This window comes from Mirounga leonina, unplaced genomic scaffold (assembly GCF_011800145.1).
Source record: "Mirounga leonina isolate KUSES-001 unplaced genomic scaffold, KU_Mleo_1.0 Mir_165, whole genome shotgun sequence".
NCBI classification, from domain to species: domain Eukaryota; kingdom Metazoa; phylum Chordata; class Mammalia; order Carnivora; family Phocidae; genus Mirounga; species Mirounga leonina.
In genome coordinates, this window is record NW_023270415.1 from 30945480 (window position 1) to 31017568 (window position 72089).

At 36.8% G+C, this 72089-nt stretch overlaps 1 protein-coding gene across 5 annotated transcripts; it reads right to left on the reverse strand.

Annotated features, from left to right (window-relative positions):
- Positions 1-10838: 10838 nt before the first annotated feature.
- Positions 10839-51276, reverse strand: SNX16 (sorting nexin 16). 5 transcript variants are annotated; one of them, XM_035011438.1, is made up of 8 exons: positions 51074-51276; positions 48876-49350; positions 40112-40198; positions 36581-36729; positions 23826-23895; positions 13329-13465; positions 12687-12806; positions 10839-11757 (listed from the first exon to the last, which is right to left on the reverse strand). In XM_035011438.1, the coding sequence occupies exons 2-8, from the start codon at positions 49248-49250 to the stop codon at positions 11664-11666; spliced, it is 1032 nt and encodes a 343-aa protein (XP_034867329.1). In that variant the 5' UTR covers positions 49251-49350; positions 51074-51276; the 3' UTR covers positions 10839-11663. The 5 variants fall into 5 exon arrangements, with proteins under 5 accessions (XP_034867329.1, XP_034867332.1, XP_034867331.1 ...); XM_035011441.1 differs by having other exon boundaries at positions 48876-49346; positions 51074-51195; XM_035011440.1 differs by having other exon boundaries at positions 48876-49739; positions 51074-51191.
- Between the last annotated feature and the right edge of the window lie 20813 nt (positions 51277-72089).

Consider the following 72089-nt stretch of genomic DNA (forward strand, 5'->3'; position numbering starts at 1 on the left):
ACTTGATGGGCTTTCAGGCATCCAAGTTCTGGGATTCGTGTCTAGGGAGGTAGAGTCTGTCTGCAAACTGCCACATAACAACCACTGCAGGAGAGCCTTCCTGATCACTGTTGCTTCTGTGGGCATAGCGGGCTTTCTACAGAGGGGCTTTATGCTGGAGGCTGTTTGGACCAGCTAATTTCTAAAGTGCTCCTAGTTAGAATAGACCCCCTGGGTCCATATTACTTGGGAGTAGTTTATAAAGTATTAAATGACCGGGGGCTAGGAGTTCCAAATACCTTATTTTAAAATGTTATTTCCAAGGGTGGTCACAATCCATTCATGTGCAACCAATATATTGAGCCCCTGGCATGTGTATCCCAGCACTATGGCATAAGCAGTCAAGGGTTGCTTAGAGTCTATGTGGTGGATGGACTGAAAACAAAGGAGTACGATACAAAGTAGTAAGAGCTAGTAAGATTGTACTTCCTCTGCTGGAGGAAGGTACCAGGCACTATGGGTCTAACTTCCTGGGCATCCCAGAAAGAAGGTCACACAAAGAGCTGGGTCACAAAGAGCCTTGTTCATTGCAGCGAGTGCCAAGCGCGTGCCCGACCACGCAGTAGATGGCTGATAACGTTTGCTGATTAAATGCCTGCATGCATACAGATGACAAAGTTTTGGGTAATTGAGGACAATGCCTAAAATGTTTCTGAGCACTTGACACCTGCTTTCATAGGTCCTCCTTTTAGCATACAAAACCAAAGCACTATTATTATCTTCATTTTATATGAGCACCGAGGCTCGGAGAAGCAAAATAATCCGTTCCACTTGGTAAGAAGCAGAACCAAAACTCAGACACAGGTCTGTTCAATTTTAAGGTATGTATATTTTTTTTTAGAGGATTTTTTTTTTAAGATTTCATTTATTTATTTGACAGAGAGACACAATGAGAGAGGGAACACAAGCAGGGGGAGTGGGAGAGGGAGAAGGAGGCCTCCCGCCGAAGAAGGAGCCTGATGTGGGGCTCAATCCCAGGACCCTGGGATCATGACCTGAGCCGAAAGCAGACGCTTAACCACTGAGCCACTCAGGTGCCCCTTAAGGTATATTCTTAACTGGAACTGGAGTAAGAGGCAAGTGAACTTGAAAAGTTCTGGGGCTCTAAGAACTGGAGAAAATTAGGAAATATTTGGTAGATATGAAATGCTCAGAAAAGTAAAACCCAAAAGATTTTTAAAAAAATATTTTGAGGAAGGCATTGTAAATACATATCGATGTAAACTACATCAACTTTTATTGAGGAATTCATGTATTATCTGGCTAAAAAAATTAAAGATGTTCCTAAATGTATTTCTCTTTCAGTACCTACAGTTAAAGTATTTTGAACATAAAGTTGGTCACATACTATAAAACCAACTTCTCCAAGAGCCACTTAAATTAACCACTGACTGCGTATCTGAAGGGTCTGCCGCGTACCACATTATGGATGTCCCAGACCGAGTGCCCGGCTGCTTTTGTCTGCCCGGTGCATCCAGCATACTCCTCTGCTCAGCTTTCTGTACCCACGGGGGCTTGAGCCCATGAGCTGTGGTGGCTTTGTCTTCTTTTACATGTAGACTTGAATTAATCCAACTGTGGGCCAACTCTCACTCCTTCCACGCTGTCTTCTAATTCCTGTCTAGTTACCATGGTAAAAACAATATTCTGTTTTAAGCAAAAACAGACCTTATTTTGATTAATAAGCATAATATTAGAGCTGGTGACTGATAGACTTAGGCTAAACAAAGAAATTCCGTGCCAGCCACCTTCTTATGAGCCAGGGGCAGGCAGGCCAGGACTTGGCCCGCTGCATGCAAGAAGACACTTAAAAAACAGCATTGTCAGGTATTTTGGAACTGCGAGGAATTTCCTTATATGGCATGAGTTAGACTTTTACGGCTAGACCTGGTCCCACTGCAGCCTGACGGCATGGAAGGCACAGAAGGCCAGTGCTTTCTTTACTCCTGTGACCTGGTGCATTCAGTCACCCCACGTTTGCTACAGGAACCACAGCGGGCGAGGTGCGCCTTCATGAGGAGCCGGGGAGGACAAGGAGAGCCATCTCCTTGCTCACTTGTATCCTTATGCAAATCTTTTGCACTGCTCATTGGCTTATTTAGTTGAGGTGGTCAGAGTTGTCATTTTTTAAGCAGACTTCAAAACTGCGTCATCTCTTTGTGTTTGGCCTGGCTCACTTTGCAATCTCCCATTAGATTCTTTACAGAAATCTCTACTTACTTTTCATCACTAATTAAACTGCTTCCCTCAAGCCCTGTGTGTCTAGATAAATATGTCATTACATTATGATTTAAGTACCAGTTCAAAACCATTTTGTCCCATTGCAAACATTATACAAATTTCCAGGATAGTATAGACTAATCTAAAAGGCATTTTAAGTTTAGTTTGATAAACTGCCATTTATCGAATGCAGCACTTGGAAATGTGGTTAGAACATAAACCATTTGTAAACTGGATAAAGCCTATTCGAGTCTTCCAAATTTAAAATATAGGGTATGGGGCCCCTGGGTGGCTCAGTTGGTAGAGCGTCCGACTCTTGGTTTTGGCTCAGGTCATGATCTCATGGGTTGTGGGACTGAGCCCTGTGTTGGGCTCTGTACTCAGCACGGAGTCTGCTGGAGATTCTCTCTCCCTCTCTCTCTGCCCCTCCCCCCCTCATGCTCTCTCTCTAAAATAAATCAATAAATCTCTAAAAAATAAATAAAATATAGGGTAGATGATGGAATAACATGGTTAAGGAATTCAGTCTCTCCATGAAAGTCATTTTTAATAAAAGATTTCCACAGTATTTTAGGTTTACAGATGGATTCCTGAGTGGCCAATGATGATGGTATTTCAGGCAGGAGGCTGGATGTCAGCTTCTGCTCATTTATGAGTGCCTACTATGTGATAGACTGGAGTTAGCATTTTCCTACTCCATTTAGGCCACAATGATGGCATTATCTTTTTCTTTCAGGAGACAGGTTGAGGAATTTGCCATGAGTTGAACAGAGACTAGATGGTAGGGCAAGACACATGTTAGTTATTATTAATTTAAAAAATAATTTTTAAAATTACAAAGTAACACATGCTTGTTGTAGAAAATTCAGAGATTCATGAAAATAAAATAAACTTCCTTCATAATTCCTTCAAGTAGATAACCATGGCTATCAATTTACTGTATTCTTTCTGTATACAAATGCATAAATATGTAACTTTTTACTTATAAAAGTGACATCATAATGTTTTGTAACCAGCTTCTTTCAGTTAGTGGTATATCATGACCATCTTTAAATCTTATTTGAAATATCACTTTATTGAATACAAGAGAGTCTACTGTTTTATATGCCATAAATATTTAACAAATCCCCTTAGCACGAGAAACTTTGGTTGAAGTGTTTGTGATAAATGTGATGCACATCCTTTGAGCAAATCTTTACACATTGCATATATTTCTTTAGTTTAAGTTCCTAGAAGTATAATTCCTAGGTTGAAGGCTATGAACATTTTTAATGGTTTTGTTGTATGTAGCCAAATTAGCTCCAGAAATATTCTTTTTTTTTTTTTAAGATTTTATTTATTTATTTAAGACAGAGAATGAGAGAGAGCACATGAGAGGGGTTAGGGTCAGAGGGAGAAGCAGACTCCCTGCTGAGCAGGGAGCCCGATGCGGGACTCGATCCAGGGACTCCAGGATCATGACCTGAGCCGAAGGCAGTCGCTTAACCAACTGAGCCACCCAGGCGCCCGCTCCAGAAATATTCTTAAACCAATTCACACTTCACCAACAATGCAGACTTCATTTCTCCATACCCTAGTGAAAATACCATATTGTAACTATATTTCTTTGATTACTAGTGAAATAAAACTTCTCCATTCTATTGTCTGACTTTCTTCCTTTTCTTAAACTTTGCTTTAAATACTAAATATTAAACAGGGGTGCCTGGGTGGCTCAGTCGGTTGGGCATCTGCGTTCAGCTCAGGTCATGATCCCAGGGTCCTGGGATTGAGCCTTGCATTGGGCTCCCTGCTCTGCAGGGAGCCTGCTTCTCCCTCTCCCACTCCCCCTGCTTGTGTTCCCTCTCTTCCTATGTCTCTCTCTGTCAGATAAATAAATAAATAAATCTAAAAAAGAATTACTAAATATTAAACAAAAAAAGACAAACTTTGTGATATTGTGCTATTATGGTATCTCCTCTACAGGAAGAAGAAAAACATAATCTTCTCTGATAACAAATTACTGAGGGAATGAAAAACAAATTAACTGAATGAGACACCTGGGCCCATCAGACATATCTCCATGACACTTGTCACCATAGTACACATGAAGTCATGCACTGTTGGTCTTCTTCATTTCAGTACTGCTAATATAGGAATCCCTAATAGGTTTTAGACCACTGTATTATGGACAAGGGATATGAAGAACAAAACGGGTAATACCTCCTAATTAATCTGATTTGAGTTCTATAAGGCAGACCCCTGCCCTGATTTCTGGATGATTGTATCCAACTGCCTTGGATTGCCTATAGTATTTCAAATCCAGCATGTCCCAATCTACCACCTGCTTCCCTAAATCTCACTGTTGTCTTTCTCTTCCTCAGTTAGTAGCATATCAATCTACCCAGAGAGTATCAATCCCCAAGACTCAATTTTATTTCAAATACCTCTATTTTCTCTAATATTTCCCTAATTTAGGCCTCTCTCTTAATCATTCAGTAAGTACTTTTGAGCACTTACTATGTGCCAGATCTTCTCCTAAGCTTGGTGGTGATGGGGAAGAGCAAAGTTTAGAGGAGAAAGGGAGCCCGATGCGGGGCTCGATCCCAGGACCCTGGGATCATGACCCAAAAAGACAAAGCCTTGCTTTTTGGGATGCACTGGGGAGGTAGGTAAAAAAGTAAGAAATCTAAGGGGCGCGTGGGTTGCTCAGTTGGTTAAGCGACCAACTCTTGGTTTCAACTCAGGTCATGATCTCAGGGTTGTGAGATCGAGCCCCACCTGGGGCTCTGCACTCAGTACAGAGTCTGCTTGAGATTCTTTCCCCCCCTCCGTTTTCCTCTGCTCCTCTCCCTGCTCGTGCTCTCTTTCTAAAATAAATAACATCTTAAAAAAAACAGAAATCTAAGATGGAGGTGACTGCTTTGAATACTATTTTAGGTTGCCTACAGAGGTAATATTTAACCTATGACTTAAGAGAAGAGCCTGCCAGGATTCTGGGAGGAGCATTCTAGACAGGAGATATGGCCAGGTTAGGAGGAAGAAGACCTTAATAGACTCAAGGAATGGAAAAGGGACCATGTGCACTGCCATTAAGGAGAGTAATTGGCAGAGTGAAATCATGTTTGAAGGCCATGTAAGTCTGAATGTTGTAATATCAAGTATGATGGGAAACCTTGAAAGTTTTTAAATAGAGAAAAAACATGCTGTGATTTATGTTTTTCAAAAAGAAAACCATGGCTGCCATGGGAGACTGAATTATGGTGGGGGAAGGTGGATGCAGGGAAGGGAGATCCTGGTGATCAATTCATAATTGACCTGCTGAAGTTTGGCATCTTCTGTATAAAATGTGCTGACATCCAGGACACCCTGAATGCTTGTGGCTAGTTGGTTTCTTCTTAGAATACCTGCACACTCCTTTCTTCCCAGGGAACTGTGTGATTTCCAAGCACCAGCTGGCTTCCAAATTTGTGCATACTAGCTATATTTAAAATTAAATTTTAGCTTATTTTATTTTTAAGATTTTATTTATTTATTTGAGACAAAGAGACAGAGAGAGAGAGAGACAGAGAGAGGGCACACAAGCAGGGAGAGGGGCAGAGGGAGAGGGAGAAGCAGACTCCCCGCTGAGCAGGGAGCCCAATGCAGGGCTCGATCCCAGGACCCGAAGATCAAGACCTGAGCTGAAGGCAGACGCTTAACTGACTGAGCCACCCAGGCACCCCTAAAATTAAATTTTAAATAAGGTTATTAATATTATACAAAACAACGAAGTATGAGAACAAATTATCAATTCTAGGGAAAACTAGGTCAGTTTGGAAAGACTTGGTAAAAATGTAGGCAAGATAGCAGTACAGGATTGAGGGAAAAAAACAGTAAAAATTGTGCCTTCTGCCATAGATTCCTTCATACACATCTTATGCTTTCACTGTACAGAAACTAAAGCTAGGAATCAGAAAATGCATTAGGGATATGGCTTAGCAAGAGAGAAAATCAGAAGCACTCATTAGTAAAACCGTGCCAAAGAAGGGCTTTGTGCCTCCATTTGAACTTTGGCAAATGAATACATGTGCATTAAGTTAAAGTGTTTAAGGTATGCAGTGCGGTTCCTGCATCTCTCTTTGGCCTATCACAGCAAGCAAGTGGGCTTCTACTTTGGAGCTAGAATTGATATATTGGACCGGGGAAAAAGAATTAGGGATAATAATGATCCTTGCCACTTGCACAGGCTGAAGCGGACTCTTTTGCTTGGCATGCCTTTCTACTTTTAAGCAGGAGCTAAAGCTCTACACTTCTACTGCTGACCAATATTTGCCCTTCTTTCCAGCCTTCTCATTCCCGTAATTCATCACGCATACCACAGTTACCACCACGCTTGCCACAATGCTGCACAATGTACAGACCAGCCTGTATACAAAGCTGTATTGGTCTGAACTCCTTGAAGGGCTCATGTGCTTCTTAACAATTTTTATAACCCAGAGCTGACACATGGTAGATGGTCAATGTTTGTTCAATGGACAAAGGAAAGAACAGGCTATCTACTTTAATCTTTTGGACCGAGAAATATCTTTGTAAGCATTTAAATGATGATCTAGCCTATACTGTTATGTGAATGTTTGTGCCCCCCTCAAATCCGTATGTTGAAGCCCTAACCCCCTCGTGTGAATGTATTTGGAAATGGGGCCTCCAAGGAAGTGATTAAGGTTAAATGAGATCTAAAGGTGGGGTCCTGATCCAACCGGACTAGCGTCCTTAGGAGAGATACCAGAGAGCTTGTTCTCTGTGACCCAGAGTGTCCTCACCAGACGCCAGCTCTGCTGGTACCTTGATCTTGGCACTCAGCCTCCAGAGCTGTGAGGAAATAAATCTGGTGTTGAAGCCATTCAGTCTGTGGTTTTGTTACAGCTGCCTGAGCGGACCACCACATACGTGGAGAACAACAGATTGTTTTCTCCTTCGTATTTGGTTTGCCAAAAGGAGCCTCAGATGTAAGCGATCTTTGATCTGTCTAGTAGATGGTTCTCTTTTAGCTTTCAAGAAAAAAAAAGTTTCTCCTTTGATCACTTTTCTTTACTAACAAAATATACAGTATCATCACAGGTAGAAGAAGTCTTTTTGTTTGAAAAGCCATTTACCCCCTAAGGTTAAACCTATAATTCAAATTAAAATTATCTTTAATTATTTTTAATTTATCTTGGTACAATTAACAAAAAATTTTTTTTAGTTGTTTCACAAGTGGCTAGTCTCTGTGAGTCCCTTGCTCTTCCCTCACACTTGTCACACCTCCTATCTGCAAGATGGTTTCCATAGTACCTCTGCACATTACCTGAGATCAAAACAAGAGGAAGGGGAGAGGCTGTAAGAGCAGCAAACTTACCCGCTTACAGGAAAAGCAAGTGATTTCCCAGAAGCTATCAGCATACTTCTATCCATCTCACTGGCCATAATCGCGTCACAGGCTCAGACCCAGTTGCAAGGGGAGCTGAGAAAAACAACTTATTTGGTTTATCACATTCCTATTTTGGAGGGGGTAAAGAAACTTTTGGGTTAGTCAATGAATGGTGGTATCTGTGATATAGGGTTACTGGAAAACTGGACTGGCAGATGAACTAATACTAAGAAATAATCCTCCAGATATGGGCTTAATCACCCCAAGGTGGGCTTTTCATTTCACATGATAGCAAAGAACTTTAGCCAGCATCTCACTAATATTTCTTTGATTACAATTAGCTAGGTTGCAAACATTTCATTAGAGCAACGTCTATACCAAGTCTTATCTGTATCTATTACAATAAAACACTGACTTTAGCTATTGAGTATACATTAGCCATATTGTTTATTATTGTTTCGTGTGGAGCTAATGACACTATTGTACTTTTCTGTAAGTAATACACAGGGAAGTGGTAAGTGGGTTCCTCTAATTTGAGGCTATGGTTAAAACCATAAACAGAGTTTATCAGTATTGTGTTTTGACCAAGAACATAGCTTACCCATTTCTAAGTTTGCATTCCATATTCACTGGTGCTACTTAAGAACATCTTTTAAAGGGAAGAAGAATTTAGCTTTGTGTAATTCCTGCCATCCTTAATGGTGCGGTAATTGTGTCAGTACAGGCTATCACAAGTTCTTACCTAATGGAGTCTAAAGTATCATTCAATTCTGAGACTTCATCAGAACAAAAATACATCTGTTCTAACTGAAGACCTTAAATAGGGAGGAAAATTGGGGTTGAGAAAATAAGAAAAATAAAGTCATGTTTACTACACAAAATACAACTCCTAAGGTTCTATATGGTAGCTACAGGCAAACTACAATTTGGCTTAAGGCTGCCCCCCGACCCCCCCCAAAAACAAATCAAAAAAGAGAAAGACAGTAATAGAGTCTTTAAGATAAAAACAAATCAATTCTTTAAGAAAAGCACCGGTTTTACTGCTGCTGAAACCTAAGAGAATTTTCTCTCATGAGTCCTCATAAAGGGCACAGTGTGGTGTAGCTGCTTAAAACCACGTGTTGAGGACGCCTGGGTGGCTCAGTTGGTTAAGCGACTGCCTTCGGCTCGGGTCATGATCCCGGAGTCCCGGGATCGAGTCCCGCATCGGGCTCCCTGCTCAGCGGGGAGTCTGCTTCTCCCTCTGACCCTCCCCCCTCTCATGTGCTCTCTCTCTCTCTCATTCTCTCTCTCTCAAAAAACAACAACAACAACAACAACAACAAAACACGTGTTGAAAATCCAAGTTCTGATGATTGTTTTGCTAGTAGAAGCCAAGAGCACAGAAGCAAAGTGCAGTGCAGTAAAGGTAATTCTATTATCTTTTGGAAGAACTAAAATGTGGATCAAATAGGTAGCTCTTTGAAAATCTTCCAGAGGATACAATTTAGATTTCTCTCTTTACGGTTGAGAATACAGACTTGTTTTTAACATAATCCTCAAACTCCTCTATTCCTGTAAGAAAACCCATTTCAAAACTACACAAATTATTTTTAGACCTAAGACCACTGTTCCCTTCTAATATCACAAATAGTTGAAGTAGACTACATAGACTATTTTTCTGAGGAACAAGGTTTTCTAAATAAATGTGCTTTAAATGTCTACTCTCAGAATGGTAGACAAATAAAGCACATTTTAAAATGCTGGTTTATGGTTTTAGTACCTACACATGAACTTAATTTTTAAAAGGTTAAGTTAAAACATTATTCACAAAAGTGTTTCCTGTTTGAATTATGTCCAATTTTTTTTATTAATTTTGGTTACATTTGAAGTGCACTGCACCTATTCACAAAGATTTAAAATGATCAGTAATACAAAATGTAAACCTAAAAAAAAAAAATCATAAAGTCATTCCACATCTGTGAAATGCAGCAGTTAAGTACAATTAAATTTACAATAATTACAAGGGATAGAGAGAACATGAAATTGAAGGGAAAAATGATATTCAAGATCTAAACAACACAGCTACTGCTACACTGAAAAAATAATTTATTAAATGAATATAGTACTGGGAATAAAATGCATCATAAAAGTAAAAAAAGTAAACTCTAAATATAAATAGTGGTTTATTTAATTAACAAGAAGTTTTCTTCACCCATCCAAAACTTTACATACAATCTTCTGAAAGGCCAGATTTTGAAAGTGTATGGTTCACTTTAAAACAGACATGTACGTAGCACTATAATATCTGGAATTTAGCAAATATCATCTTGTCATTAGACTAAAAATTATATTAATTTAAATGATTGTTCTTTGTAAGCCTTTTTAAGCCTAGAATATTTTGAAATGAACAAAGAGAACAGTTTATTATATTCTTCTTATCTCCCAGGATAGTAAACACACTTCTAGTATACTTTGTGGAAAATACTCTGAGAACATGTGCATTTTGACAAAGGCTTTTAAAATTTTTGGTACTTTGGTAAGGAGCAGTTGCCTTTTTAGATCAAAAGTTGACAACAGCCACTTGATCTCTTAATCTACATAAATAGAATTTTAACAACTACATTTTAATATGTACATCAAGATACTGATAAACTTTTAGATAGTGAAGAAAACAAAACTGGAGATTGTTATTCTATTTTCCCAGTAAGTTTCCCTCAGCTTTTAGAAAGCACATGCAGTTCAATATACCAACCGGGACTTCAAAATGCTAGCAGGATTACAACACTTATTAACAGCAATATGCAAAGCAGTGGAAATAGAAAATAAATGAGTAACTTCATATAGTAAAAACGAAACAAGGCACTTTCAACAAGTATAAGCAAATCTGAAATAAACACCTTTTCATAAAGCTGACTCACAGACCCTAGCAGACTGGTATAAAAGTGAAATAGTGAAGGCACACATAATTCTTTTTCTTAACTCCACTTACTAAAGAAATTCACCAATTAAACTTGGCACAAAGGAGTTTAATTATCATAAAGTGCATCACTTGGCTAAATATATTAAAAGGAAAATCAGCCTTAATACATTATAGCAACATATTCACATATACAGAAATAAAAATGCAATCCCAGGAGTCAATGTAGTTAAGGAACTTTATAGTATATATGGCTTTTTATTTTGTATTTTTTTGTATAACTCCCTATTTGCTTAGAATCTTTATTTTCAAAAGAGTATACCTTGATTAGCAAAAAGAGGTAGTATTCCGAAAGAGGACAACTCACTGCTTCTACAGGTAGACATCTGAGATAAAGATATGTGGAAAATAAACAAGTACAACATATTATAATAAACTAGACACTTACTATAGCATTCTGATAATGAATCAGCTTTTAAAATCAAGGCTATTTTATCACTTTAGCTACATTATTATATGTTACTATAGCTCTCTGAAATAGTTTTCCTTTGGTATTATAAAGTTTTCTTTTTTTTTTAAATAGCAATAACATTGCAAACAGGCAATTTTTATTTACAAATGGTAAACGTGTCAATATTTAAAACTTAATTCATCTTTACCACTGATTTAAACCACTAATGAAAATATATTATGTCAGAGATACAAAGAAGTATATATCAACCAGATAGTAACATGCATTTAATGTCCATTTAACTGATAAAATTGGCATTTTAAACACAAACACAAACACGCACACCACACACAAGAGTGCTTACACACATATTCATTTGGAGCAATATATTGGCAAAATACCAAAATAACTTATGCACATCATTTAAGAATTGAGTCTTGATAACAGAACTCTAACTAGATTTTTTTTTTAGTGTATTAAATACAAAGGTTGGATAAAAGACAATTTAAAGCAGCAGTGAATACATTTCTATCCCAATAACTTAAAAAAACTTTTCTTTATGTAAACTTTAATACATGTGCAATCTTTCTGTTTTCTGTAAATGCTTCAGTCTTTTTTCTTTTTAAATATTTGCCACTCTATTCTAAATTTGCTGAAACATATACATGGAAGGAACTGCTCGTCATGTATTAGTCTTCTGCATTGTACGCCACTTCTGCAACTTCTATGTCCGATACAGAATTTTCAGGTTCACTACAACTTAAGCATGGCTTATCATCAGTTCTGCAAGAAAAGAGAAAGATGTCAATGAAGAGATAAGATACATGCTATTTCACTTCGCTATTACCTTTAAAATTTTTTAATCTAATGTAGAGATTATTTAAATATTAATGGGAAAATATTTAATGGAAAAGAATATTTAAATATTTGATCAGAAATTTTATATAGATATTTTTAATGATTTTATTTATTTATTTGACACAGAGAGAGAGAGACTACAAGTAGGGGGAGTGGGAGAGGGAGAAGCAGGCTCCCCACTGAGAAGGGAGCCCAACACGGAGCTTGATCCCAGGACCCCAGGATCATGACCCGAGCCAAAAGCAGCCGCTTAACCGACTGAGCCACCCAGGCGCTCCAAGAAGTTTTATATTTTTAAGTTGTCATTACCAGACAACACCTTTGAATATATTTTTAACTCTTTCAGCTCTCCCAACTACCATTTATCACTAAAAATCCAGTTTATAATGACCTTCACCAACATAAATCTGTTCTCATAATTATAGCTTAGCTGCTACCACTAAAGTATTAATAATGACTTTGGATTTATAAGTAATAAATATCCTATGTGCTTTCAAATATACTATCTTTTCATCATTCCTGTTAGGTAGGCAGGCTTGTTGCTATTACACTATCCCACTTTTTGAATGGAAAAAGAATGAGGGAGATTAATTTGTCAAGCTTTACAAAATTAAGGAATTAACTGAATGGTTAATTTAGACATATCTTCAAAGTAAGTAATAATGTTTACAGCCTAGATGACAAAGACTCATTTTTAAGGAGAGCCTACAATATCTAGTCTTTCTTTATTTGCTCAGCAGATTCACGATAGAATAACACTGAGTTCACACAAAAAAATACTCTCTAGAGTATTATTGACTATTTCCCTCTAATTATTCAGATGATTAGGCTATAATAAACCAAATATTATTTACCTAGATTCTTCATGCAAAACATCTTGATCAACCTCAAGTGTGGAGGACTCCACCTTTGGGATGTGTCCACCTTCTGTTTCTGACATGTGCAGTGATTCTTCAGGTTCTGAAGACAATGTTCTAAAAGCAAATTAGAGCAACAAGTTATTTTCTACAAATAAAGTATGTATTGGTTTATTTTTGTGAATACATGTAACTTTAGTAGTCTTTAGCTATTCTTAATATGGCTAATAGATTGCTGACTCTGGGAGTCAACAGAGAAATTAGTACTTATGATTAATGTAAAATGGTTTTAATATCAATTCAATATATGCTGACAAGAACGTAAACTACAACTTTCATATGTGAAAAGTTGGCAGAAATGCCTAGAAACAAAGATACCATTTAAACGGGTTAAAATGAATAATGTTTATCTTGAACAGCTAGAGGCTTATATTTCTGATGTTTCCTATCCTTCAAATGTTCAACCTTCTAAATAAATGATCAAAACGCAATTTTCCCAATCTACAAAAAAGGTACACCAAGAGTCTAAGACTTTTGGAATTGGAAATTTCCTAAATCGTATTAAAATGCAAAGGGCATTTAGCCCAGAGTATTAAAAGTTTAATGAGTAAGTCTAAAAATGCAAGTATCACAATACACCTGATTCTGCTCTCTAGAGTTTCTATATGAAGTTGCTTTTCATTCAGCAGTTTCTTCAGTGATTCCACCTCTTTCTGTTTTTCAAGTAGTTCTTTTTGAAAACGGTAGTTTGTCTCTTCTAAGGTTTCACAGAAAGCCTTAAAAAAAAACCAAAAAATGCAAAAAAAATTAATTACTTATGCAGTATCGCCCTCAAGAGCATTTATTTGAAGAGTTAAAGAACATAATCAAAATAATATGTATGCAGCCCCAACAATTTGTTCTCTTCCCTCATCTTTTTTGGTCTCTGCTATCTTGATACTCAGTCCCCACACCTACCAAGGGGACTTCTAACTACAAGTCCCCTTTCTTGAGAATTGTTAATCAGTAAACCACGGTGCTTGAAATGAGTATGTGATAACGCTCTAGTGTAGAATTGGGGGGAAAATGACCAAGTTTTAAGTTTTTATTCTTCATTTATTTTTGCCCAGTCCTAGATGAATATACTTTTTTGAAAAACTGTGGCTATTCATTTGTATTAGCTTAGCAGTGATACTATTGTAACCACCTCCTCCATAGCACCTAAACAATGTTGGGGTTTTTTTCCACATTGCTTTCCTCTTGCTTCTGCTATTCCCATAGTCATTCAAAATTGACATTCTATCCTTCATGCCCAGAATACTAAATACTGCTGACATAAAGATTAAAACAAACAAAATCGTATTACCATAAAAAATGGTGTCATGAAAAAATGTGGTTCACTTATTTTGATGAGGCTTTCAGTGTTACTGATCAATTCTTTTAATTATTCCTAGTCATCTATCACTCCCTGTCCTGTCATTTCTGTGACTATTTTAAACCTTCACCCCTGGCAAGTTCCCTACAATGTGTTACTATTGCTAATTCCAAAACCAGCAGATGATCTTGATTCCTATACCAGAAAAAAAAAAAAAAATCACTGACTCCCTGAATCTCATCTACCTTCACATCCTGTTCTTTTTCTCAAGAACATGTGACTCTTCAAGTTATCTTATCTACTCTTTCTCCTCTGGAAGCGTGCTCAATCACATACACTTTCTCTTAAATTTTCAACCTTTCCCCCTCCTCTGGACCCTAAATTTACTGAATAAACATGACTGAAGTTGGTTAAGTAAATCCTAAAAATTTCTCCATAAAAAAAAAATAAAACATCTTCACCTCCCTCTTGATCTTGAGTCTCTCTAGCTAACTCATCTCCTTCCTTTCAAAATAAAAAAAATTATCACAAAAGGTTTTTATCACCCAAATTTAGCCTCCCATTTACTTCTAAAATCATTAAATTAGGAGTTTTGCTCTCTTTTTCTCTACTAACTATGCCCAGGCAAAGGCTAACAATGACCTTCTAGTTGTCAAATCCAAAGTATTGTTTTTCTTGACTTCACTGTCACTATTGACTTAATTTAAAAAAAAAAATAATAATGGAATCCTTTCTCATTGGCCTCCATAAAACTTCCTGGTTCACTTCTTAACTTTGACAGTTACTTTTTAGATGTCTATTTGTTCTTTGCATGTGGGCATTCATCAAAGTTTTGCCCTTGGTTATATATTCTCTTGCTCTATATGTCATCCCTGGGCAATTGCACTTACTGTTAACACTTCAGCTCTCACCTCTACTATATGCGATCATCTTCCAATGTGTTTGTTGTTGTTGTTGTTAATCTCCAGCCCTCAACCTTTCCTGAGTACATAGACATCATTCGTATATCTACTGTTCCTCTTCAATTAGATGTACCAATGGCAAGTCAAATAGTGTCCGCGAGGGAATTTCTATTCTACTACCTCATCATCAAAGCCACCACCAAGCAGGCATCTTAGATCAGCCCATTTCCCTAATTTCTATTGCCCAAGGATAACCAAGACTTTCCACCTTTCCCTTCCCCTCATCCCCTACTGCCTCATCAATACCTCTTGTGTTTTTGTCATTTGTTCTCATTTCTACAGTCTTCAGTTCTTAACCAAACTACACCACCCGTAAACTAATTGGCTTACCTATGTTTACTTTGGCAATCTAAGTTGGCTTTCTTACAAATAGATCTGATCATGTTACCTATGATTTAATACTGCCTAAATAATAAGGCCAAATATCTTACCTTGGCAAAGGAAGTACCTTATGATGTGGCAGATGCCTTTTACCCCAACTTCATAGCTTGCTGTATTTACCTTTCCTTTCCTCTGGTCCTCTGCATAACCCCATGTTCCACCCAACTGAATTACTTTCAGTTTCTCAAATATTTGTCTTTATATAGATGGAAGTATATAATACATATCATTCTGCAGCTTGCTTTTTATCTAATGACCTAAGATGAACCTTACAAACATTTCCAAATTTAAAAATCTGGGTATATTCACATTATGAAAAAACTGAACAGTGTTCAACTATCATGCAAATAGAACCTAGGAACACAGAGAAAAACAAAATAAATGAACCACACATAACTTCCATTGGTAACAGTACGGATGACCAAACTAAGGCCTCTGGCTATAAGATACCTAGCTAAAAAACCCAACTTTTAAAACAGCTATGTGGGCAAGAAATAGAGGTAAGTCTCAGGGAACAAAAACAAAGAGAAATGAAAACAAGTGCCACCAGCATGTGTACTGACATAGCTTTGGGTAGTGGGCGAAGGAGGAGTGATGAGAGTTTTCTTTTTGGTAACTTTGAACTTTAAACACCAAGAGGGAACAAGAGATGAGTCAGGCACATTTTAAAGGCTAGTGACAAGAAAAATGAGATACTCAGGAATAAAGTAAGGACTCTAAAGAGCTAAGCCATTAATAAAAGTCACTCATCAACACAGGAATACATCAAGGAAGAATGTTTGTCTCATCTTGGCCTCTACATGGGAGAGGTAAAGTCTTCCCTGAAGAATCTATAACCATGGGCTAATGCCTCATGTGGATTTTGGACTGAGTTCATACTATCACAATTAGTCAGAAATACCCAAGCTTAGAAAATAGTATAAAAAATGGTCCAGGATCAATGATACTAAAGGTATCTCTGCAGAAGCAAACAAACTTCTATGGAAGGATGTACCCTCAACTTTGGCTGTTCAGTGTTCCTGGAGACAAAGTTATAATCAAAGTAAATTTATAATTCAAAATTACAAAACACATTAGGATATCATCCACTGAAAAGAAGGATTAGATTTCCATAAACTTCAAATAGCATATTACTAGAAAAAGATTATAAAATATGAACATGTATAATGACGTGTATATTTTTAAAGCCACTATTAAAAAATATCAAGTATATCTGAGATAAAACAAGAGAATGTCAAGACATGAAAAGTATAGTCAATATTATTAAGATTCCCCCCCCCTTTTTTTTTTTTTAAAGATTTTACTTACTTATCTGACAGAGAAAGGGAGAGAGCACAAGCAGGGGGAATGTCAGGGAGATGGAGAGGGAGAAGCAGGCTCCCAGCTAAGCAGGGAGACCGATGCAGGGCTCGGTCCCAGGACCCTGAGATCATGACCTGAGCTGAAGGCAGATGCTTAACCAACTGAGCCACCCAGGTGTCCCAATATTATTAAGATCTTAATGGAAGTACCAAATAGTAGAATAATCTTATCTGAAGACAACAGAGTGAACTGGAAGCTAGGACTAAGAAAATTACATAATTTATTCATTGAAGAATAAAACATAGGGAGATGGAGACAGATAACATGAAAGAAAGGTTAAGACAGATGGAAAAGGAAAATAACTTAACACATAATATTTATAAATTGAGTTCCTAAAATAGAGAACGGAGAGAATGAGGAGAAGTAATACTCAGTGAGAAAACAGCAGAAAATTTTCAGAACTGATTAAATGCTAGCATTTTCAGATTTGGGAAGAATAATGCATCCCAACGAAGACAAAAATAAACACCACCCACACACAAAATAGTAAAACTGCACATGGTAAAATCAAAGAGAAGGTCTCTAAAATACTAGGAAGCAAAAACAGTTTACTAGAAGGGGACAACACTGAACTGAGAATAGATGTTTCACAGCAAGGGTCTACAGCAAAGGCAGCGGGAAAGACCTCAAAGCACTGAGAAGAAGGACTATCCAGGTGGAATTCTAGACCCAGTTAAATCATACTTCAAGAATGAGAGCAAGATTAAAAAATTTCAGACATTAAAGACCTAAACATTACCAACACACATTCACTGAAACAACTATTAAACGATGTACTTTAAGAGCAGTTAACTGAGCCCCAATGGGAAGAGTGAGATGAAAAACTAGGAATGGTGGACGAAAGGAAGTGACAAGTGTGCAGGTAATTAAAGAAAGCAATGGCTCACTTTGGGGAGGCTGTAAACAACTTGGTTCTAAATTATTTGATGAGAACAATATATGGCCATTAAATAAAAGACCATGAATACAGAGCTTAGAAGCCAAGAGTAGAGGGAAAAAGGGAAGAAAGGAAACTCATTAAGTATATAAAAGGAAGGAAAGGAGAAAAAGCAAGGTAAATAAAAGATACAAAATAAAATGGCAGAAATAAACACACACATATTGGTAATTACTGGACACATCACAATAAACTCACCAGTTAAAAAACAGATTTTTCTGTTTGTATCAAAAACCAAAAATCTCCTTCTATGATGCTGACAAGAAACACACTTTCTTTTTTTTTTTTTAAGATTATTTATTTATTTGAGAGAGAGAGAGAGAGAGAGAGAGGGAGAGCACAGAGGGAGAAGCAGACTCCCCACTGAGCAGGGAGCCCACCCTGGGGCTCGATCCCAGCACCCTGAGATCATGACCTGAGCCAAAGGCAGACTCAACCGACTGAGCCACCCAGGCTCCCCAAGAAACACATTTTATTATTATTTTAAACGATTTTATTTATTCATTTGAGACACAGAGATACAGAGAAAGAAAGAGCATGAGCAGGGGGTAGAAGCAAAGGGAGAGGGAGAAGTAGACTCCCCAGTGAGCTGGGAGCTCGATGCTGGGCTTGACGTGGGACTTGATCCCAGAACCTAGAGATCATGACCCGAGCTGAAGGCAGATGCCCAACCATCTGAGCCACCCAGGCGCCCCAAGAAACACACTTTAAATATAAAGATAGAAAAATATTTCTCAGGCAACAGGCAAATCTGCTTTCTCCCCCACAAAAGGCATAGTTTTATTAATCTCAGAGCAATGCATTTCAAGTGGAAAACTTGAGGCACAAAAAGAGTCACTACCTAATAATAAAAGGAATGATTCCCTAAGGATATTTCAACTACAGAATTCCCCAAAAAAAAAAAAAAAAAGAATTAACAACCAACCATTATGAGTGAATTCAATATACTACTTTTGGTAATTAAAGATATGTTAAGAGATTTTTAAAAATCATGAGAAAACAGCCTTATATCAATGTATTTTAAAATCTGTACAAATTGGCCAATTTTCTAAAAAAAAAAAATACATAAAAATTGAGCACTAAAGAAACAATCTGAATAAACTCTATTCATTAAAGAAACTTAATCAGTTGTTAAAAATCTACCCATAAAACTACTGAACAAACTAAAGAAAATATCAGACTCAGGTTGTTTTACAGGTGAGTTCTAATGAATACTCAAGGAACGAACAATACTGATCTTATTCAAATGGTTCTGGAGAAAAGAAAAAGAGACTATTTCTCAACTTGTAAGACTGGTATAATCCTGATGCCAGATCCAATGACAATAACAGAGAGGAAAATTATATTGCAAAAATTCTAAATAAAATCATTACAATCCAAATCCAGCCATTAAAAAAAAATGCTGAATTAATGAGTTAATCCCAGAGGTGAATGTTTTATCATTTGAGAATCTATCAGTGTAATTTACCACATATCATATTAAAAAAACCCCATATGATCATCTTTATAGACAGAAGCAAAAGTATTAATAACATACACATACCACAACCTTTAGCAAAGTAGGAATAGAACTTCCTTAACCTAAAAAAAAGATATAAACAAACACAACCCACAACTTCCAGCTGCTTGTAGGAAACACCATATCCAATGGTGAAAAACAGAATCATTTCCTTTAAAGTCAGAACAGAGGAAAAGGATGTTTGCCATAACTGCTTTTATTTAACTCTAAAGATCCCAGGTAGCACAAAAAAATATGAAAATGGAATGAAAAGTATTAACGATTAAAAAGGAAAAACCACAATTGTTAGTATTTCAAGGGATATGATTATATATATAGAAAACCTAAAAGGATCTACAAACTAATGAGAGTTTTCACTGAAGATGTAACATATAAACTATATATAAAACAATAATGTAACGATAATAAATTAAAATATAATAGGGGCGCCTGGGTGGCTCAGTCATTGAGTGTCTGCCTTTGGCTCAGGTCATGATCTCAGAGTCCTGGGATTGAGCCCTCTATCGGGCTCCCTGATCAGCGGGGAGCCTGTTTCTCTCTCTGCCTGCCACTCCCCCTATTTGTTCTCTCTCTCTCTCGGTCAAATAAATAATAAAATCTTAAAAGAAAAAGATATAATAAAAATACCAATTATGATTAAAAAACCCTAAAATAATAAATCCTACAGGTTTCCCTAAAAGTTTTAGGAAAAAATTTAACCTTTATTGAAGACTTTTTAAAAAGACCTAAATAAAGCAAAGACCTTATTGATAGTAAGATTCAATTCTATAATGACTCTCCTCTTCAAAATTAATCAATAAATATTCCAAACAAAATGCCACCAGGATCTTTCATGAAACTCACAAGTTGATTCTAAAATTCACATGGAAAAACAAACAGTCAATTTTGAAGACGAACAAGGAAGGGAAACCTTGTCTTGCCAGATTCAAAAATTATAAAGCTACAGTAATTAATTAACACAGTATGGACTCAATAAAGAAATAGAATAATTATAATAATAAAAGCAAACAGAAATTCTGAAATTGAAAAGCACAATAGCTGAAGTGAAAAATTAACATGAGGGGCTGAACAGCAGATCTGAAATGACAGAAAAATGAGTCAGTGAACTTGAACATAGATCAATAGAAATTATTCAGTCTGAAGAACAGAGGAAAAATGATTGAAAAGAAAATGAACAGCACTTCAGAAACACGTAGTACAATGTGAAGTATACAAACATATGGGTAATGGGAATCCCAGAAGGAGAAGGGCAAGAGAAAAGGACTGAAAAATTATTTGAAGAAATAATGGCCAACAACTTCCTAAGTCTGATGTAGAGCATTAATCTGTGAAATCCAAGAAGCTCAATGAAGCCAAATTTTGATAAACACCTTGATATATCATAATCAAACTGCTGAAAGTCAAAGAAAAAAATCTTGAAAGTAGCAAGGGCAGAATGGCTCATCATGTCCATGGAAGCAATATAATTAAGGGCTGACTTTTCATCAGAAACAATAGAAGCCAGAAGACAGAGGAATGACACAAAGTAGTGAAAGAAAAAAAACTATCAATAACTATCCTTCATAAATGAACATTCCCAGTAAACAAATACTGAGAATTTGTTGCCATCAGACCTGCCTTACAAAAAATACTAATGGAAGGAAGGCCTTGAAGCTGAAAGAATGTGATACCAGATGATAATATCAATCCACAGCAAGGAATGAAGAGGGCTGGAAATAGTAAATATATGGATAAATATAAAAGAGTTTATAATGTATTTTTCTCATTTCTTCTCTTAATTTCTTTATAAGAAAAAAGACTGTAAAGAAATAATTATTATACTGTATTACTGGGTTTATGACATAGATTTAAAATATGTAATAAATAATAGGGGTGTCTGGCTGGCTCAGTCAGTGGAGCATGTGACTCTTCATCTCAGGACCATGCTAGGCCTAGAGCTTACTTAAAAAAAAATATGTAATTATAGCAACACCAAGGATGGGGGACGAAAAAGATGTACTGGAGCTAAGTTTATAATTCCCTGGAATTAAGCATTACTCTGAAGTAGACTGTTAAGATGCATAATGTAATACCTAGAGCAACCATTAAAAACTAAAAAAGTAAAAATTTCTATAGAGGAATCAAACTGGCATACAAAAAATATTTATTTCACACAATAGTAGTCAGTAAAGGAGTAAGAGGACCAAAACAGATGAGACAGGTAGAAATAAATTGCAAAATGGCAGATGTAAAGATGTCAGACTGAACAAAAGACCAAGACCCAACTATATGCTATATCCAAGAGACAGACCTTAGATTGAAAGACACAAATTGAAAGCAAAAAAAAAAAAAAAAGGGGGGGGGGGGGGAAGATACACTATGTAAAGAGTAACTATAAGAAAGCTATAATAAACAAGACTGTGTGGTATTGGCATAAGGATAGGTAACTAGATCACTGAAAGAGAATTAAGAGTCCAGAAACAAACCCATTCCTTCGTTTATTTGATTTTTGATAAAGGTGCCAACACAATAAAGGGTATTGGCACAATTAGGTATCTATGGGAGCTTAAGACACTTACCTCATACCTTATAAATATCTGTCAGGTCAGGATAGATTACAGACTTAATATAAGAGCTGAAACTATAAAACTTCTAGAAAAAAAATGAAGCAGAAAACTTTTGTGACCCTGTGTTAGGTAAAGAGTTTTTTTTTTTTTTTTTTAAAGTAGGTTCCACGGCCAACATGGAACTTGAACTCATGAGCCCGAGATCAAGAGTTGGATGCTCTACCGACTGAGATAGCCAGACGCCCCTGGGTAAAGAGTTCTTAATGATACAACACCATAAGCCATAAAAAAAGTGATAAAATGAACTTCATTAAAATTAAAAACATTAGTACTTTAAAAGACATCATTAAGAAGATGAAAAGACACATACAGATCAGGAGAAAATATTTGCAAATCAGATATCTTTGATAAAGGGCTTCTATTCAAAATAAAGAAGTTTTACAACTCAATAAAACAGCCAAACAAAAAAAAGGGGGGGGGCAAAAGACTTAGACAATTCATCAAACATATAATTGGCTAAAAGGCACATGAAAAAGTGAACAACAAATTTAAAAAAGGTGACCAACATAAAAAATTAGGGAAATGCAAATTAAAACTATAGTACAATACCACTACACACCCATAAGAATGACTACACTCCAAAGACAGATAAATCACACTTATGAGGACATGGATAAACTGGAACTCTCAAATACTAGTGGTGGGAATGTAAAACGGTAGAGCTACTTCAAAAACAGTTTGTAAGTTTCTTTAAAAAGTTAAACATAATTTGCCATATAAGCAAATGTTCCATTTCTAGGGATCAGTCCAAGAGAAATGAAGACAAATGTCAACACAAAGCCTCTATGAGATTGTTCACAGCAGCATTATTCAAAATAGCACAAAAGTGGAGACTATTCAAATGTCCAACTGGTGACTAGATAAACAAAATGTGGTATATGCATACAATGAAAAACCATGCAGCAACAAAAAATATTGCTATATATTCTATATATTCATAGAAGCTATATCATGGTTGACCCTCAAAAACATGATGCTACGTGAAAGAATGTAGATGTAAAGATTATATACTGTATATGTTATGCATACTGCATTTGTAAAATATTATGTATATTGAATACTGACCACACACACACACACACGACTCTATTTACATAAAATGTACAGAAAAGGCAAATTTGTAGAAACTGAAAGCAGATCAGTAGTTGTCTGGAGCTGGGAGTGTTGGACTGATTGTGAAATGGCTTGTAGGAATTTTTTTCAAGGGAATTTCTAAAACTGAATTATGGTGATGGTGGCATAGTTCTATAAATTTACTAAAAATTATTAAATTATACATTTACAATGGAATAGCAAATAGGTAACTTTATGGATGAAATTTTTACTTCAATAAAGCTATTTCCAAAAAGCTATGGCATTCACTCTAATAGAAAGAACAGATTCAGTTTAACTGAAAACATTACAAATCTACCAATTAAATCTGTTCCATTTAAATGCCATTGAACATTAGGGGAAAAAAACTTGCATAAAATCCTACCTAATCTATTATTACCAAATCTGTTTTGTGAATCTAGCCAATTGCTTCGAGAAATAGGCCACTCTAACACATCAATTAGCGTAATTTGAGGAGCATCAAGCTTGAGTTGAATTGATAACAAGACAATAACTTCTACTTCTGAAGGTACATTTTAATTGATTTTAATTGTAGGTTCTTTACTTTGATATTTAGATGGAAGAAAACTCAGCATACAAACAGCATTTTTAAATGTAGTAAAATAAATTTCTGTATGATTTTTTTCAAATAGTAAAAATAAGGAGGAAAAGAAATGCAAGATTTAATTTTAGAGCTTCATTGATGGCATGACATGTATGAACTTTCATTTTTTTCACTGAACTAGGTTCATGTATTTCAATGAAAGACACCTTTGACTGAAACATTGAAAGCTTTCTGTGTAAAACTATGATGATGTGAAATTATAATATTTTGCTGTTTGCTATCCCATTCAAGAAACAATGTAGTTATTGTACTGTGTTATTTGTTCCCCTTTCCATGTGATATATAATACAGCACTTACCCTGCTTTCTTCTAGGCTATCAAATGGGCCTGGTGGATCATCCAGACAAAGAAATTCTCTCACTGCAAGGCTTTTCAAAGGGGAAAAAAAAAAAAAAAAAAAAGCTGGGGTACAAATAAGTTTACAAAAGACAGAAAGCGAAAGTTACTTTGAAGATATACAGTGTTTTAAGCAAATTGGTTTTGGGGATATACCAAAAGCAGAAAGTTGGTTTATGTGTTTTCACACAACCAACCAAATACAAATATAAAATCTATGGAAGATACAAAGATTTTAAGCTATTTTCTAAGATCTTATGAACATAGAGACTGTAAATTCATACTGCAGGAGATAAAATGTAAGTCAGAATAATGGTATAGGAAACCAACCTAAATGATGAATAGAAACAGTATTACTTCCAAAATTATTAATTTAAACTAATCTAAAAATGTCATTATCTTGTTATGAAGAAATACCATTTCTAATTTATACTTTGTTTCATTGTCAGGAGATGCTTCTAAAGTAACTGAAAAGTATTTACTCTGAAACAAGTTAAAGATTTTTCTTGCAATCATGTTTATTACAGTAATTTACATAAATATTTTCCCTGAAGAGTTTAAGAGAAAAAAATACTGAACAACTCATTTCTGAATTACCATAAATTTCAAAATAATGAAATACAGTTGACCCTTCAACCACACAGGGGTTAGGGGTGCTGACCCCCTGTGTAGCTGAAAATCTGCATATAACTTTTGACTCTTCAAAAGTTAACTACTAATAGCCTACTGTTGACTGGAAGCCTTCTCCGTAACATAAATGGTCAATTAACCCATATATTGTATATTATATACTGCATTTTTACAATAAAGTAAGCTAGAGAAAGGAAAATGTTATTTAGAAAATCATAAGGAAAATACATTTATAGTATTATGCTGTAAAAAATCTGTGTATGAGAGGATCTATGCAGTTCAAACCTGTGTTGTTCAAGGGAGCAACTGTAATATGGTATTGTTATCTTTGGCAATTATCAGAAATAGGTTAAAACAGTAGAAAACTTAACTTCCTTGTTACAAAAATACTCACTTTTCTAAAAGCAATTTTGGACTGAGAGGCAACTCTGTGTACATGTCAGAACAAACATAGAGACTTAAAATTTTTAGGTATAAAAGGATAAAAATATGATATTTTGATATACTGTATAGATGTCAACCTATGCTGAAAAGGGGATGTACATTGGAGTTCATACTGAGTCAGATGGGTTGATGATGACAGGGGATGGTCCTGAAGAGACAAATGGATGGAATATACATTGAAGCCTTTCAAAAGTAAAAATAATGTGAATTAGTATAGAGAGTGGTGTTAAGAAATTAATCCAGAAGATCGCAAAGACAGAACAAAGAGGAGTAAATCTGTGGACGATAAAATCTTGACAATACAGGTAATAAAGGACACAGATTCAGGGAAACTGAGAAAAAACTTGAGTATTCATAATCATGAAATAATAGAGATGGAAAGGATCTTAAATGTGATCTAGCTGCTTTTTAAAAAATGTGATCCATAGTATGCTTTTTATCCTTTTCATGTGTTCAGCCAAGAGTATACCTAAACAACTCCAGGAATAGGGAACGTTCCACCTCTTAGAATAAACCATCTTATGTTTGAAAAATACTAAAAATTAGAGAACTATTTCTTCTAGTGAGCTGAAATTTTTCTCCCTGCAGCTTCTACTCATGAATCTTAGTTCTGCTTTTGAGCCATTCAGGGCAAATCTAAGTCCTTTTTCACATGATAACCCTAAAAGCACGTTGAGAATGTTACAGTTCCTCTAACCTTATATTCCCCCAAAGCAATACTAATACACTAATATTTTCTTTTTTTTTTAAATTCTGTAACAAAATTTATTGTGTACTTACAGCCTGTATGGTCTCTGCACTCATGGAACCAACATTTTCCCCCCAGTTTTACTGAGGTGTAACTGACAATTAAAAATTGTATATATTTAAGGTGTGCAACTTGATTTAAGTATACATTGTAAAATGTGAACTACAATCAAGTTAATTAACATATCTATCACCCCACAAAGTTATCATTTCTAATTTAAAGTACATTTCACACACAGGGCTTTCATATATCCTATTTCATTTAATTTTCACAATAATCATGTGAGGTGAAGACATTATATTTCCATTTTACAAATGATACCAAAGTTCAGAGAGTTAAAATGATTCATACAAGTCCAAGTGGTAGAGCAAGACCTTAAATCTGTCTTCTGAGCAAAAATATGTGCCTTTTCACCTTTAAATTCTTTTCTGTTATATTATGGTTCATTTGGATCCTTTCCCCTTGCTGGTCACTTCCCTCAGAAAACATTCAACTTGTCTGTATCCTTTAACCAAGGCCTCTAGAATACTGCAATTGGTCTAAGAGCACAGAGAAGAACAGGACCACCACACATTCTTTTGGTTTAGCTATTATACTTCTGTCCTCCCATTATTAGAAAACCAACTATTAGGCAAAAATTGAATCACAGGAAATAAACTGATCTTGGGACTGAGAGGTCAAAAGTCTAGATGAAACCCTGAGAACAGCCTTTAAGATTGATAAGGAAAGTACATAGAAGTTTACAGAAGGGTCTTTTTTTCTTTTTAATACTTTCAGTGTATGATAACTCAATGTGAGACATTGTTTTCTTATAGCTTTATACCCAGACTTCCTCATTCTTTAGGAACATTTTTATGTTTGCAAATTACTCTAATTATTGAAATGCTGCTGCTACGAGAGACAAAGTAGTTAAGGGAATATATGTACCTCTTTTTATACCTTTGACTTATAGTAGAAATTTAGCCCAAGATCCACAGTGATGTTGACAATGTACCCAGCTGTATATCTTTTTTGGAGTGGCTTTTCTATTTCATTCTCTTTCCCTAAACATCTTTATGATCTATATTACCTCCCCATGACTTATTTATTTTACAACTGAAAGTCTGTAGCTCTTAATCCCCTTCACCTAATATATAGCATAGGGAATATAGTCAGTAACATTGCAATAACTTTGTAGTGACAATGGTAACTAGACTTTCTGTGGGAATCATTTTATAATGTATAAAAATACTGAATCACTATGATGTACACTTGAAACTAATGGGATATTGTATATCAATTAATACTTCAGTAAAAAGAGAAAAATCTTTATGATCTATATAGCTCACTAGAGTGCTACTCAAACAAAATCCAATGGATTCCCTAAGTTTTTTTCCAATATAGCTCAAGGTCATATTCCATGCCCCACCTTCTTTAATCTGTAACATAAGAATGAAATTTAAAACTGGCTATACAACTCTGATTTATAAAATACTTTCTCAGGGTTTTACTACATTTCCTCGGTTTCAACAGGACTCAGGTGGCAGAGGAAGAGAGTCATTATGCTCAAACTATTCCCATAGGAGAGGGACACACAAGAATCTCTGGGAGATGGTAATGTTTGAGAAAACAATTTCTTTCACAGACATTCTTTTTTTTTTTTTTTAAAGATTTTATTTATTTATTTATTTGAGAGAGAGAGAGAGAGAGAAACAGCATGAGAGGGGACAGGGTCAGAGGGAGAAGCAGGCTCCCCACCGAGCCAGGAGCCCGATGCGGGACTCGATCCCAGGACTCCGGGATCATGACCTGAGCCGAAGGCAGTCGCTTAACCAACTGAGCCACCCAGGCACCCTTTCACAGACATTCTGATACCTTTTCCCCCCTAGAAAAGGAAACCTTTACCCCTGCGTGAGAATCACTGACTAGAGAACCTTATTTAGATTTGATAAATATTTGACTGCTTATGTGTGCCATGGTTCTGCTCACTGATTTCCTACATATTATCAATGTATAATTTATAAACAAATTAACTGAATTCAAATAAAATATAAATACCAGAGTCTATTATTATTAAATGGTCTATAAATTAAATAGAAGTTAATTTTTTTCCAGAGAATTGAAGTTTTTATTTATTTTATTTTATTATGTTCAGTTAGCTACTGTATAGTACCTCAGTTTTTGATACAGTGTTCAATGATCCTTAGTTACGTATGACACCCAGTGCACATCACAACCTGTGCCCTCCTTAATACCCATCACCCTGTTACCCCCTAGAAGTCAATTTTTAAGAAGAAAGTCTTTTTTTCCTCCTTGTTCACTGAAAGGTTCAATATAGCCCCCAATCTCTCCTCCATATTCAGTCGTTAATACTTTTGCTTCCATTTGGCTATGATAATAAAGGTAAGAAAAACAGGATAAAAGAGAAACCTATCTAAGAGAAAAATCCAACAATCTGGAAATAAAAGGTAAAGAAAGACTTTGTATCTATTCCCTTTATTACCCAGAGTAGCTTTTTAGTGTGTTTGGGAAAACTATTTTAAAATTGAGATCAGTTGTTGACTTAGCTTGCCTGAAGATAAGGAAACCACAGATGGTATCCCTCAGCATTTTTTTATCCGAGCAAATTTGCCCTATAACGTTATTTCTTCCTCTGATTCTCTAAAAAAGTTTTCTTTCAGTTTTACTATATTTTTGAACTTCTTAAAAAACTATTTCATCTGGGGAACTTTCATCTTCTATTTACTATTATATTCTACTTTTTTTCTTTCATAGATATGTATCTGTTTACATTTCAATTTTTTTTAAAAAACCAGTAATAGTTAAATGTACTCTTCATCTTGAAATGTATATTTTAAAAGAAAAAAACCCTTAAAACTAATGCCTATAATTCATTAAAAGGCCAATCAAGAACTAAGTAAAAAGTGCACTAAAAATACTAGATGCCAATTCTATCAAAATCAGATTAAGCACAAAAAGGCTACTGCATGAAAATATTCCTCAAGGATTTCAGACAGAAATGTTGTATCGGTTAGTATTTCTCTTCAGTATTCTCTAACAGTTAAAAGAAAATAACAAAAAATTGACATTAAACACAACCTGGAGAATAAGGACTCAGGGATCAAGGCTGGTGACAGTGAGGGTCACAATGGAGATGGACTGGTTGGGTGTGAGGCTGAAGGGTTCATGTTTAGAATCCTGTGGTGGAATATGGAAGCAGTGGGGAACCAGTTTAGACCTTGATTATCTCTTGCCTAATTACTAGCCCACTTTTGTTCCTATGTTCAGTTTTATTCCTTCTAATCCAGGGTACTTAAAAAACAAACGTTTTATGTCAAACCCAGCTTAAAACCCATCTATGCCTCCTCTAACAAGAGGGCACAAAGCCAGGATCTTTCTGTTCCTACATTTCAGTTTTAACTGTCTTTCCTAACTGACACTTCAAAAATAGTACATCTTCATGTCTATTTCATGCCTCCATACCTTTACTCATGCTTGCTGCTATTATCCTGGCCCATCCTTCCCACCTTTATCTGGCTAACTCATATTTATTCTTTGTGACTCAGCTCATCTATTATCTCCTCATGGAGTCTTTTCTGACTAGATCCCCTTTCCTACCCATGTTAGGTTCAGTATTCTTTTTTTAAATTTTTTTCAGAGAGAGAGTGAGAGAGAGAGAATGCACGTGTGCATGTGCGTGCAAGGGAGCCAGGTGCGTGAGCGGGCAGGTGCATGAATGGGTGTGTGAACTGGTGGGGAGGGGCAGAGGGAGAGGGAGAGAGAGAATCTCAAGCAGGGTCCATGCCCAGCTCAAAGCCCCATGTGGGGCTCGATCTCACGACTCTGAGATCATGACCTGAGCCGGAATCAGTCTCTTAAGCGACTGAGTTATGCAGGAGCCCCTAGGTTCAATATTCTTATATGTATTACCATAGCACCTTGAAGAGATCCCTTTCACAGCACTTATTTCACTGTATTATTAGTATTGTCTGTTTATCAAACCAAGTATTGTCTGTTTATCAGTATCAAGTATTGTCTGCTTCACCAAAAGGTGGATGATGTTTCTGGACTGTAGAGACCATATTCAAACCAATTAGCACATCATAGAGTAAGTATTCCACAAATAATGACTTTATTTGTAAGAGCTATACAATTAGAAAAAAATTTAATGCAACTGTTAAGAGCATCAGAACAAATTTCTATCCACTGTTACAGATAAACACTCTACTACAATTCTCAAATTTGAGATGGATTTTAGGTTTTAACAGATAACTCCTACTTTCACAAGAAGGTAAACTCTGGATAGCAACAAGACCAAAAGTCTTAAAAGTTAAAAGGTCAAAATCTGGTTGTTTCTGATGGTGTGACCTTAAGATTCATGAGGAAGTACAATAAAAATAATAGGATATGAGAAATTTAGAGTTGAAAGGGAACTTTTAGAAGCTACTTAGCTCAATTACCTCATTTTCCAATTGAAGACATTGATTAAAATCAGGTAAGCAATTGACTAAAATTACTTCACTACTCAGCCCAAAAAAACGAATTTTGCATAAGGTCTCTGACACCCAATTTAATTAGATAAGAGTTTAGAGGTATCTGAATACAGAATATCTGGCTTTATTGCATTTTAAAAAACTGTCCATAATTGAATGTCTACCAAACTAACATTTGTGGTGAAAATCACTTGACCAATCTTAGCAATAATGTGTTGGTTCTCATGAGTTGGCATTATATGAGCTATTGCATATATAACTGAATTTTTCTTTCATTATAAAAATACTAAGACTAACCTAACTTCTCTTGATAATATCTTTATATATAAAAACAATTTACATACATTAAAAAAATTTCCTGTGAGAACATAGTTCAGGTTGAAAATGCTTAAAAATAGTTTAAGTATTCTTGTTCAAGAATTATAGAATTACTGAATTTTACCATTAGAAGAGACCTAAGAAGTCATCTAATCCAATATATCCCATTTAATAATCCCCCCTTCAATACCACTAATGGTTATTTAGCCTTTTTAAATACTTAAGGTAAAGAGAAACTCACTTTCTCCCCCCCCCAAAAAAGCAGAATATTTTTATATTTGATAGCCTGAAATGATATGTAATTCTTTCTTACCTGAACTGATAGGGTCTTCCTCTAATTTCTCACTATTATTCCTAGTTTTACATGTTAGTCTTGCTATTAAAAATGAGGTCCTTGGATCAGCATCACCTAGAAACGCAGCACCTAGAAATGCAGAATCTTCGCTCCAGACCTGCTGATTCAGGGCTTCACTTTAACAAAATACACTACAGTTGGAGATACACTGTTTTAAAGCTAAGTATTGTCTGATTAATCTTTCTCCCCATCACAATCTTTCAAATATGTGAAGATGGCTATTTTATCCCTCAAGTACTTTTGCTTTTTAAAGGGTAAATATCATTTTTTTTCAATTGCTCCTTCATGTAAATTCTTCTACACTATTTTTTTTTTTTTACTACGAACTGCTGTTAATGCAAATCCATCCTGAACTTTTTTTTTTCTTAACACATATAGAATTTAAAACATGAATTTTTGGCACTGAAGTCCTTATAGATGGATGGTAATATGAAAAAAATTATATAATTTAACCCCTCTATTTTAAAGAATTAAAAAGAAGAAAAAAACTTGGTAAATCAGGATATTTGTATAGTGCTTCTGAAAATAGAGAATAGTAAAATATTTGCTGTGCTGATTAAATGATGCAACAATTTCAAAGTAGCATAAGATAGTATAAATCAGTAAATAACTATACTTATAGTATATAAAATATGTCATTTATAATATATAATTTGTAAATAACTATAATAGCAAATAACTATAACCCAATTGTGCAGTGTAAGACTTTTCCCTTCCATCCATCTTTAGATATCCTTCACCGTGACAGTCACATGCTGCTGGCACAGGACCTGTGTCTTCTTGCTTCTGCATTTTGATAACATACTCCCTCTCATTTGTAAGGTCCTTATTCACCTTCTCCTTGTTGGTCCAAATATCATTAATTCTTTAAAATCCAGCTCAAATGTCACCCTCTAGGAAGCCTCCTCTAATTCTCCCAGTCAATAGTTCTCTCTCTCTTCCCCCTCTGAAAGAGATCTAACTCTACTAATGATAGTTTTTTTGCGGTGACTATTCCTCCTATTCAATTTTCTTGAATAAAGGATCAGTATCTAATGCACCTTTGTGTACTACACTACCTTATATAGAGTGAGACCTAAATAAATATTTATGGAACAGACAAAATTAATAATAAATCCTTTGATTTATTGAAATCTTAAAAATATTAAGTTTTTAATCTGTTTTCTTACTTTGTATTTTCTAAATGCATCTGAAAATAATATTATCTTAAAACTTTCAGACCAACAATCCTTAGTATCCTTTCAGTTCTTATTTCTTCTACTTCTGCTTTGTTACAGTTAGAGAGGTTATAATATTAAGAGCTGCCAGTTGTGTAATGGCAAGCTCTTAGCCAACATGAACGTTAAGAAGTAACTGTGTTGTGAAGCGTTAAGGATATAAAAAAAGGAAAGTGAAAGGACTACAATTATAAATCTATAAAGAATTAATATCAAATAATTACTTGGCCATGTAAGATAGTAATTTTTCTATGCTGCCATTACAACTCTAAAAGGACGCTAATAGGTATACCAATAGGTAATTTACAACTAATTGATGTTTTAAGTAGTGATTCTCTTTTTTCCTTAAGATTTATTTATTTATTTGAGAGAGAGAGAGAGAGCATGCGCGCGAGTGTGAGCGTGAGCGTGGCGAGGAGGGGCAGAGGGAGAGGGTGAGAGAGAGTCTCAAGCATACTCCATGCTGAGCATGGAGCCCACAGAGCGGGGCGTGATCTCACAACCCTGAGCTAAAACCAAGAGTTGGACACTTAACCAAATGAGCCACCCAGGCACCCCTAAATACTGATTCTTAAATGTTGTTTTAGGTTTTCATACAGATGTGTTGAGATTTTCTCTTTTCTCCCTTAGGGGAAATTCATAAATGCCTTTTGGCAATCCTACACTTCCTAGATATCTTCTAGTTATTTGTTTATGGCTCATATTTATCTTCCTACCCATAATTTTAATTTAGCCTTCAATGTTCTCAAATCCTACTTCCTACTTCCAGTATTGCTTGATCACTGAACAAAGGACCAATCTTCCCCTTCTCTGAGTTCCTGCTACTTTTATAACCTGTATCATACAAAGTAGCCTTTCCTAAACTCCCTTATTTTGTTCATACAGAAGCCTAATTTCTTCAAATGAATTTTAAGACCAATGAGTACACCCTCAGTTTCTTTCATATCCTTCTTGGGTCGACACAGAGCAAATGCTTAAGATACAGATAAATAACTCTTCTTCCCCTCCCTTTACTCAAGCTTTAAACAGAAGCTTATTAAGAAGCTTTTTAAACTGTGAAATAAATAATGGTACCCATAACCCACAAAAAAGATAATGGTTACTCTAGAATAAACAAGGCATAAATACTTCATCTTGAGTTCAATTTATCTGACAGTAATCCCTAAATGTTTGATGATGCAACATGACAAAGGCAAGTAGGCAAATGTGAGGCGTACTACATTCTTTCATGTAAGACTTCTTAGAACTTTCAATATTCTAGGAATGTCAAATGAAACCTTTTCCAATTTATTTGGCCAAGAAAATGTTTCTCTGAAACACCTATTTATGAGTTGAGCAAGACCACTACCACTGTTCTTAAAGTATACAGTCTTAGGGGTGCCTGGGTGACTCAGCTAGCTGAGTGTCCCATTCCTGGTTTTGGCTCAGGTCATGATCTCATGGGTGGTGAGATCAAGCCCCACGTCCGGCTCCGCACTCAGCAAGGGAGTATGTTTGAAGATTCTCTCCCTCTGCTCCTTCCAGCCTCAAATAAATAAATAAATCTTTAAAAAAAAGTGTACAGTTTTAGTAACAGGATCTCAAAAGTACCTTGTATGCCTACCTTAGAGACAGAGATCTACTACCCATAATTTTTTAAAAAATGAGACAAAACTAAGATATGCTTTCACTATTTAAAAAATCAAGATATCACAAAATCAGTTTATTAATGTGGTTTATATTAATATTTCACTATATAAAAATAGAGTATAGTAATTTATAGAATAAATTTGATTTTAAGTCACCACAATATTTTTTTTTTTTTTTAAAGATTTTATTTATTTATTTGAGAGAGAGGATGAGAGGAGAGAGAGAGCACATGAGAACGGGGAGGGTCAGAGGGAGAAGCAGACTCCCTGCTGAGCAGGGAGCCTGATGTGGGACTGATCCCGGGACTCCAGGATCATGACCTGAGCTGAAGGCAGTTGCTCAACCAACTGAGCCACCCAGGCGCCCCTCACCACAATATTTTTAATACTAAGACATAAAGGTTTACTGAATAAAAGAGAAGATAAAGGGGATAAGATATGTATGTTGACTTTTTAGCTGTAAAAGTCTTCTTTTGGTATGGTCTAAGATATATGTTCTTCAAAAGGCTCTTGCTATGATTTTAGAGTTTGTTGGTTTTTATTCCTGCTTTGTGTGTCTGAATTAACACTAGCCCTTTTTTTCTTTTGAGATGTAAAAATTTTGAAAAGTAGGGAGCACCCATGTTCCCCCACCTAGAACACACAATCACTAATATTTTGTCATATTTCCTTCAAACTTGTTTCTTATAAATAATACAATAGCAAATATCCAGCCATTTGTTTAACAGGTACTCTTAGTGAGCACAGACTTTGTATTAGCACTGTGTTAAGTGCTGCACATTGAATCATGAGCAAAACAGCCAAATGACCTACAATTACATATGCACTTTACAACTCGGTAGGAGAAACACAATCAAATAATCAGAGAAATACTTACAAACTGAAATGCTGAGATTAAAGTACCAACCAGCCTTTCTCAGCTGGGATTCCATGAGAGAATCAGATGCTAAGGACAATGATTTGAGGCACTATTTTCTCAATTCCCTTAAGACTGGCACATAGCTAGTACCATCCTGGAAGTACAGGTGAGAAGTTAATTCATACATACAATGGGTGTCTCACTTAAGGCACTAGGATTTGTCTCTCAGAACCAGTTGAGGACTGGTACAGATTCTATAAGAAAGAACTAAACTTTGGTGGTGATGGTGGTAAGTGAGGGGATGGTTAGAAAAGCCCAAGGAAGTGAAGTCTTTAACTGAAATATGAAGGATATATAGGTATTATCTAGGCCAGGGCTGGGTGGGGTAGTAGTGTGAAACATTGTCTTTCCAGGGAACAAACATTGTCTTTCCTTTGAAGGCCCTAAGGGACAAAGGAACAAGGTAATTTTGGAGAATTAAAAGACCAATACAGCTAAGTACAAAGAACAAGGTCAGGGAGGAATAATAAAACATGAAGTTGGAAAGACAGGCAGGTAGGCAGGGACCAGAAAAAATGACTTCAGCTGCATTAAAAAAGATCACTGTGGCTCCAATGGGCTACAGAAATAAGAGCAGATGAGGAAGACCAGAGGAAACCTTCTGCAGTGATTCAGGTAAGAGATAATGGCTTAGACTAGGGTGGTGATGGCAGGAGTGGAGAAAAGTAGATTTGAGTGGAATTTAAAATATAAAGGAAGGGATGAGGGTAGAGAGGGTTGTGTCAAGGATGACTCCCAGGTTCTGGGTAAATGCTGCTGCTGAACATTGGGAAAAGTCTGGAGAGTAAGCTTTTACCTGGGTTTGATGTCACTTTGAAATACCTGAAGGAGATGTCAAGGAGGCAAATGCAGATATGAATCTGGAGTTGAGAGAAGGGGTCTAACCTGTAGTTCCTTTCATAGAGGAAAACGAGGGGGACTGGCAGAGATCTCAAGCAGTAGCCATCAAGCTTGGGCAGCACACATTAGGAAACAAGATGTATATGCATGGCATTTGTGTTATGTATAACACAAGGTGATATATATTAAAATAAAAAGATTGAGAAAAAAGGGGAGAAAAAGTGAGACAGGATGGTTGCCTTAATTTTTTCCATCCTTATGTGAAAAACTGCTAAAGACAGTTATAGATATAGGTAGTTAAACAATATGCTATTGCTGCCTTGTAAATGCTGCCTTGTAACTATCAAAAGAGTTAGAATTTATCTGATAATGTAAATTCCAAAATCAGACACTTAGCTGATATTAAATCATAAAGCAATTTTCTTATAAATATTTTCAGAAGCAAAAAACTGTATAGATCCTTTTTCTCTCTCTTTAATGGTTTTTATTTTCACACTTTACCCTCTATATACATTAACCCAACTTCACAATCTTCATATTTTTGCATTACTTTGGAGAAATATAAGAATACTACCTTCACAATTATATAATGTTATATTAACCAAAAATCTAATATGTGGGCCACTTTGTTTAAATGATTGCTAAAATACTAAATACTAAAATCAAGTTTACTGTTGGGTGGTTTTAGTATATGGTACACTGAATTTTTAACTTAAAAATTTTTTTAAAGACTTTATTTATATGAGACAGAGAGAGCACACACACAAGCAGGGGGTGGGGAGGGGCAGAGGGAGAGGGACAAGCAGACTCCCCACTGAGCAGGGAGCCTACATGGGGCTTGATCCCAAGATTGGGAGATCATGACCTGAGCCAAAGGCAGACAGACACTTAACCAACTGAGCCATCCAGGCGCCCCTAAATTTTTTTTTACATTGAAAAATTTTTAACTTTGCTGACTTTTTAAAAGGGTTAATACAAATCAAATGCCAAATAAAATTCTTATTGATAAAAAGCAAGAAAATTCCAAGTAGTACCATATTAGAGAGGACAAGTAATTATATTCCTACTTTGTATTTTTGTGCTTGAATAACTATGGTCCTATATTTGTTCTTTAGTCTAAACAAGTTGTTTCAGTTTGTTACATACCAGTTAGCAATGTCTTTGTGAGCCACTAAATTTTGAAGAAATGCTTGTAATCCTAGTTGCCTATCTTCTAAAAAGTCAGCATTGTAATTATCTTTGAACCAGCGTTTTGGTGGAAGTGCTAATCGAAAGCCTGGAAACATCTCTTTTAACTGAAAAAGAAGAAAAAAGAAAATACAATGTTCAACTCAACATATCAATTCTATAAAATCTATCCTGTTAACTACATGAACTTGTTCATGAAATAAACTTAAAATAAAATAATGAAATTCAGCTAAACTTTTTTTTTTTAAAGATTTTATTTATTTGACAGAGACAGACACAGCAAGAGAGGGAACACAAGCAGGGGGAGTGGGAGAGGGAGAAGCAGGCTCCCCGCAGAGCATGGGAGCCCGATGCGGGGCTCAATCCCAGGACCCTGGGATCATGACCTGAGCCAAAGGCAGATGCTTAACAACTGAGCCACTCAGGCGCCCCTCAGCTAAACTTTTTATATCTCAATAGTTTACTTATTGATTTCTACCAGTTGTATATACACAGGCGTTACAGTTGCTCCATATCCTTGCCAACACTTGGCATTGTCCATCCTTGTAATGTTAGCCATTCTGGTGGGTATGTAGTAGTATTTTACTGTGGCTTTAATATGCATTTCTCTGTTGACAAATGATGTTAACTATTTTCTTATGGGCTTTTTTAGATTTGCATATCTTTGGTGAATTATCTATTCAACTCTTCTAACCCCTCCATTTAAAAAAATTGGGTTATTTATCTTTTTATTATTAAGTTGCAAGAGTTCTTTATATATTCTGGATACAGGTCCTCTGTCAGATGTAATAAGTATGACAAATATTTTCCCCCAGACTGTGGTCTTTTACACACATTTTTTTGATTCTTGCAAGTAAAAGCTGGTGATGGATAGAGCTCGTTCTGGTACCTAGAACACTGACATAGATACTTATTAATTTTAAGTGCCCAACTTGGAATATGTAGGAGATATTTACTAACTTAAATTCCTACTAACATCCTTCTTTAAAAGCTTAAGAGTTATCTAAATCTCAACTTGCCTAAGATAAGAACTATTATAGCAATATAAAGATGAATCCAGAGAGGTAAAGAGAAGTAAACATTAAGTAATAATTGAACCCTCAAAAGAAAAGTAGCAAGTCATAAAGGATTAAATAGCTCTAAATTGAAACTGTTAGAAATTAGTCTTCATGAACAAAAATTATAAAAATTTCATAAGCAAGTTAAGAATTCCACTTAAGTATCTGGTAACTTCATGAATTACTTTGATCTTCTTAATTATTATTAATATTATTTAATTATGAGTACAGAATTATAGGTTTTTAATTCATCAGTGTAATAATAAGAACTCAGGAACCTTAAATAAAATTCATATTTAATGATGGAAATATATTACAAATAATACTTTATTTTGGCATATTACAAAAAGTCATCTTGATAATACCTAAATAAAGGATAAAATAGTTTAGCATTTTATATTTTACCTTTCATTCAGATTGAGGTTTTTAGAATGGCAGAAACTTTTTGGCAGCCAGGTAACTGCAAAATCACATAAATGGGTTTCCTACCACCAAAAATGATAAGGATATACTAACTTTATAAGTTTTGAGAGTGAAGGTGGCAGATGGGAGAAAACAGGACCAGTCAAGTTTCCTCTACTAAACACCTGTCAAAATTAGGGAGTGATTTCTGATCCAAAGACAAAATCCAAGGTTACTTAGCCTCTTAGAAACATCATAAACCACTTGCTTCCTTTGGAGAAATGCTCCTGGTTTCTAAAATACTACCACCCTCACCTGCCTCAATTGATTTCCCTCTAGCTCTGTGGACATCTCACCTCTTTCTTTATTACATTTGTACTGCAATTTACTCAATTCCCTATCAATTCCCCAAATTTAGGTTGGTTCTAATTTTTAACTATTAAAAACAAATTAAAACACAAAGAAAATAACAATGAATAAAACACAGTGAAAAGTATCCTTAGAGCTAAATATTGTCCATATCCATGATTTCTTATATTGGATAAATCCCAGAAATGTGATTATTGTATCAAAATTATGTACAACTTTAGGAAGTTGTGTCCCCTAGGAAGATTCATATTTCCAACAATGGATAATACCACTTAAATGTCTGTTAACTTGATGGATGAAAAACAGTTTCTTAATTTTCCTTTGAGTCCTTGTGATATCAAATGTTTTCCAAATTTATTGGTCACATATTTCTTCTGTGGTTTGCCTTGTTCACATCATTTGTAGTATTTTCTACTTTTGGGTTTACTCTAATTTACTTTTAAGAGTTTTTAATATATTGAGGTTTTTATTATTTTCTTTGTTTCATATGTGCAGTAAGCAGAATTCCAGATGGCCCTATGATCTTTGTCCCTGGTGTTGCTTCTGTGATTTTGTTATGTCACACATTAAAAGAGATTACGCAGACGTAATTAGGGTTACTTTTCAATTGGCCTTAAGATAGAGAGATTATCTTGGTGAGCCTGATCTTATCATGAGCCCTTTAAAAGTCTAGCTTTCCCCCTGGCTGGTGGCAGAAGAGAAAGTCAGAGAGATTCAAAGCACAAAAAGGACTTGACCTGTTACTGCTGACTTTGAAGGTGCAGGGGCCATGTGCAAAGACTGGACAGCACTCTATGAACTAAGAACAACCTCTGGCTGACAACCAGCAAGGAAATGGGGATCCTGGTCTTACAACTACAAGAAACTGAACTCTGCCAACAACCTGAATGAACCCAAAAGCTGATACTTTCTCTGAGCCTCCAGAGAAGAGCCCAGTCTAGCCAACAGCTTGACTTTGACTTTATCTAACCCTAAGTGGCAAACCCAGCTGAGCCCACCTAAATCACTAGATAATAAACAGTTATGTTTTAGGTCACAAAGTTTGTGGTAATTTGTTAACAGCAATAGAAAACTAATACACATGTTACAAATATTCATTCCCTTATAGTCATAGGATTTAGGGGAATCTTATATACATCTTTATCAAATTCACAAGCTTATATAATCATTTTATTTATTTATTTATTTTTAAAGATTTTATTTATTTATTTGACAGAGACAGAGATAGCGAGAGCAGGAACACAAGCAAGCAAGGGGAGTGGGAGAGGGAGAAGCAGGCTTCCCGCGGAGCAGGGAGCCCAATGCTGGGCTCGATCCCAGGACCCTGGGATCATGACCTGAGCCAAAGGCAGACGCTTAATGACTGAGCCACCCAGGCACCCCTATATAATCATTTATATTTCTGTTAGCAGTTTTAAGATTTTCATACTTTTATACTAAAAATAATTTTTTGTTTCTAAAAAAAGGAAGTTATGTGTAAAGATGGGTCTTTAGGCTATTAAAATGAAATAAAATAGTTAATTTTCTTAGGAAGTAGCAAAATATGACTTCACTCAGATAACTAACAAGGAGAACCCACAAATATTTAACAGTAGAACTGTCAGGAACAGATAATAATTTGAAACTGAAAAGTCCGTTTTAGATTTATTAAAGTACTTACTTTATCATTAAGTCTAGAGAAGTCAGTGTATCTTCTGAAAACTACCCAACTTTCTTCTGGGGTTTTCTTTACTAGTATTTTATATACCTATGCAGAAAGAGAGAGAGAGAGAGAGGTGAAAAAAATGTATATAAAGATATCTAAAATTTCAAACCAAACCAAGTATTTTAAAAACTTTTACTTGACAACCCAGGTCATAACAATTAGTATATAAAAAATATCAGAAATCATTTGGGGCACCTGGGTGGCTCAGTCGTTTACTGTCTGCCTTCAGCTCAGGTCATGATCCCAGGGTCCTGGGATCGAGCCCCACATCGGGCTCCTTGCTCAGCAGGGAAGCCTGCTTCTCCCTCTCCCACTCCCCCTGCTTGTGTTCCCTCTCCTGCTCTCCGTCAAAAAATAAATAAAAATCTTAAAAAAAAAAAATCATTTGGAACATCAAATGTACAAATAATCAATGTAGGCACCAAAAGCAAGATTTGCTCCTTTTTCTTTTCTTTTTTAAAAGATTTTATTTATTTGACAGAGAGAGACACAACAAGAGAGGGAACACAAGCAGGAGGAGTGGGAGAGGGAGAAGCAGGCTTCCTGCTGAGCAGGGAGCCCAATGCGGGGCTTGATCCCAGGACCCTGGGATCATGACGAGCTGAAGGCAGACGCTTAACGAATGAGCCACCCAAGCACGTGGCAAGATTTGCTTCTTAAGAAACATGACTATGACAAATTTGAGACAAAATGTTTGGCACACACTAATAAAAAAAAACTCATTAGTTCCAAAATACATTTTATGCTAAAATATTCAAAATTGATGAAAGGCTCAATCACACTTGAAAAATTGTGAAAAATAGCCACTCTTGTCCTTTATTTACCTAAATTGATTAATTTAATTTATAAATTCAATAACTATCACACCAAGTTTTCAAATAAATTTAATGTTGTTTTAATCTTCAAGGCTGAAATGCAGCTAAAAAATATCCATATTAGATAAAAGTTTACACTTCTATAAATATGCACAATTATCTAGGCTTTAAATAAAAAAAACTTGGTTGAAGCAAGTCAGTATTTTAAAAAGTATATAATAAGAAAACTAGATTCTGTTTTTCATAAGTATAATTTTAGAATTTATTATGAGGAAGTATTATTTATGACAGAATCTCAGTGAAATATCTTCTGGTAGTTCCGGTACAGTATTTTGGGCTAAACTAAATACAAGACACATAGGAAGTACTTAATAACCATTTGCTGAACAAGTGAAACTCTTAAAAATGAGTAACATTTTTTTTGAAGTCAGCTGTGCAGTAACTTTCAGTTGCAGCTCTGGAGCTGCCCTTTAGCCACAAGCGGCTACTGAAAACTTGAAATGTGACAAGTCCTAACTGACATGTGCTGTGACTGTAAATACACACCAGATTTAAAAGACTGAGAATGAAAAAAAAAGATGTAAAAATACTTCATTAAAATGGCTTTGGATTAAATAAAATATATTATTAAATATAATTTCATCTGCTTCTTTTCACTTTTTTAAACATGGCTACTAGAAAATTTTAAATTACAAATATGACTCACATTTGTGGCTCACCTAGTCTTACTGGATGCTGTAGAGAAGACTCATTGTTTAGGGACTAGATCATCATTATTTGATTTTTCTCCCTTACAGACCTCTCTTTCAGCTTTTTTTTTTTTTTTTTAAAGATTTTATTTATTTGACAGAGAGAGAGAGAGCACAAGCAGGGGGAGCGGCAGAGGGGGAGGGAGAAGCAGGCTCTCCACTGAGCAGGGATCCCGACATGGGGCTTGATCCCAGGACCCTGGGATCATGACCTGAGCCAAAGGCAGCCGCTTAACCAACTGAGCCACCCAGGCACCCCTCTTTCAGCTTTTAAGGGGGAGAATCAGCAAGGGTTAAGGATGACTCCTTTAGCTTTGAAGTAAATATAAATAATTCATCTTTATCTCATCTTTATCTTATATTTACTTTATTAAGTAAATATAAATAATTCATCTTTATCTCATCTTTATCTTTGTCTCATATAAAGATGAGGAAGATTATTTGGTTATCCTTTAAAGTCTGCAGAAAGTCCTTATCTAAGGTAATTGTAAAGGGGATACTAATGAAACATTCTTCTTAGGAGTTACTAATAGAAACAAAAGGGATAACCTGACTTCAAAACTTTTGAGTATGAATAACTGATGCATAATAAAAGTCAACTTCATATGATAATAAGGTTTACCTACACATAATCCATATTGACTTTATTTTCCTATTTTAAAAAATGAATCCTCCTTTCAAGTTTTTCTCCACAGTGGCCCCTGAGCACTCCTATTTCTCTAGTAAAGACAAAGTACAGATTTTTGTGTTTTATCTTCTCTAGAAAGCTCTCCTATGTTTCTACTTGTGTAAGTAGTGCTTTCAATGAAAAGTTTATGGACACTACTGATCATTCCCTCTTCCATGTTCTAACAGCAGTTATGGTTTCTACTCTTTACTGGAAACTTAGTATACACTACTTCGTGCTTTTTATATAGCCCTTATTATAGGATTTTTAAGTAAATTATGCAGGAGCACACACCTAATTACAGAATACATATACAAAAGAACAAAAATCATAAGTATACAACTTGATGAATTTTCATAAAACAAACACACTCATGTAACTAGTACCAAGTGCAAGAAACAAAACATTACCAATTGAAGAAGCCCACCTCATGGCTCCTTCCCAATCTGACTTATCACCCCTCCTAGTCACTTTTGTTCTTAAACACTTTTCAAAGGCTTGACACACTAATGACAAGAACTTACCAGTCATTCCTAATGCTTTCTTCAGTTAAGAGCTCAATTCAAAGAAATATACCTAGAAAAAAATTATCTTACAAACCTAAGACTCCCAAACGTGTATATTCAGCTCAGACCTCTCCCCTAAACTCATCTTATATTTACATACATATACATAATACATATGCTTATGGACACACGTGCACATATACACACACACCTGACATCTCCATTTTGATGTCTACTAGACATCTCAAGCCTAGCATGTCCAAAACCAAATCCTGATCTTGCCCTCAAAACCTGCCACCTAATTAAACAGCAACCCTACCGTTCACCCAAAAACTTTGGGATCATCGTTGATTTATCTTTATCCCACATCTAAAGGTTTTACCTTCAAAAATATCCCCAGAATCTGATCACTTCTTAGGACTTCTTCCACAACCCTGTCCACACCACCATCACGTCTTCCGTGGATTACTGTAAGAACTTAATACTTCCTGTTTCCATTCCTTCCTCCACAAAATCTAGTCTTAACTCAGCAGCCAGATGAGCCTTTGAACATTAAGTCAGATCATGCAACACTTCCTTTAAAACCTTTTCAAAGATTACCATCTTGTGCAGAGTAAAATCTAATGGCCTTACAATGGCCTACATGCTTCTACCTGATCTGTGTGTCACACTCCCTTGTCTTTACCTGTTATTTCAGTTCCTACATCTCTCCCCATGGCTTCTTCTGCTGTCAGCCACAAGGGCCTCTGCAGTTGTCTCACCTGTCAGGAAGGTTCTTTCCCCAGATATTCTCGTGGCTCATTGCCTCTTAGTGCTAACATCTTTTCTGCGAGGCCATGACTGATAATGTTATTTAAATTGCAACTCCAGTTGTGGGGAAACTATCTCCCTTCACTCTTTTATTTCTCTTTATACCACTTACCACCATATGACATACCAGCATTTTAAAATGCTTACTCATCTATCATTCATTCATTCGAGTTGCTGTACCACTATTACCTAAAAGAGTGCATGACACACAATAGGTACCCCCAACATGAATTAAATGAATACATGAATAGTAAAGACTTCATACCTGTTATTTACTTCTTCCTCTAAAGTGTTTTTAAAGACTTTATGTATCGCTGCCTTAAATTTGCCTATGAACTTGTATTTTCACACACATCATTTCAATGAAAGCTCATCCAGCATAAGGTACGTCAATATAAGAAAATGGGCCACTGGTTTATCATAATTTCCAAAAAAAGTCAGGTCCATGCAAATTTCCCATCACATCATCAGTCTTAACGATAATTTAACTCTAAAGATGTCTCTCTTCATAAATTATCTCAACTGATGTACATAGATGCTAAAAATCATCAACAAAATATTAACAAATTGCATTCAACAAAACATTATAAGGATCATTCACTATAATCAAGTGAGATTTATTCTGGGGATGCAAGAATGGTTCAACATTTGCAAATCAATGTGATATAGCACATCAACATCATGAAGGATAAAAATCATATGATCACTTCAATAGATGCAGAAAAAGCATCTGACAAAATTCAGCATCTATTCACAATAAAAATTCTCAACAGGATAGGTTTAGAAAAAACATGCCTGAATCTAATAAAGGCCATATCTGAAAAACCCAGAGCTAACATCATACTCAATGGTGAAAAACAGAGCTTTTCCTCTAAGATCAGGAACAAGACAAGAATGTCCACTCTTGTCACTTTAATTCAACAAAGTACTAGAAGTGCTAGCCACAGCCATCAGACAAGAAAAAGAAACAATGGTAAGGAAGAAGTTAAATTGTCACTATTTGCAGATGACATGATACAGTATGCAGAAAACCTTAAAGATTCCACCAAAAAACTACTAGAAGTAATAAATCCTGTAAAGTTGCAGGATACAAAATTAATACACAGAAATTGCCTGGTTTTTATTTTTATTTTTGGTTATGTTTCTATATACTAATAACAAAGTAGCAGAAAGAGAAATTAAGAAAACAATTCTATTTACAATTGTGCCAAACAGAATAAAATACCTAGGAATAAACTTAAGAAGTGAAAGACTTGAATTTTGAAAACTATAAAACACTGGTGAAAGATAACACAAATAAATGGAAAGATATTCCATGCTCATGGATTGAAAGAATTAATGGTGTTAAAATGTCCATACTACCTAAAGCTATCTACAGATTCAGTGCAATCCCTATCAAAATACGAATAGCATTTTCCACAGAACTAGACCAAATAATCCTAAAATTTGTTTGGAATCACAAAAGACTCTGCATGGTCAAAGCACTCTTGAGAAAGAACAAAACTGGAGGTATCACAATTCCAGATTTCAAGATATACTACAAAGCTGTACTAATCAAAACAAACGGTACTGGCACAAAAATAGACATATAAACCAATAGAACAGAATAGAGAGCCCAGAAATAAACCCATGCTTATACAGTCAATTAATGTATGACAAAGGAGGCAAGAATATACAATGGGAAAAAGATAGTCTCTTCAATAAATGATGCTTGGAAAACTGGACAGCAACATGTCAAAGAATGAAACTGTATCACTTTCTAAGACCTTACACAAAAATAAACTCAAAACGGATTAAAGACCTAAATGTGAGACCTGAACCCATAAAAAAAGAGAACACATGCAGTAATTTTTCTGACATCAGCCTTAGCAACATTTTTCCAGATATGTCTCCTGAGGCAAGGGAAATAAAAGCTAAAACAAACTACTGGGACTACATAAAAATAAGAAGCTTTTGCAAAGCAAAGGAAACCATGAAAAAAAAAACCTAAAAAACAACCTACTGAATGGGAGAAGATATTTGCGAATGATGTATCTGATAAGGGGTTAATATCCAAAATATATAAAGAGCTTATACAACTCCACACCAAGAAAATCCACAAATAATCCAATTAAAAATGGACAGAAGACCTGAACAGATATTTTTCCAAAGAAGACATACAGATGGCCAACAGACAAAAGAAAAGATGCTCAACATCACTAATCATCAGGGAGATGCAAATCAAAACCAGAATGAGATATCACCTTATATCTGTCAGAGTGGCTAAAATAAAAAAGATAAGGAATAACAAGTGTTACCAAAGATGTGGAGAAAAAGCAACCCTATACACTGTTGGTGGGAATGTAAATTGATGCATCCACTGAGGAAAACAGTATGAAGTTTCCTCAAAAAATTAAAAATAGAAAAAAAAAGAAAAAAATAAAAAAAAAATTAAAAATAGAATTACCATATGATCCAGTCATTCCACTTCTGGGTATTTACCCAAAGAAAATGAGAACACTAATTCAAAAAGGTATTTGCACCCCTACGTTTCCTACAGCGTTATTAGAATAGCCAAGATATGGAAGCAACCTAAGTGTCCACTGATAGATGAATGGATAAAGAAAATGTGGTGTGTGCACACACACACACACACACACACACACTGGAGTATCATGCAGCCACAAAATAGGATGAGCTCTTGCCATTTGCAACAACATGGATAAACCTAGAGGGTATAATGTAAGTGAAGTAAGTCAGAATGAGAAAGACAAATACCATACGATTTTACTCATATATGGAATCTAAAAAACAAAACAAATAAACAAAATGCAGAATCAGATCTGTAAATACAGAGAACAAACTGGTGACTGTCAGAGGAAGGGGGTAGGGGAAAGTGCAAAATGGGTGAAGGGAGTGGGAGATACAGGACTTCAGTTATGGATGAATAAGTCATAGGGAAAAAAGGTACAGCAGAGCAAAAATAGTCAATGATACCGCAATAGCGTTATGTGGTAACAAAAGGTAGCTACACTTACGGTGAGCATAGCATAATGTATAGAGAAGGGGAATCACTATGTTGTATACCTGAAACAAATGTAACATTGTGTGTCAAATACACTCAGATAAAAAACTTTTTAAAAATTAAACATTTCCCTAACAACAACAAAAATTATTTCAACAATTGTTTTCTCAGAGGTCCTTCTATACTGTTTGTAGGCTTACAGCATGAAATGTTGAACTAAAGATAAAAACTTTACATCAAGAAAATCCAAGAGGAAGAACAAACTATCTCAATTATAAGTGTATTTAGCAAGGTCTCTGGATACATAAACACACAATGATACACAAGACCAAAATATATAAACTAGCAATGAAAACAGAACAAAGTATCAAGAACATCAAACAACATACATACTTGGAAATAAATCTAACTACGGGGTGCCTGGCTGGCTCAGTTAGTAGAGTATGTGACTCTTAATCTCAGGGTCATGAGTTCAAGCCCCACATTGGGTATAGAGATTACTTAAAAAAACCCAAAAAACCTAAGACCTCTGCTCTGAAAACTACAAAAGGACGTTAAAGACTTCAGTAAATGGATTAGGTTTAGATTCAGAGACTCAGTATTGTAAAAATGTCAGATCTCTTTAGTCTATAGAGTCAATACAATCCCAGAACAAAGAGTCAAGGATAGCCAAGACAATTCTGAAGAACAAAGCTAGACTACTTAAGCTGGCAGGTTTCAAGGCCTCTCATAACGCATTAGTAATTAAAGACAATGTGGAATTGGCAAATGAGGGAAAAACGGAACACAGAAACAAACCCATATATTTAAATGGTTGCCTGATTTATGACATAGGCAACAGTACAAATGTAGAGGGAGTGGTTTTTTCAATAAAAGCCTGATTACTTGATCCCATATGGAGGGAAAAAAAGTATCTTGACCCTTGTTTCACACCATGGACAAAAATCAATTCCAGTGAGTTTACAGATCTAAATGTGAAAGGTCCAACAATAAAGCTTTTAGAAGAAAACATAGGACAACATCTTTGTAAGCTGGGAGTAATTTTAAAAAGTGCTAACCATAAAAGAAAAAATTAATAAATTGGACTATATTAAAACTATAAATTTTTGTTTATCTAATGCATCATTAAGTGAAAAGGCAAGCCACAGAGGTTATCATACATTGTGACTATTATCAAAGAGATAATGTTAGAGTCACAATGTATGCTCTAACAAAGAATTTGTCCAAAATGCATAGAAAATTATAAATCAAAGTGGAAAAAACTCTTGCAAAGAAAAATGAATAAAGGTCTTGAACAGACACTTCACAAAAGAGAATATCCAATGACTCAAAAAGTCTTCAATTTAATTAGTCATTAAAAATGCAAATGAAGACCACAATGTGATATGACTCTCCCCACCGGGATAGAAAATAATAGTGAAAAAGATGAAAAAATACCACATGTTGGGCAGGTGTGGAGTGACTGGAACGCTCATACACTGCTTAAAGGAGTATAAACTAGTACAACTACCCTGACACATTGTTCATCAGTATCTTTTAAAGCTAGGCATATGATCTAGCAATTTTACTCCTAGGCAGATGTAAAACAGAAATGTGTTAATGTGTTGAGTGATAAGTACTAAAAAGTTCATAGCAGTAGCATTTGTAAGAGCCCAAACTAGAAGTTATCCATATGTTCTTCAACAGTACAATAGATAAATAAATTGTAGTATATTCACATAGAGGAATACTACCAGTAATAAAAATGAGCTACCTACAATTACATGCAAGATTAAGGATGGATCTTACAAACACAATGCTGAAGAGACCATACCCAAGAGTACATATTCTGTAATTCCATTTGCATAAAGTAGAAAAATAGGCAAAATTAATGTAGGCTATCAGGAGAGTGGGTATTGACTGACAGAGCATGGTGGGGGCTGCTTTTTGGATGCTGGTAATGTTCTGTTTCTTGATCTGTGTGCTAGTTTCACAAATGTGTCTGGTTTGTGAAAATTCATTCAAGTAAAATGAAGTTTACTACAGCATGACAGAATTTACAGGTGTAAACACTACTTGAATTTTATGTTCAAGAAATTATAAGACAGGTAACAATTTAACTCATACATAGAACACTGGTTAGTCAATTTTTCACTTTCTACTGATGTACAGCAGAAGTCAATACTCACAGTAAATTTAGCTCTTTCTTCCATCACTTCATAACCCAGTATAGTAGGTGTCGAAGGTCTATCTTCCAAATATACTGTTTCAGGATTTTGTTCTTCACTTTCTCTTGGTCTAGCAGAATACTCAATGGAAGAATCTGCACCTGTAAATTTAGTCCTAATGAGGGGACTGCTACAGACAGATGAAGTACTATCCATTTGATTGGGTACACTTGTCTGTTTAAAATTACCCATATTTGAGTCTTCTAAGTGGCCTTTGGAAGAGTTTGAGCTTGTTGAGATACTCCCAAAAGAAGAACTTCTTTGGTTTCTGTTGGTTGCAAAACTGGAAGCAGAGTTCCCTATGGGCATAGGAACTGGGACATAAGGAGTTGCCATCTTCTTTTGGCCTTTGCAAAAAACCTGCACAATGCTGAGTCCAAATACTTAGAGAACAACTAATATGAAATCCATTATTTTCTTCTTAGGAATTCACTATCTAAAAATGAGAAAAACATATTGAAAGGTTAGTCTTTAATTTGGAGTATTATCCAAAAAAACCTCAGAATGTTCACATCCATTTCTTTTGATTTTGTGACACTCCATTCCTTCATTTGGAATGAAAACACACCTCAAACCTCTTCATTTAATCCCAAGATATCATCTCTAAGGATTCCCATTTGCAAGGTAGAGAGCAGAATTACTCCACATTCTTTTTCTTGACCTTCATATTACATGTCATCCTTTTTAATCTTCACTTTCTTTCCTGATGTGATAGATTTCTGTAATGTTCATTTTAACCTGATATCATCTATATATTAGAGTTGGGAACAGGAAGAGTGGTAAAGACCTTTCTGAAGCTTTATTGTCTACTTATGGTCCTGACAGCTCCACATACAGTACAAGGAGGGAAGGAGGAGAGAAAAGAAAAGGAGAATTATTCACATTTCCTTTTAATTAGTGAAACTCTAAAGAATTACCCAGAGTAGTAACAGTGAACCACAAGCTTACATGCTACAAGGTAAATATCAATTGTTCTTAAGGTAATAGTTTATTAAACCCAGGATCAAATGTATTTGAAAAAAACGTGGTCAAATTAAATTAATCAAGACCCAAACTTGCATCCAACAAGATGAAATGATTGAAAGTTAAAATGTTCTTCATAGTTTCCAGATGATCAGTAATGCTACTATGTCAGAAACTGAGGGAATTTAACAAATCCTTCTAACTCATACCCAGTAATCCCTGTTGTCAAAAGGACTGGTTTATCTTGTCTCAGAATCTCAGTTATACAATGAAGAAAAGGTTTACCACTAAATTGTTAAATAATAAACTAAGAACTTGTAATAACTACAGACCTGTGAAATGGCACATAACAAGGGGTCTGCCTATCTTAACTACATCTAGGCAACTCTGCTGGTGAGAAAGGTAGGAAGAGAGCCGCCCGGACTTGGAAAGATGCTGAAGTAAGATTTTTTAATCCAGCACGTGGCTCTGGGCAACCTTCCTCATCGTCAAAGATTCAAGAAACTTGAACTGCTGATTCACTGCTCCTCGGTTCTGCTTGATGGCCTCCCCCCAAAAGAAGTAAATAAAAGTCTGAAATCTTATCCTTTTCAAGGCCTGTGGGATAATCCTGCCCTTGCCACCCAACTACCTGAGGCCCCAGGGCTGGGGAGAGAGGACGCATATCAATACGATCACTGACGTGCAAAGCAGTGAGCGCTACCCAAGCTTTTAAGAAAATGTACTGGGATCATTAATAGCGTCTTCACTTTTGCCTTAGCATGGAGATGCTCCAGGGACTAACATCGTAGTCCTACACTGGAAAATCTCGGTCAGGTGAGGTGGCCCGAGCCTGAGCAACGCGGTAGGAGAGAGAAGAGGGTGGCGAGAGAAAAGTGGAGAAACCCAGGCGCAGCTCGACCCTAGGAGCGCCTGGTCGGTGTCAGGGCAGTCCACGGGTCTTCGGCTCGGTGGACGGGGAGACCCACTGCTCCCGGGGCTCCCAGGAGCCCCAAGACGGAGCCACCTCCGCCGCCCGGCGCGAGGCCAGCGCCTCCCACACGCTCGGCGGAGTCTGCGGTGGCCTGAGGATGGCCCGGAGGCTCCCGCGGGGTCCCTCCACCCTCCGGTGGAGTCCGCCCGCCGCCCGCCAGCCACGGGGGCGCAGGTGTCACTCGCATGAGCGCCCAGGGCAGCGCCCGCTGCCTTGTCCCTACCTCAGCCCTCTCCGCGATTCCGTTTGAACGCACTTCCCTGTGACGGTTAAATCCGACCCCCCTTAACCGCAGCTTTTCGTCTCCACCCACAGCACCAAGAAGCCTCACGTGACTTTCCGCCCCCAAAGCAGCTGCTCCCAGCCTCAGCCGGGCTCTACCCTGGCCACCCGGCCCAGGATCCTAGCGAGGTGGAGGGTGGGGCCAAGCCCGGGCGCCTCTCCCGGAAGTGACGTCACGCAAGGGCGCTTTTCTCTCCCCCCTCAATAACCCCACCCCATCCCCAGAGGCGCGGACTGGAGTTGTCCGGACAGGGCTCTTTGGCAGCCGGGTTGGACCTTGTTTTGTGGTAAGAATTCTACCTTCTCTGCCCTAGCTTTATTTTTATAAACTAACTTCGACAAATGGGGTTTAAGACTCCCAGTTTGTCGCACAGGTGATCAGAAGGTTACAGTTCCGGGGAAGAACTACAGCCAGGCTCCTGCTTTGCATCCTGGGACTTGTAGTCATCACTAGCTTGGGCTGGTTCTATTAGGTTATAGATGTTTTCTAGAATTAGCGCTTTAAGGGATGACAATAGATTCTAAGAGTGGGAAGATAGAACACTGCACTTAAGCTTATTCGCCCTATCATTGGCAGGTAATTGAAATTGCTGAGTGGCATTGTCTGTTTTTTTTTACAGCCCAGGGAGCAGTTTTATCTCAAATGATACAATATTGGGCTTGTTAGACTTGCACATCTGAAGACCTGTAAAGTTACCGGGAAAGCTGTTTTTTGATAGTCAAATACCAAAATTTAGACAGTTTACAGGGTTGTTTATCATTAGAATTGTGCATTTTGATTTAAAGATCATCCCATGATATCTAAGGCTTTGGAACATTCCCAAGACTGGGAAAAATTGATAGTTGTAATTTCAAAATGAGCATAGGAAGATAATCTGGTTTGTGGCATAATAATGGTTTTGGTTGATGATATTGCCCTTCTTGTGTGGGTGAGACATAAAAAGAGAATTTTGTGGAAACAGTAGACTAAAACATGAGGTAGTTTTCAGTTAAGAGTTGGCAATCTTGGTCTTGAAGTGGCAGTTATATCCATGAGTTCTGTAAGTGAATAAGGATATAGAGAGAAAAGAGAAAAAAATGAGCCTTGGAGTATTTCCTTCACTTGTGGACAGGGCTGCAGGTGGTAGCAAAAGATACTTATAATGAGGAAAACATGATAGTCCAATATCAAGGAAGGCAAGGCAAATCAAACTGTCAAGAGACAGAAGTGTACAAATACCACAGTTAGGAGGAGGAAGGATTTAGAAAAGTTGAAATTGTCCAAGAAGAACTTCCTTCACAAACTATTGAAAGGAGCATACAGGGTATAGATACTATATATATTCTTTATCTTGCAGACTACTTGGTATCGATAAATGTCTAGATTTTACTTACAGAAAATGAACTGAACATCTTTTTTTTTAAATAAAAGAGTTTTTAAAGTTGAGGTATAATTTACACATTACATTACATTAGCTTTAAGTGTGAAACATAATTATTTGACATTTGTATATATTGAGAAAATGCTCACCACGATAAATCTAGTTAACATCTGTCACCATACATAGTCCCAGAAGTTTTTTCATGTGATGAGGACTGTAAGATTTACTTTCTTAGCAATTTTTAGATATTCAATCAATACAGTATTATTAACTGTAGTTGCCATGCTATACATTATATCCTCATAACTTACATATTTTATAACTAGAAGTTTGTACCTTTTGACCCCTTTATTCATTTTGCTCACCTCCACTCTGGCAACCACCAACCTGTTCTCTGTATCAATGAGCTTGTTTTGTTTTTGTTTTTTAAAATTCCATATATAAGTGAAATCATACGATATTTGTCTTTCTGTGACTTATTTCACTTAGCATAATGCCTTCTAGGTCCATCCATGTTTTCACAAGTGACAAGATTTCATTCTTTTTTATGACTGTGTAGTATTCTGGTGTGTGTGTGTGTATGTATATGTATATGTATATATAAACATCTTTATCCATTCATCTACTGATAGACATTTAGGTTGTTTCCAAATCTTGGCTATTGTAAATAATGGTGCAGTGAACATGGGAGTACATATATCTTTTTGAATTAGTGTTTTTGTTTTCTTTGGATAAATACCCAGAAGTGGAATTTTTGGATTATATGGTAATTCTATTTTTAATTTTTCTAGGAACCTCCATACTGTTTTCCACAGTGGCTGCACCAATTTACATTCCCACCAACAGTGCCTGAAAGTTCGCTTTTCTCCACATCCTCGCCAACACTTGTTATTTCTTTTTTTTTTTAAAGATTTTATTTATTTATTTGACAGAGAGAGACACAGCAAGAGAGGGAACACAAGCAGGGGGAGTGGGAGAGGGAGAAGCAGGCTTCCCGCGAAGCAGGGAGCCTGATGCGGGGCTCGATCCCAGGACCCTGGGATCATGACCTGAGCTGAAGGCAGATGCTTAACGACTGAGCCACCCAGGCGCCCCATCACTTGTTATTTCTTATCTTTTTTTTTTTAATGATGAATGAGTTAGTTTAATTTAATTTATTTTTTTTAAGTAATCTCTATACCCAATGTGTGGCTCGAACTCACAACCACAAGATCAAGAGTTGCATGCTGTATTGACTGAGCCAGCCAGGCGTCCCTATTTCTTGTCTTTTTGATAATAGCCATTCTGACAAGTGTGAGGTGGGTGATATCTCATTGTGGGTTTTTTAAAATTTTTTAGAAAAATTTTAAGTTTTTATTTAAATTCCTGTTAGTTAACATGTAGTGTAATATTAGTTTCAGTTATACAATACAGTGATTCAACACTTCCATGTAACACCTGGTGCTCATCACAAGTGTACTCCTTAATCCCCATTACTATTTAACCCATCTCCCCAACCCCCTGCACTCATTGTGGTTTTGATTTGCATTTCTCTGAGGATTATTGACAGTTGAATATTTTTGCATATGCCTATTGGCCATCCATATATCTTCTTTGGAAAATGTCTATTTAGATCCTCTGCCTGATTTTTAATTGGATTTTTTTTGTTGTTATTGAATTGTATGAGTTCTTTATATATTTTGGATATTAACCCCTTATCAGATCCCACATGATTTACAAATATTTTCTCCCATTCAGTAGGTTGCCTTTCATTTTATTGATAATTCCCTTTGCTCTTTAGAAGGTTTTTAGCTTGATATAGTCCCACTTGTTTATTCTTGCTTTTGTTGCCTTTGCTTTTGAGGCTGGATCCAAAAAAAAAACCATTGCCAAGACCCAGGTCAGGGAGCTTACCACCTTTGTTTTCTTTGAGGAGTTTTATGGTTTCAGGTTTTACATTCAAGTCTGTAATCCGTTTTGAGTTAATTTTTGTGTGTGGTGTAAAGATAGTAGTCTAGTTTTATTCTTGTACATGTGGCTGTCCAGTTTTTCCAACACCATTTATTGAAGAGACTATCCTTTCCCCATCTTATATTCTTGGTTTCTTTGTCATAAATTAATTGACTGTGTATTTATGGGTTTATTTTGGGCTCCTGAACGACTTTAATAATCAAGAAAGAATGACCTGTGGTTGTCAGAGTGAAAGTTACATTTTGACAGAACATATGTAATGGCTCGTCTCTATGGAATATTTTAGTTAATTTTGGATGACTCTATATAGTGTACACAATCAAATGGCATTGTATACATTTTAATTTTTAGAGTGACAGTAGACCATTTTTATGTCCTTTATTTTAATTTTATATAAAATATATACATTTAGCAGGATATTTGGAGCCCATTCTAGGAACAATTTTATGCAATGATATATAGATACTGGTAATGGTGGGGAGAAGGGTTTTGGGAGAGAGGGAAGAATGGTAAAACAAAAAACAAAAAAACAAAACAAAAAAAAATAGAAAAAGAGTATGTACAACATACTTAGGCAGACATCTCTTGAGGTGGCTTCCTAGAGTCCCACATTTGCCCCTTCTCTGGAACTCGTCTGTCTTCTATAAGGCTGGGCCCCTGGTAATACGTTAGTCTTAAAACAAATGTTTTTTGTCATAGTTAATTGTACCTGAGGAGGATATTTGACCTAAATTGTGTCCAAAGGATGCTCTCTCCTAGGAATTAAAAGGGGTGGGAGGAAGATACAGACTGGAAGTCACAGGAGGTAAAGGCAGATAAAGAAAATTTTGTGATAAGTAGGTCAATAAAGTCCCACTGCTGAGGTCACTGGAGTTGATCTGGTCCTTCCCCATTCTTGACTTTTACTTGGAATTCATGAGATACCCTAGTGTACTTTCAGTAGATTTGCTTTTTGCTTAAACCTAGCCAGAGTTTGTTCTTCTTATAACCAAAAGTACAACTCCTACAGCAGGTTGGAAGGAGGCAAACTGAATATTAATTTTAAAAGCAGATAAAATGTAAACATTCCTTCTCAGTGACTTATAATAACTAAAATAATATAAAAAGCAACTCCTTTTCAGTTATTGTTTTGTTATACTCTCATGGCTTCCCTAATTCGTGTATGTTGTTTTCCACAGGTGATGTTTCTATGATTTCATGTTCAGGATCTGTAATCTACCTGCCTTCTCTTTTTCTCACTGCCATGAAATTGTAAGGGTCCAGAGAAAGAACCACAAGTGACCTATTCTTAAAGTAACAGGTGGTGACCAAAGCAATGACAGGGGAACACTGACAGCCACCTTTATTGCAATTAACCTGTGACCTTTGCAATTTCCTAAATCCATGGTAGGAATTATATGGCATTTGTCATGGTACAGAGAAGACACTGTTCAGTACTTCTACCATTGATTCGTGATTTCCACCCATCAAATTACATAAGGAAAATTTTGAAAGCATATGTGGAAATTATACTGGAAATACAAAAAAGAGATCAAATTCTTTCACAAAATCACATTACAGTTTTAGAACTCAAAGAGATCAAAAAGATCATGGAGATAAGCCTCTATTTTAGAGCTAAGACTGCTGAGGAAAACAGAGGCTCAAAGATCTGGCTATAATCACAGAGCCAATGAATCCTTGAGTCCCAAACTAGTAAGCTTCTCATCACACATAATAATAAGACACCCTTTCCTGGGCACCTCTATACTTTTATATCCTAATGTCTTCCAGCCTCTCAGTAGTGTCTTGCCTCTGGTATATTCTCAAGTAACATTTGATATCTGGGAAGTCTTCTTGGATTTTATGCATGAGGAGGCCTGCATTGGGCCTTTAAGAGTTGGTAGGAATTGGGTAAGTAGAGAAGGGATACAGGGCACACCAGGCAGAATCAAAGACTTGAGAGAAAACATAACAGAGTGTGGGGTGTTATGGGTCAGTGAGGAGACCAGCCTAATTGGGTTGAAGGGTATGTAGCTGGAAGTAGAAAGATGAGCTCCTATTCATTCCTTATATTGTCTCAGATACAATCTCATCAGTAATGTCTATCTGATAGAATTAGGTAGAGTCCCTCCTCAATGATCCTATTGTATTTGGTATGTGAATGGAGGCAATCATCACATTATATAGTGAGTACTTATTTATGTGTGCAACATAAGGGCCAGGATCATAAAGTAGACATCTGTGTGCTGACAGTACCTTATATTGTACCTGAATAAGACAAGTACTTCATGTATAGTCCCCGTAATTACTATTTTTTTTTTTTAACCTGGTCCACTTTACTTATTCACATTTCCTATAAAATCCCTTTAGACATTTGTTTTTTCAACTCCTAGTTTAGAAAATAAAATTGAATTCTTTGAGTCAGCCTGTGAGCCTATTCATGAACTGACTTTTATCTACTTCTATAACCTATTTCCTTCAGTTTAATTAATTAATCAACTAACCAGCTATTTATTGAGTACCTGTCACATGCAATGACTCTCACAGTCCAGCCATATCAATTATTTCCCATTCTCAGCTCTTCATTTTCTCTCTTGCTAGCATTTGTTGTTGCTTTTGCCTGGGAATTATCCTACTTCTCTCATCCCATTCCCGAGTCCCAGCTCTAGGTGACCTCCATTCTTGTCTTCATCCCTCTCAACCATGTCCTCACAGATCCCCTACAAGCTTCTGCTGAGCCATCCTCGTATTGGATGTGGTTGTCATTGTATGTCTGTCTTCCTGACTAGAACACATGTTTCTTGAGGTAGAGATCATGTCCTTTTCTTCTTCACTGGTTGGCAGAAACTCTGGCATATATGGGGTCACACTGAATGAATCAATGAATGAAAAGATGTGAATAAAGGTTTCTTATTGGATCAGCTTGGTGGTTTAATGTAAACAAACAAATGCATACATATTCTGAGTGGCATTTGGTTTCAAAGAAATACCACTTGCTCTATAAAACAAAGTGAAGCAGCTCTGGTTAAGAGAAAGGGTTCCTTTGTTCAGAGTAATTTGTAAACTGCTGGACTAGATAGATAATTTCTAAGGTCACTTAGGGTCTAATGTCATATAAATGTATGTGTATCATTTGAAATCTGAAGCAGATAGCTGAATGAATATTACAGCCTTAGCAATGCTGAGATCTATAAGAGGCATTAGGCTGAGCAAAAATAAAATGGAAAAAAAAGTAAAAGCTAAACTCCTGAAATTCAACAGACCAATGAATCGATATTATTGTCCATTTAAGTCTTTATCTCAATTAAATTTGAGATATGTTCCAACTCCTGGTATAAATATGGGGGAAAGAATTCTGTTTTCTGAAGTCCTAGAGCCAGGTCCCAACATCTCAGTATGTAAGAGATCCTTCTAAAAAAGATAAAAATGTTTTCAGGGGAAAAGTAAAGCTTTGGAAGAAGTAGTAAGTCTCTAATACATCAGCACCGGGATTGCTCATCTTATAGGTGAGCTTCATACCTCTTCATACCTCCAATTCCATCTGGGTTACCTCTGGTCTTTTGTTTGGATTACTTCCAACTTTTTTTCATCCGTAATGTGCAACAATAATAGTTTTTCCTCAGAGGGTTGTTGTGAAAAGTAAAGAGTCATCGTGCTTCTTTTTTTTTAAATTTTATTTTATTATGTTATATTATTCACCATACATTACATCATTAGTTTTTTTAAATTTTATTATATTATGTTAATCACCATACATTACATCATTAGTTTTTGATGTAGTGTTTGATGTAGTTTGATGTAGTGATGATTAATTGTTTGGGTATAACACCCAGTGCTCTGTTCAATACGTGCCCTCTTTAATACCCATCACCAGGCTAAGCCATCCCCTCCACCCCCCTCCCCTCTAGAACACTCAGTTTGTTTCTCAGAGTCCATAGTCTCTCATGGTTCGTCTCCCCCTCCGATTTCCCCCCTTCATTTTACCCTTCCTACTATCTTCTTTTTTTTAACATATAATGTATTATTTGTTTCAGAGGTACAGTTCTGTGGTTCATCAGTCTTACACAATTCACAGCACTCACCATAGCACATACCCTCCCCAATGTCTATCGCCCAGCCACCCCATCCCTCCCACCCCCCACCACTCCAGCAACCCTCAGTTTGTTTCCTGAGATTAAGAATTTCTCATATCAGTAAGGTCATATGATACATGTCTTTCTCTGATTGACTTATTTCACTCAGCATAATACCCTCCAGTTCCATCCACGTCATTGCAAATGGCAAGATTTCATTCCTTTTGATGGCTGAATAATATTCCATTGTGTATGTGTGTGTATATATATGTGTATATATATATATATATACACACACCACATCTTCTTTATCCATTCATCTGTTGATGGACATCTTGGCTCTTTCCATAATTTGGCTGTTGTGGAAATTGCTGCTATAAACATTGGGGTGCACGTACCCCTTCGGATCACTACATTTGTATCTTTGGGGTAAATACCCAGTAATACAATTGCTGGGTCGTAGGGTAGCTCTATTTTCAACTTTTTGAGGAACCTCCATCATCATCAGTGAGATCATATGATACATGTCTTTCTCTGATTGATTTATTTTGCCTAGCATGATACCCTCTAGTTCCATCCACGTCATTGCAAATGGCAAGATTTTGTTCCTTTTGATGGCTGCATAATATTCCAGTGTGTGTGTGTGTGTGTGTGTGTGTGTGTGTGTGTGTGTGTCACATCTTCTTTATCCATTCATCTGTCGATGGACATCTTGGCTCTTCCCATAGTTTGGCTATTGTGGACATTGCTGCTATAAACATTGGGGTGTGCGTACCCCTTCGGATCACTACATTTTTACCTTTGGGGTAGATACCCAGTAGTGCAATTGCTGGGTCGTAGGGTAGCTCTATTTTCAACTTTTTGAGGAACCTCCGTACTGTTTTCCAGAGTGGCTGCACCAGCTTGCATTCCCACCGACAGTGTAGGAGGGTTCCCCTTTCTCCGCATCCCCGCCAACATCTGCCATTTCCTGACTTGTTAATTTTAGCCATTCTGACTGGTGTGAGGTGGTATCTCATTGAGGTTTTGATTTGGATTTCCCTGATGCTGAGTGATGTTGAGCATGTTTTCATGTGTCTGTTGGCCATTTGGATGTCTTCTTTGGAAAAATGTCTGTTCATGTCTTCTGCCCATTTCTTGATTGGATTATTTGTTCTTTGGGTGTTGAGTTTAATAAGTTCTTTATAGATTTTGGATACTAGCCCTTTATCTGATATGTCATTTGCAAATATCTTCTCCCATTCTGTTGGTTGTCTTTTGGTTGTGTTGACTGTTTCCTTTGCTGTGCAAAAGCTTTTTATCTTGATGAAGTCCCAATAGTTTATTTTTGCCCTTGCTTCCCTTACCTTTGGCAGTGTTTCTAGGAAGAAGTTGCTGTGGCTGAGGTAGAAGAGGTTGCTGCCTGTGTTCTCCTCTAGGATTTTGATGGACTCCTGTCTCACATTTAGGTCTTTGAACCATTTTGAGTCTATTTTTGTGTGTGGTGTAAGGAAATGGTCCAGTTTCATTCTTCTGCATGTGGCTGTCCAATTTTCCCAACACCATTTGTTGAAGAGACTGTCTTTTTTCCATTGGACATTCTTTCCTGCTTTGTCGAAGATGAGTTGACCATAGAGTTGAGGGTCCATTTCTGGGCTCTCTATTCTGTTCCATTGATCTATGTGTCTGTTTTTGTGCCAGTACCATACTGTCTTGATGATGACAGCTTTGTAATAGAGCTTGAAGTCCGGAATTGTGATGCCACCAGCTTTGCTTTTCTTTTTCAACATTCCTCTGGCTATGCGGGGTCTTTTCTGGTTTCATACAAATTTTAGGATTATTTGTTCCATTTCTTTGAAAAAGTGGATGGTATTTTGATAGGGATTGCATTAAATGTGTAGATTGCTCTAGGTAGCATTGACATCTTCACAATATTTGTTCTTCCAATCCATGAGCATGGAATGTTTTTCCATTTCTTTGTGTCTTCCTCAATTTCTTTCATGAGTATTTTATAGTTTTTTGAGTACAGATTCTTTTCCTCTTTGGCTAGATTTATTCCTAGGTATCTTATGGTTTTGAGTGCAATTGTAAATGAGATTGACTCCTTAATTTCTCTTTCTTCTGTCTTGTTGGTGTATATAAATGCAACTGATTTCTGTGCATTGATTTTATATCCTGCCACTTAACTGAATTCCTGTACAGTCATCATGCTTCTTAAGTGCTTAGTACAGTGCCTGGTAGAATGAATAATAGCTCTTACTATCTCGAGTCAATAGATAGCTTAAAACGATAGACAATATTAATAATAACGTGTGTAGGTATTTGCTGAATGAATGAATATAGTTAAGTATGGGTAGAGAACTGCACTATTGATTTTATGTGCATTCATTTATTTAATCCTCATATGATCCCCTGAAACAGGTACTATGATTATAATTGATACTTTACAGATTGCATCTCTGAGAGGCTGATTAGCTTGTCCTTTTTATATGGAAAGTTAACCTCTGAGAGGTTATCTTGGTTGGCAAGATTGGGACTCAGGCTCAGTTCCATCTGTCTCCAAAGCCCATGGTCAGATTCCTACTATACCATACATTCTCTGTCATTGTGGTGGGTAGAGCCTTGACCCTCAAAGAACCACGCTTGGCAAGACATTGGTTGAAAACAAGGTCTTTGGGTTTAGTTTCAGAAACTCCTACTCCTGGGTTCTTCATCCCATTTAACACTCTGGTGGCTAGCTTAGTTTCATTTCTTTTTTCTTTCTCTTTGTCCATTACCTCATTCTAGTATAATTTATGCATCCTAGCATCGGCTCCTAAAATAATTGATCTTGATAAACTGATGTTCTGTGCCTGTTCAGTCCTTAGCTTCTCTCTTGTCATTCTGATTTATGCTCTGGTATTGTTTCTGGTGTTTCACTTCTTTCATCTTCCTTGTTGAAAAACTGGGTAAACCAGAGGGATTGGGAAGGAGTTAATAGATGAAGTATGTGTCTGGGGGGAGTGAGAAGTGTAGTTGGTAAAGGAGTGCCCCAGACAGAAAAGGTGTGGAGGATTTTAGGTAGAGATTGCTTAATAATGAGAGACAAAGTTGTTTGAATTAAAATAAAGATTTGCAGACATAAAGTTTTAATTTTTATGTGGTGTCAGATAGCCTCAACTCTGAGAGGAGTCAGATACTCATACTCATTCAACAAATATTTGTTGAGTGCCCACCATATGTGCCAATTATTGTTGTAAGGCTACAGGAATTTATCAGTAACAATATATGCAAAGCCAGTCTCCTCCTGGAGTTCACATTCTGGTGAATGTTTATGTGGGGACAGACAGTAAACATAACAAGAAATAAGCTTTAAGAATTTAGCTAGATTTATATTCTTTGAAGAAAATAAAAGAGAATTAATATCATCAGAGTGGTTGGGCCAGGGGGAAGTACAGCAGTTATACACTGAGGCGTCAAATCAGACTTCTCTGGGAATGTGTCTTAATTGCTGAGATTTGAATGTCTAGAAGAAAACACCCTTGAAAAAATCGGGTGGCAGAGGATTCCAGGAAACCTGCCTCACATGTTCAGTATAGGAAAAAGGAAACTAGTTAGCAAAAGTGCTCTCTTTTCCTCCTCCTAAGAGCTCCAATTCTAGGAAATAAGATATCAGATGTTTCTTTAAGCACATGTGTGATCCACATGTCCCTGAGACATTGGGTTTTAACATTAACACCCAAATCTTGCTCATTTCAAATTCCCTCTTCATTTTAAGGATTCTAGTCTCTTGTAAATCTTCCCTTTCCTGCATATCCTTAAGAGTCCTCAGGGAATCCGTTCTGATTATTGTTCCCTATCACCATTGCTGGATGAGTTGCTGTCACTGCTCTTGCCGCTGGCTGTGTCGTGCTTGCCTTGACAGCTTTACACCATCCGTTCCACTAACAGAGATTCATTCAGTGTCTCATGAGTCAAAGTCTTTACACCACGAATGCAAACTGGAGGTCTTCCAGTAAGGCTGTCTGCCTCTTGCTGGACTTGGGACCCACAGTGCAGCAGTCTGCTGCCAAGTGAACTGGGGAACTTTTCTTTCACTTTTGCTTGAATCCCGAAGTGTTACAGATTTTGGTGAGCAAGACTTTTCAGTTTTGTTCATGAAATCTCTTTTCCCCAGGGAAAGCCACCATGTGGGTGGCCGAGTTGGCAGAAGCTCCTATAATAGCTCTGTCTGCAGTGGACCTTAGTGGTTGCCAACTATCTGAATCTCTTTCTGTGTCTAGGGGATTCCTGCTTTATGCATCTAGGTCAGAGTTCAGAGCATACTTCCTACTATAAAATTCGAAATTGCCAGATAATCTGTTTTCTCAGCCTCCCTTGCAGCTAAGGTATAGATATATGCTCTAGGCATTACTAATCATATGAACCCTTTCCCCTGCCTTCCATGGTGGTGGTTCAGGGCACAGGGTCTAATGCTCAGTGGTCATAGCTTCCTCACAAGACTAGTGTTATGCTTTGGTCTTGGGCTTTTTTCTTAGCTGCATTGTTCCCACATTTCCCAGATGTTCTGTGAGCTGTCAATCCCTTTAAAATTTCTTTATTCTGAGCCACTTCTGGCTGCTTGCCACATAGGCAAGTGAAGAGAAGGGCCAAAAGAAGGGCCAAGAAAAAGGAAAGACTTAATTCCTGGGCTTTGGGAGAAATATTCTCTTCTTCTCTTCAATTGGGTATGAGCAAGGAAGCACAGAATCCTGATTGTCATCTGCAATCATCCTGCAACTGCCAGGGGATCAGTTTGGGATGAACCCAGTATGAGGATGGCAGAGTCAAGAGGGGGAAAGCATCTTGACCATATCCCTGAACCTTTAATTTTACTCTACCTAGAGACTCTTTTACTTCTGGTATTTTAATTATCTGAGATAATACATTTCCTTATTGATAAGCAAGCTTAAGTTGGGATTCTCAGTTGTTGCTACCTTTACTAACAATAAATACAAATAATAATGCCTAGCCTTTATTAAGAACTTAAAATGTCTCAGGCACCTTTCATTCACTCAGTTAATATTCACTGAGCACCTACATATGTTAAGTCATTTAACTGCTATAACAACACAAGTGTTATGACATCATAGTTCGTGTGCAGGTGGATGTACAGACTTAAACACAGACATAGCACAGGTATAGGTCTATATAGGTAAAAAGATAAAGTCATAAGCATGGGTGTGGGGTAGATATAGGTGTAAGTATAGGTATGGCTATGGTTATGGCTTTGGGTATAGATAGATACATACGTAGAGATAAAGATATGCAACTGGATGATAGATGAAATTTATCACCTATGGCAGCTAAATCCCAAAGCTGAGGATGCAAGTTGCTAAGTACTCTGTGTTCTAAGGGTACAGTGCACAAGTAGTTGGAGCCAACAATCTTTAAAATTTTCATTGAGGGGTACCAGTTCAAAGAATTGGTCCAATCATCAAATTCACCCAGATGATATTAGAGGAAGCCTAAAGAGAGAGGGTGGTGTGCCCTTTTGGAGAATGCAGTGTTTGCGAAGAGAGGCTGTTCCTTTCCCATCACAAGAGCTAACAGATTGGCCAACAGTTTTTCAACCTTATTATCAGGAGGGCCAACTCCTCAGCCTGGGATGTGCCCTGCACCATGCTTCTCTCATTCAGCTCATTTCACATTTTAATACCAGGTTCTGAAATAGTATGACCGGGGGGAAGAAATAATAGAAGATGTGGTTCACGCTTGCTGAGACCTTAATAAGAAAAGATATTGACACAATTACCAGAAAATGTAGAAGCAGGACAGATTTTAGGTTTGGGTGATCTGATGACTTAATGATTCTGTTTTGTTTTCTGTGGTGTTAGGCTCATTAACCTCACGATGTAGGATGGCTGGCAGTAGTCATCAAGTATATATGTTTCCTTGTTTATTCTTGTGGGAAAAAGAACTTCCATCTGAATATTCTAAGCAAGAGTCCTGAGATTTATCCTCATTGGACTGTTGAAGTCACATGATTGACAATACACTAGTGACTGTGGCCAGGGGAATAGACCTGTTTGCTAGCTTAAGTCAACCAAGGTCTATCTGAGGTAGACCTTGAATCAGCTTTACCCAAGGTACATGGGTCGCATGGGGATGGGGTATATATCTGAGAAGTCTGGATGTGGTTAGGAAGGGAGAATGGAACGGGGATGCTACAAAACAGTAATATTTTCTACAAGGAGAGTTAATGACACAATGAGGGGTGATCAATGATGGGAATATATGCAAATCCTGGATAAGAGGCAGAAGAACTTGGATTGTGTCACTTGCCTAGGTAAAGCTGTGTATAGCTTTTAGAGAAAGGTTGGAATGGTTTTGAAGAATTCTTTATCAATAAAGATCAGCTTATATTTCCACTGGCATCTGTATTCATTTGCAGAAAGTCCGGTTAGATGGTGCCTAGTATAGGCTGAGGAAGTGTGTCTCCCTCTCTAGCCATCCAGAGGGAGAGGCACCAACTTCATTGTGGCTGCTTAGTGATGACAACAGTCCAGCTGGAGATGTGGTAAAGTTGGTTTTCTGTTCCTTAGGAGTGAAGAAGTATCCTCTGTGGAATAGAAAAAGAAGGAGCACAGCACTTAGGTTTATTTCTAAAAGTTGGTTGAATATTTCTACTTGACTGTCCCATCAGCACTTCAAAGCTGTCGTTTCTTTAATGTCTCCCTCCTCTCTACCTTGATGTCTCTTCCCCTCGCTACTTTGTTTGGTGATGATATTCTTACCTACCAGATCAGCTGAAGCAGGAAATTTGAGAATTGTCCGAGATTTCCACTTTTCCATTCTTTACACCCTGTCAGAAGCAGTCATTTTTTTCCCTAAATTTACCTTTCAAAACTGTTTTCTCTTCCCTCATCACTACAAATACCTTCCTTCAGGGATGCGCATATATTGCCTTGGACCAATGCAATTAGCCCCGGATTGGCATCCTTGATACCAGACATTCATTCTCTACTTTTGCTGCTAGAGTGAGCATTCTGTAACACAAAGCTAGATGCATTGTAATTCACCTGCTCAGAATCCTTTATTATTGCTGAGTCACTTATGAGATAAAATGCAAAATTCTTTAGCCTTGAAGCCAGCACTCAAGAACCTTTATGATCTGGTCCCTGCCTACCACTCTAGCCGTATCATTCCTTATTTCATGTTTCTCTCTCTTTAGTCCACATACTGGATGAATCACTTGTCATAAATGGGAAATGCCTCCTTTCCTTGGTCCATGCTGTTTCTCCTCTCTCCTTGGAAAGATTTTGTTCATAAACCTCACATTTCAAATCCTTCATGTGATTTTTCATAACTTTCCCAAGCTTAGTTGGCATTTCTGCTTCCCTGCAGCTGTTTGTTCTCTGTATAGATTTTTGCCTTTTCACACTGTATCGAAATTGTTTCCATATTTGTCTCCCTATATCATTCATTCAGCCCACTTTTCTTGAGTACCTTGTTTGTGTGAAGCATAATTCCAAATGCTGGCCATTTAAGAATAAATACTTTATACTTACTGAATTCAGTCAGCAGTTTAGTGGAGTAAGCATTTATTTTTTTATTTTATTTTATTTTTTTAAGATTTTATTTATATATTTGACAGAGAGAGACACAGTGAGAGAGGGAACACAAGCAGGGGGAGTGGGAGAGAGAGAAGCAGACTTCCCATGGAGCCGGGAGCCCGATGTGGGGTTCGATCCCAGGACCCAGGGATCATGACCTGAACCGAAGGCAGACGCTTAACGACTGAGCCACCCAGGCGCCCCGGGAGTAAGCATTTAAATCAATAAATATTAACATGTTCTTGATGCTAGGATGGATTTCTCAACAGGGTACCCCTCAGTAAAGAAGAGAGAAGCAATTTTAATTGGAATTGGGGATTAAGTGTCAGGTTCTGTGCTAGCCACTTTACATAGGTCATTTCGGGTATTTATTGAGCACTTATGGTTGTCATCCTCTGAACCAAGAGATATAGTGGTCAAATCAAAACAGAATTATTATTGTGGTGCCTGGGTGCCTTGGTCTGTTGAGTGTCTGACTCTTGGTTTTGGCTCCGGTCATGAATTCAGGGTTGTGAGATCCAGACCTGAGTCAGGCTCCCCACCCCAAACATACATACATACATACATACATACATACATAAAATCTTCAACAAAATATATCAAAACAGAATTCTTATTGCCCCCATGGTGTTTACAGTATAGCTGGGAGGAGACAGGCCAAATGGGCAATTACAATACAGTACATTAGGCACCGTAATTGGGTAAACTGGAGGGTGTTCAAAAAAGAAGGTATGCTGAATTTACACAAAGGTGAGGTGCCAACCTAGGCTGTGGGGTGGGCAGTCAGTGATGAATTCTTGGAGGAAGTAACTTATAAGTTCAGAACTGAAGGATGATTAAAAGTTAGGCAGGTGAAGGGAATGGGGATAAGAAGTGGAGGGGAGGGGATAGTGTTCCAGGCAAGACAGCATTTCCTAAGGTCTGAATGTGAAAAACAGAATGATAGAGTCAAGTGTATTAGGGGCAAAATATTAAAAATATGTGAATATGTACAATTTCTCATACACCCTTGACTTTAAGGTAGAGGGGGGTCTATCTTGCTTATTAGGGTTTTTGCATAATCTAGTAATGTGCTATTTTTTTATTGATGTATAATGAACATACAGTGTTATATTAGTTTCAGGTGTATAGTATAATGATTCAGCAATTCTGTGTATTACTCAGTGCTCATCAAGATACTTGTATTCTTAATTCCCTTTATTTTACCCCTCCCTCCCTCACCTGCCCTCTGACAACCACTAGTTTGTTCTCTGTATTTAAGAGTCTGGGTTTTTTGTTTGTTTCTGTCCTTGTTCCTTTGTTTCTTAAATTCTACATGTGAGTGAAATTATATGGTATTTGTCTTTCTCTGTCTGACTTATTTCACTTAGCATTATATCCTGTAGGTCCGTTCATGTTGTTTCAAATGGCAAGATCTCATTCTTTTTAATGGCTGAGTAATATTCTCTTGTATATATACTGCATCTTCTTTATCCATTCATCTATGGATGGGTACTTGGGTTGTTTCCAGACCTTGGCTATTGTAAATAATGCTGCAGTAAATATAGGGGTACATATATCTTTTGGAATTAGTGTTTTCATTTTCTTTGGGTAAATATCCAGTAGTGGAATGACTGGATCATATGGTAATTCTGTTTTTAATTTTTTGAGGAACCTCCATACAGCTTACTACAGTTTGGCTGCAGTTTGTATTCCCACCAACAGTGCGCACAGGGGTTCCTTTTCATTTACATCCTCACCAATACTTGCTATTTCTTGTGTTTTTGACTTTAGCCATTCTGACAAGTGTAAGGTTATATCTCATTGTAGTTATGTGGGTTTTTTGTTTTTTTGTTTTTTTGTTTTTTTTTTAATAAGGAAGGCAACCAAGAGGGAGCTGAGACTGCTTTTCCCAGGAAATTCCATGTATGTTTCCCTTCTGAGGAAATGAGAGAAGTCTAGGAGCCTGAACCTTGGCTCAGGTCTTGGCTGTTGGGCTTGAGGGGAAGACTAGAGACCAGGGGTGGTACATTATGGGGATGGGATGGAATGGATGGTGGAGTTACCTGACTGTAAGAGAGCTGTATGGAGAAAGAGAAAAAGATTTTGCTAGCTGCTCAGAATGGAGAACCTTCAGGAAGAGGATTGTTGTATAAAGGCAATTCTTAGGTAACTTTCTGTGAAATTCTGTGTGAAACCCCTGTGTCACCTCTTTAAGAACTTCATAGGTAAGATCTACCCTATACTTTAAGCTTCCAGACACAAGGTTCATGTTTCTGTGGCTGGAACACCATGTAGAGACTGGACTCAATGGGGCCCTGGGAATTCTCTGGATTTCGGAAGGAAATATAAGAAGAGAAATAGAAAAAGTTCACAGAGCAAATACCGCAAAGTATAGGGTTGAGGAAGGCTCAGGATGGGGAAGAGGTGGTGAAGGAAGACCAGGTCACAAAGGGCCTTGAAAGCAAGGTTGAGGAGCTTAGAAATTTTTTTTTTTTTAAAGATTTTATTTATTTGACAGAGACACAGCGAAAGAGGGAGCACAAGCAGGGGGAGAGGGAGAGGGAGAAGCAGGCTTCCCGCCGAGCAGGGAGCCCGATGCGGGGCTCGATCCCAGGACTCTGGGATCATGACCTGAGCCGAAGGCAGACGCTTAACGACTGAGCCACCCAGGCGCCCCAGAGGAGCTTAGAAATTTAATGTCAAGAGTGGGAGATGGGAAGACGGGGAGGAAAGAAGCCAGGATCAAATTTGCATTTCAGACAGATTACTGGGTCTTTGGTGCCCAGAATAAATAGGAGAGAGGCAATACTCAAGGCAGAGAGATTGTTTGCTGGGGCATGTGGCAATCTTTAGAGGGCAAGTATTATTGCTCTGATTTTCAGATGCAGAAGCAGAGATCAGGAGGTGGTTGGCAGTAAGCAGAGGGACTGTGGATAAAATGACTCCAAAGTCCATGCTTTTTTTAGTCGGTCATACTATCCCTGTCTACTGGTCTGTACTACTCTTTGAAGGAAGAAACTGGGTCTTCTGGTTCCAGTGCTTGTTCTGGTTTTCCACTGATGAGTAACTAACCATGACAAAATTTAGTGACTTAAAACAATAACAAAATTGTTTTGTTATGCAAGTGTGATAGAACAGGGCTGAGTAGAGACAGCTCACCTACTCCTAGGGTAGTTTGAAAGCTGGGAACTGGAATCACTGTGGGCTTGTTGATTGATATGCCTGCCTGCCAGTTGATGCTCACAGTTGACTGGAACTTTAGTTGGATTCTTGGCCAGAACATCTTGACATGCCTTTACTTGTGTCCTGTTTCTTGTTTCCTTACAATGTGGTGACTGGGTTCCAAGGGTGAGCATCCTAAGAAAGAGAGAACCACAATGAAGTCGCATCACTTTTTAAATTTAGCCTTGGAAGTCATTTCATTCTGTTTGTTGGAAATGCCTCAGTAAGGAAAGAACTCTTCTCACTTTTACTTTTATTGAGTTATTTGATCCTCATGACAACCTTGTAGTATTATACCCATTTCACATATGAAAAAGTCTAGGCACAGTAAGGTAAGTATTTTACCCAATATAACACAGACAGTAAAGAATGGAACCACCATTGCAACTTAGACAATTTGGCTACATGGTCTGTGTTCTTTTTTTTTTTTTTTAAAGATTTTATTTATTTATTTGACAGAGAGAGACACAGTGAGAGGGAACACAAGCAGGGGGAGTGGGAGAGGGAGAAGCAGGCTTCCCGCAGAGCAGGGAGCCCGACGCGGGGCTCGATCCCAGGTTCCTGGGATCATGACCCGAGCCGAAGGCAGATGCTTAACAACTGAGCCACCCAGGTGCCCCACGGTCTGTGTTCTTAATCACTTTGCTGCATTGTCCATTGCAGTGTCTGGAATACAGTCTAGACCAATATATATTTGTCAAATGATGAATGTTTTGTATTTTGAGCTTCCTTCAAATGCTAGTAAGGATTTTTTTTTTAAATTTTTTTTATGTTTGTTTATTTATTTTTAAGTAATCTCTAAATCCAACATGGGGCTTGAACTCACAACTCCGAGATCAAGAGTTGCATTGCTCTTCTGACTGAGCCAGGGCGAAGTTCTTAAGTGAATGATTTCATATTCCACCCTGCATCTGACATTGAAGGGAGATCTACTCCTGTACAAGTGAAAAAAGAGCTATGGTGGATTTCCATGTAAGTGATGGAAGAACCTATTCAGGGTGCCTTCCGTTTAGGAGATTCCTTAGGTACCACATTTTACTACAGGAGCTGGAGTATCTTCTGTATACATTATGATAACAGTCTCTCTCTCTCTTTCACACACACAGACACACACACACACACACTCGCATACATCATCATGGAATGAGTATTCAGTTATATATGCATTGTATTGTGCTAAGATTTTTTTCTCCTTTCCCCATACTGGCTGTATGCCACTATTCTATTTAAAAGACATGTAAGAAATAATTCTCTTACGTGGTTCTCTGTTCTCTATGTGGAAGTTGATTTTTTTAGAGCTGCGTACATGATGCAGTTAATTTAAAATCTAGAAAGAGCCACCTTGTGGCAAAATTTAACATTTCAGTTATTTATTTTTAAAGAAAAATTATAAGCAGCACTATATTGTGTAGCAAAATAAGGTACTGATATTGTATACAAATCCTATAATATGGTTTCTGAGATATGTAATCTGATTTTAACATTAGCATATATTATCAAAAGGTATTGAGAATTTGAAAAGCCTAGATTAAAATATGCAAAAGATAATATGTACATTAGTGACTTTATATTTTAAATGATCATTTCGAGGTTGTAGTTGTCTCCTAGTACACTCAGTTTCAGTTACATGAACTTGGATCTTAAAAATGAAAATTTAGGGGTACCTGGCTGGCTCAGTTGGTAGAACATCTGACTCTTGATCTTGGGGCTCTGAGTTCAAGCCCTATGTTGGGTGTAGAGATTACTTAAAAAATAATTAATTTAAAACATTTTAAAAATTACAAAAAAAGAAAACTTAAAAAGTATATCCAATTAGATTTTTTTCTTGACATATAATTATAATACAGCTTAAATTTTATTGTATATTTAAATATGTTTATATAACATTGGTTGTAATCATGGATCAATAAACAAGAATACTCAGTTTTCTTTTTGGTTTAATTGATACACTGACGTCTTTGCAATTTTTCCTAAATTTCCTATACCTTGGCAATTCACTAAATTCTTCTTTCAGTTAATTCCCACATTTTCATGTCTTTCATATAATTCAAATGTGGTAGTAAATTTGCAACTGTTCATAAGTACTCAGTGTATACTCAGGTATGAAGAGGCACACCACTGTAGATCTCTCCTCTCTCTTTTCCCTTCTTAGTTGGCACTTTGAAAACTGCTGAAAGCTAAGAGGTTAGTTCAGTATCTTCTTATCTGCCCTTGCGTTTTCCTGCCACTTCTCCTTTTCTTCATTCCTGGCCTCTAAATATCCTCTGACATCGGGACCTGCCTGGTAATGGTGGAGTCAAGGTAGGTGGCCATGGTGTAAGTATTGACATGCAGATGGAGCAGGGAGATCTGGAACCTAAATATCGGATTCTAGAGGAAGAGGAATAGGTGAGCTGGAATGAAGAGGAGAGAAAGGGAACACACACACTCACTACCAAAATCCTCTCTCTGGCTTCTGCTTCCCTTCTCATTTCCAAGTCTGTTTTTTCCCTCTCAGATTTCCAAGGGTGTATGGCTTTTGTTTGAGCTCTTTTTGTTTGTGTGTTTTGGCCTTTCTGGGTTGCCAGGTCTTCAACTCCAAATCTGGAATATTTGAAGCAAAAAGAAAGCCCAGAAAACTCACCACCCTGTCATTCCTTGGGTCTCTAGGTCTCTGCTGATTTGCCTTCTCTCCACCTTTTAGAGTCTTCTAATGTTTGTTGTATACATAGTGTCCAGGATTTTTAGTTGTACATAATGGAAAAAATAAGGAAAAGTAGATCAACTTTTTTCTTCTCAGAAGCAGAATTCTCAAATTACTTTGTCTTCTTCAAGTTTACTTTTTATAAATCACTTTT

What these genes read in the sequence shown, in the direction of transcription:
- SNX16 (XM_035011438.1), bottom strand. Translation starts at nt 49,250, where the DNA reads ATGGCAACTCCTTATGTCCCAGTTCCTATGCCCATAGGGAACTCTGCT. An exon ending in ATAGCCTAGAAGAAAGCAGG is followed by an intron (nt 13,466 to 23,825) that starts GTAAGTGCTGTA and finishes TTTTTTTTTAAG; the next exon opens with GCTTTCTGTGAAACCTTAGA. An exon ending in ACTCTAGAGAGCAGAATCAG is followed by an intron (nt 12,807 to 13,328) that starts GTGTATTGTGAT and finishes ATTTGCTTTTAG; the next exon opens with AACATTGTCTTCAGAACCTG.